At 40.9% G+C, this 68,214-nt stretch overlaps 1 protein-coding gene across 8 annotated transcripts; it reads left to right on the top strand.

The window, feature by feature from the left end:
- Positions 1 to 49,945: 49,945 nt before the first annotated feature.
- On the top strand, positions 49,946 to 66,813 carry LOC143688468 (uncharacterized). 8 transcript variants are annotated; one of them, XM_077166390.1, is made up of 6 exons: positions 49,977 to 50,030; positions 50,243 to 50,390; positions 52,940 to 53,007; positions 55,733 to 55,859; positions 56,680 to 56,796; positions 57,529 to 66,813. In XM_077166390.1, the coding sequence occupies exons 3-6, from the start codon at positions 52,975 to 52,977 to the stop codon at positions 59,364 to 59,366; spliced, it is 2,115 nt and encodes a 704-aa protein (XP_077022505.1). In that variant the 5' UTR covers positions 49,977 to 50,030; positions 50,243 to 50,390; positions 52,940 to 52,974; the 3' UTR covers positions 59,367 to 66,813. The 8 variants fall into 8 exon arrangements, with proteins under 8 accessions (XP_077022504.1, XP_077022505.1, XP_077022507.1 ...); XM_077166392.1 differs by lacking the exon at positions 50,243 to 50,390 and adding an exon at positions 54,068 to 54,251 and having other exon boundaries at positions 49,992 to 50,030; XM_077166391.1 differs by adding an exon at positions 54,068 to 54,251 and having other exon boundaries at positions 49,994 to 50,390.
- The last annotated feature ends 1,401 nt before the right edge of the window (positions 66,814 to 68,214 follow it).

The following is a 68,214-nucleotide window of genomic DNA, read 5'->3' as shown; positions in this document are numbered from 1 at the left end:
AGTATCTGCCATTTCCAGCTGCTCCGTTTTGAACAAAGAAGCTCCTGTAGGTTTATTGTCCATGGTGACCATGGCCTGTGTCAGGCAGGAGACCTGTTAGCTTTAGACCAGGGTTTTGGGTCAGAGTCAAAGGAGCCTTTTTCCCATACGTAGGGGAGGCCTGTGATCTCCTCCCTTGCTGATCCCATCTAGGATCGTGTATTACATTTAAGCGTCATTGTATCTTAAGTTGCTCGTTTTTTTTTTAACTTTAGAAACATAGATACAATGTAAGCTTTCCTCTCTCAGCTTTTTCTTATCTTTCTTTCTATTCTTCATTCTTTCTTCTTCCAACTCCAATCTGTTGTTGAACCATTGAAGAAAAATTTTTAATTTTTTTAATGTGGTCTTCAACTCTGGTTCCTTTCATAATTTCTATATCTATGTTTTTACCCTCTTTATGTTCATCTATTTTTTTAAATTTTTATTGATAAAACAACATAGAAGCACATTCATTCTTAACATACATACATGGTGTACAATCAATTCTTAATGTACATACATGGTGTACATTCCATACATGGTATACAATCAATGGCTCACAGTATCATCACATAGTTGTATATTCATCACCATGATCATTTTTTAGAACATTTGCATCACTCAAGAAAAAGAAATAAGAAGAAAAAAAATCATCCATACTATACAACTTACCCTTCCCTCTCTTTGACCACTAGCATTTCCATCTACCCAATTATTATTTTTTAATTTTAGCATTTGTTCCCCCTATTGTTTATTTATTTTTAATTCATATATTTTGCTCATCTGTCCATACTGTAGATAAAAGGAACATCAGACACAAGGTTTTCACAATCACACAGTCACATTAATGAAAGCTATATTATTATACAATCATCTTCAAGAAACAGGGTACTGGAACACAGCTTTATAGTTTCAGGCACTTCCCTCTAGCCTAATACACTTTAAACTAAAAAGGAGATACCTATGCAATGCATAAGAACAACCTCCAGGATAACCTCTTGACTCTGCTTGGAATCTCTCAGCCACTGTCAATTTATTTTGTCTCATTTCTCTCTTCCCCCTTTCAGTCAAGAAGGTTTCCTCAATCCCTTAGTGCTGAGTCCAAGCTCATTCTAGGATTTTCTGTCCCTTATTGCCAGGGAGATTTACACCCCTTGGAGTCATGTCCCATGTAGGAAGGGGGAGGGTGGTGAGTTTGCTTGCCATTTTTGGCTGAGAGAGAGAGAGAGGTCACATCTGAGCAATGAAAAAGGTTCTCTGGGGGGGTGACTCTTAGGCCTAATTTTAAGTAGGCTTAGTCTATCCTTTGCAGGGATAAATTTCATGTGAATAACCCCCAAGATTGAGGGCTCAGCCTATTGATTTGGTTGTCCTCCCTGTTTCTGAGAATATCAGAAACCCCAAATGGGGAAGTTGAATTTTCCCCCTTTCTTGCTGTTCCCCCAAGGGGACTTTGCAAATTCTTTTTTATTCACTGTTCAAATCACTCTGGGACTTATCGGGGCATCATTCTGGACAAACCTACAAAATCTCATGCCCTGTTTAAGGTTCTATCACTTACGGTGTTCAATTAAACTGTCCATATAAGTTATATTAGGAAATGCACTAGTCGAAATATAAATTTTGTACCAAATAAAGGTTTTTTGCTTTAGTCTCACACATGAGTTAAAGTTTTAAAATATGAATTACCATCTATTTTCATGTGTTTATTTTAGCTGCTTTATTGAAATATAATTCAATTTTAATTTACAATTCAATCATTTAAAGTGTGAATTTAATGTTTTTAGCATATTCATAGGGTAGTGCAGCCATCATAGCTAATCATAGAATATTTCTATCCCCCCGAAAAAGAAACATGGTGGATTGATTTGTGAACCCAAGTTTGGATGTGTAATTGGTCTTGGTCTGCATTTTAGTGGGTAAGGAGTCACTGCAAATGGGATCTCTTCAACATGTTACTTCAGTTAATGTGCAGCCCAATGTGCTGATCTGAAAGGATTATGTACCCTAGAAAGCCATGTTTTAACCTTGATCCGTCTTGTGGAGGCAGCCATTTCTTTTAATCCCTATTGAGTATTGTAGGTTGGAAACCTACAACCTAGGTTTATTAAATGTGGTTATTAACCTTTCATTAGAGGGAGATGTGACCCCACCCATTCCAGGTTGGTCTTAATTAGTTTACTGTAATCCTTTAAAAGAGGAAACATTTTGGTAAAAGCTTGAGAGCCCATGCAGCCAGAAACCTTTGGAGATGAAGAAGGAAAACATCCCTGAGGGAGCTTCATAAAACAAGAAGCCTGGAGAGAAAGCTAGCAGATAGCAGATGTCACTGTGTTTGCCATATGCCTTTCCAGTTGAGAGAGAAGTCCTGAACATCACTGGCATTCTTGAAGCAAGGTATCTTTTCCTGGATGCCTTAGAGTGGACATTTCTATAGCCTTGCTTTAATTTGGACATTTTCACAGCCTTCTAACTGTAAACATACAACTTATTAAATTCCCCTTTTTAAAAACATTGTTTTTGATAAATCGCATTCTGGCAGCTTGCAAACTAGGACACCCAATGAAGTCAGATTGAGTTTTGATTGGATTACTGGAGACCTTTATAAGTTGCATGAAAGTCAGACAGCGAGAAACCAAAAGGAAAAGCCAGAAGTCAATGGAACTCAGAAGAGAAAGGAAGACACCACATGTGATAGAAAAGTCAAGGACCAAGACTCACTGGCAGCTAACCCCAGTATGCCAGTCTTCTGGGAGAAAGTATCACCTTGCTGATGTCTCAACTGTTGAACTTCTCCTGGCCTCAAAACCATGAGCCAATAAATTTCCATCATTTAAGCCAACCCATTATTTGATATTTGTTTTAGCAGCTGGGAAACAAGAACAAAACTCTACACCCATTAGTAGTCACTCCCCATCCCCCAACACACACACACAGCTTTAAACAACCATTAATCTACTTTTTATTTCTATATATTTGCCCATTTTGGACATTTCACATAAATGGAATCATGCAATATATGGCCTTTTGTGACAGTCTTCTTTCACTTAACATAAATTTTTTTGAGGTCATCTGGTTGTAGGCTTTATAGGAACGTCATTCTTTTTTATGGCTGGATAATTCCACTCTGTACATACCACAATTTGTTTATTCATTCATTGACGGCCATTGGAGTTGTTTCCAACTTTTAGCTATTGTAAACAGTGCTGCTGTGAACATCAGTGTACAAGTATTTCTGTAAATGCCTGTTTTCAATTCTTTGGGGCATATACCTTGGAGAGGATTGCTGGGCTAACTGGTTTGAAACTGCTTTGTACTCAGAAAAGCCATGTGCTTTTTCTTAATCAATCTTGTGGAGCCAGACGTATTGTTTGGGGTGAAAACTCTTGATTAGGTTGTTTCCGTGGAGGTGTGAACACATCCAATTGTGTGACCTTTTGATTAGATGGAGATGTGACTCTACCTATTCAAGGTGGGTCTTGATTAGTTTACTGGAATCCTTTAAAGGAGGAGACATTTTGGAGATGCAGAAGTGGCAGAGACTAGGTGCAGATATTTTGAGATACTTGGAATGCTGGGGGGAAAGCTTGGAAAGCCGACAGAGATGCAGATGTTTGGAAATGCAGAAGCCCAAGGAGACACCAGAAGCTGAGAGAGCCAACAAAAGCTAGACAGGAAGCAAAGCCCAGCAGACATTGCTATGTGCCTTCCCATGAGATGCTAATTGTTTTGGTTTACAAAAGCTGCTGGAATGCAATATATGAGAAATGGAATGAGTTTTTTAAAAAGGGGAGCTTATTAAGTTGCAAGTTTACAGTCCTAAGGCCATAAAAATGTCCAAATTAAGGCATCCAGGGAAATATACCTTGGTTCAAGAAGGCCGATGTTGTTCAGGGTTTCTCTCTCAGCTGGAAGGGTACATGGTGACATCTGTTAGCTTTTTCTCCAGGCTTTTTCAGTGGTTTCCCAGGCAAGCATTTTCTTTCTTCATCTCCAGTGGTCTCTGGCTGTTTGGACTCTATTGGCTCTAAAGCCTTTTCCAAAATGGTTCCCTCTTAAAGAACTCCAGTTAGCAACCCCATGTTGAGTGGGTGGAGACACATCTCCATGGAAACAATCAGAAAGATCCTACCCAGCAATATTGAATGAGGATTAAAGGACATGGATTTCTGGGGTACATGATAGCTTCAAACCAGCAAACTAAGCAAGCCAGAACCTGGAGAGAGCCAAGGGAAGAAAGAGAAGTAATCCATAGTCACCCTGAAGAAGCTAAGAAAGGACCAGCAGACACTGGCCATGAGTCCTTCCATGCTACAGCAGGAACCTGGTTACCATTTGGCCTTTCTTTGGAATCACGGTATTTTTATCTGGATGCCTTAGTTTGGACAAATTTTTAAGGCCTTAGAACTGTAAATCTGCAACTTAATAAATCCCTTTTATAAAAGCTGATCCATTTCTGGTATATTGCATTTTGGCAGCGTTAGCCAACTAAAGCACTAGGTCATATGGCATTTCTGTGTTGTGCTAGTTTGAAGTTGTCATGTACCCCAGAAAAGGTCACATCTTTAATCCATTACTGTAGGTGCAGATATGTTGTAGCTGGGAACTTTTGTTAGGTTATTTCAATTGAGATGTGCCCTAGCTCATTCAAAGTGGGTCTTAATCCTCTTACTGGAATTCTTTAAAATGGATGAAATTTTAAAAAGCCCCAAAGAAGCTGCACCACAAGGACACACCTGTTTGCCATGTGACAGAGGTGTCCAAGACCAGCAACCTTTCTTCAGAGAAGGTATCCTTCTGTTGATGCCTTAATTTTGATATTTTCATGGCCTTAGAATTGTAACTTGCAAGCCACTCAGAAGCCATTCTTTCATTGTTAGAAGCCAGTCCATTCCTGGAATATTGCATTTTAGCAGCTTTAACAAATGAAAACATTTTAACTTTTGAAGGACCACCAAACTGTTTTCCACAGTGCTGAATCATGTTACGTTCCCACCAGTAACATATGCAGGGTCTAATTTCTCCACATCCTCATCAGTATTTTATTGTCTGTCATTTTATTATAGCCAAGAAGTTGGCTGGTGTGAAATGGTATCTCATGGTGGTTTTGATCTGGATTTCCCTAATAATTAATGATACTGACAAATTTCCTATGTCTTTGTTTGATATTTTTAAATTGAGTTGTCTTTTTATTATTGACCTTGTTATCCCTTATCAGATACATGGCTTGAAAATATTTTCTCCCTTCGGTGGGTCTTATTTTCCTTTTATTGATGGTATCATTTGCAGCAAAAATGTTCATAATTTTGATGAAGGCCAATTTACCTATTTTCCCTTGTCACTTGTGCTTTTGGTATCATATCTAAGAAACCATTGCTAACCCTAGGTCATGAAAATTTACTTGTTTTCTTCTAAGCATTATATAGTTTTAGCTCTTATAGTTAGGCCTGGCGTCAACTTTTAGCTAATTTTTGTATTTAATATTAAGTAGGTGTCCAACTTTGTTTTTTTGTATGTGGATATCCAGTTGCCCCGGACCCAATTTGTTGAAAAGACTACTCCGTCACCATTAAGTTGTCTTGACAACCTTATTGAAAATCAGTTTGCAATAAACATAAAGGTTTATTTCTGGACTATGAATTCTATTCCATTGATCTATATATCTATCTTTATGACAGTATCACATTGTCTTGATTTCTATAGCTTTGTACTAAGTTTTGAAATTGGGAAGGGTTGAAACCTTCAACTTTATTATTTTTCAGGATTTTTTGTCTTCTGGGTCCCTTGCATTTCCATATGAATTTTAGGATTGAGTCATCAATTACTACCAAAAAAAGCCAGCTGGTATATTGATAAGGTTTGCATTGACTTTAAAGATCAGTTTGGGGAGTATTGTAATCTTACAAAATTGTCTTCTAATTTATGAACAGATCCATTGTTTTATACCTTTGAATTTTTTGTTTTGTAGTTTTAGATTATGTTTTGCACTTTTTGTGCTGTAAATTTGTGCCTAAGTATTTTTTATGCAATTGTAAATGGATTTTTCCTCTTAATTTTATTTTTGGAGTGTTCACTGCTAATATATAGAAAGACAATTAATTTTTATATATCAATCTTGTATCCTGAAGCCCTCCTAAATTTGTTTACTAGTCCTAGCAAGTTTTCAGTGGAGGTTTGGAATTTTCTATATACAAGATAATGCCATCTGCAAATATAAATGATTTACTTCTTTCCAATCTGGGTGCCTTTATTTCCTTTTTCTTGCCTAATTGTTATGTCTTGAATCTCCAGTACAACACTGAATAGAAGTTGTTCTAGTTTGCTAGCTGCTGGAGTGCAATATACCAGAAACAGAATGGCTTTTAAAAGGGGGAATTTAATAAGTTGCTAGTTTACAGTTCTAAGGCTGAGAAAATGTCCCAGTTAAAACAAGTCTATAGAAATGTCCAATCAAGGCATCCAGGGAAAGATATTTTGATTCAAGAAGGCCAATGAAGTTCAGGGTCTCTCAAGTGAGATGGCACATGCTGAACACAGTCAGGGTTTCTCTCTCATTTGGAAGGGCATGTGGCAAACACAGCATCATCTGCTAGCTTTCTCTCCTGGCTTCCTGTTTCATGAAGCTCCCCGGGAGGCGTTTTCCTTCTTCATCTCCAAGGGTCGCTGGTTCATGGACTCTCTGCTTAGTAGGGTTCCAGCATTCTCTGCTCTCTCTGAATCTCCTTCCTTCTCTAAAATGTTTCCTCTTTTATAGGACTCCAGAAACTAATCAAGACCCTCCCAAATGGGTGGAGACATGTCATCACCTAATCCATTTTAACAACCACTCTTGATTAAATCACATCTCCAGGGAGATGATCTGATTACAATTTCAAACATACAGTATTGAATAGAGATTATTCTGCCTTTATGAAATGAGATTTAGATTTAAAACTGGTTTTTCTAGGGGACATACATCCTTTCAAACCAGCACAGAAGTGGTGAGAAAACACGTCTTTGTTTCTTCCTAATCTTAGGGGGAAGCATTTAACCTCTCACCATTGAGTATGAGGTTAGCCATGTGCATTTGGGTCTTTCTTAGGTGCCCTTCATCAGATTGAGGAAGCTCCCTTTTAGTCCTAGCATTAGTGACTTAAAAAAATTTTTTTCTAAACATTCTTTTTGGTTCTGTTTCAAATCTGCCATTTCCAAAATATTTTATTATGATATATTTTAAACAGATAAGAGAACAATATAAACTTCTATTTATTCATTAGCTAACTTTATTAGATCTTAACACTATATAACATTTGCCTCAGATCTTTTTTCCCCGCCTTTTCCTCTCATTTCTTTTTTTATCCTTTTTTTTTAATTGTGAAAAGTAACAATACAAAAAAGCAATAAATTTCCAAGTACATTGTGCTGGTTTGAATCTATGGTGGACCCCAGAAAAGCCATGTCCTTTAATCCTCATTCAATATTGCTGGGTGAGAACATTTTGATAGTTCACATGGAGATGTGACCTACCCAATTGTGGGTGGTAACTTTTGATTACATGATTTCTATGAAGGTTTGTCTCCACACATCGAAAGTGGAGTTGCTTACTGCTTTAAAAGAGGAAACATTTTGGAGAGATTTCTAAGAGAGCAGAGAATGACATAGTCACAAGAGGCAGAATCTACCAGCCAGTGACCTTTGGAGATGAAGAAGGAAAACACCTCTTGGGGAGCTTCATGAAACAGGAAGCCAGGAGAGAAACCTACCAGATGATACCATGTTTGCCACATGCCTTTCCAGATGAATGAGAAACCATGACTATGTTTGCCATGTGCCTTCTCACTTAAGAGAGAAACCCTGAACTTCATTGGCCTTCTTGAACCAAGGTATCTTTCCCTGGATGCCTTAGATTAGACATTTCTATAGACTTGTTTTAGCTGGGACATTTTCTCAGCCTTAGAACTGTAAACTAGCAACTTATTAAACTCCCCTTTTTAAAAGCTATTCTGTTTCTGGTATATTGCACTCCAGCAGCTAGCAAACTAGAACAGATTTTGGTACCAGGAGTGGGGTGCTGCTGTGGCTTGCAAATACCAAACATGTTGGAATGGCTTTCTAAATGGATAAGGGGAAGATTTTGGGGGAGTTGTGAGGAGCTTGATAGAGAAGGCCTAGAATGCTTTGAAGAGACTGTTGATAGAAATGTGGACTCTAAAGACACTTCTGGTAAATCCTTAGAAAGTAATGAGGCACATGTTATTGCAAACTGTAAGGAAGGTTATCCTTGTTTTAAAATAGCAGAGAATCTGGCAAAATTGACTAGTGGTTTTGGTTGGAAGACAGATTTTAAAAGCCATGAACTTGGATATTTAGCAGAAGAGATTTCCAAATTAAATGTGGAAAACACAGCCTGGTTTCTCCTTTCAGCTTATAGTGAAATGCAACAGGAAAGAGATAAGCTGAGAACTGAACTCTTGGGTACAAAAAAAAACAGAAATTGATGTTCTGGAAATTTCCGGGCTCCCAGGAAGGGAGACCCCAGAGAATGGTGCCCTACATGAGGATTTGTGGGCAATATGAAATCAGTCAGCCATTTCAGAGAAAGCCAGGATTGGACCTGGAGTTATCCAGGAAGGATCTGTGGAAATTCCTAATGTCTGATGGACATGCTCCAAGGCTACTGCATAGAAAGCCAATGAGAGTGCTATGGGACCTGTATAAACACAGCTGCTGCCAGTCCAGACTAGGGGGCTCAGAGAAGGGACACATTGGAGGAAAAATAACTTCAGAGGCAATGCCATGGAGGCTGAGGTCTGAAATCAAGAAAACTTGGGCCAGGAGAGCAGATACACCCAAGCATGTGGAGAGGGTGATTTTGCCCCAAAGGCAGAGGGTGGATCTTCCACCTTATTGCAGTGGAGGAGTCGTACCACCTCAGGCCTTGGAGAGGGTGAAGCATATTCCTTGGGAGTTGGGGAGAGCCTGGCTGCCACCACATGGAGGGATTGAGCATGTGCCCCAGAGATGGCAGAGAGCCCAGGTATAGCCCCGATGCTTGGAAAGGGTGGAGCTGAGAAAAAGGTGGCCTCCTCAATGTTCCCCAAGGTTGTATTCGGAGTGAGGCAAGCCACTGAATAGGCCCTTGGAAAGGGTGGGACTGCTGCTTTCTAAAGCCCCGAGGATAAATGACTCAGACCTTGAAATCTAATGGACTTTGCCCTGCGGGTTTTCGAAACTGTATGGGTCTATTGACCCCTGTGTTCCTTCCTCCCTATGGAAATGGGTATATGTATTCTATGAATGTCCCTTTTTACAGGTTGGCAGTAAATAACATGTTCTGAGTTTTACAGGTCAAGAGCCGGAGGATAGTTATACAACAGATTTTAAAGTTTGTATGGGTTAGAATTCCATGACTTCTCATTTTTTCTTATAGCTGCTCCAAGACACTGGAGACCAAAGAAATATCAATATGTTGATTCAGCAGTCATATTCATTTGTTAAATCCTATCTTCTCTATTATACTCTTCCTTCTCTTTTTTTGTGAAAAATAACATATATACAAAAAAGCAATAAATTTCAAAGTACACTGCAACATTTAGTCATAGAACAGACTTCAGAATTTGGAATGGGTTACAATTCCACAATTTTAGGTTTTTACTTTTAGCTGCTCTAAGGTACTGGAGACTAAAAGAAATATCAATATAATGATTCAGCACTTATACTCATTTGTTAAACCCAATCTTCTCTGTATAACTCCATCATCACCTTTGATCTTTCTCTCACTCTCTAGGGGTATCTGGTATAAGCTATACATGATTAAAGGCTCTCATTCTTATTCTGGGTTCCCTGTGTTTGTATAGTTTAAGTGACCTATCCAGACAGGTTGAGTTAGAGTATGTGCTATAGAAAATTTGGGTTCTGGACAAAATAACCCTTTCTACCTTTGGTCTCAAAGAGTTCTAAATACAGCCAATGTCTTCTTTACTACTGTATTCTGAACTACCTTAATCCTGATCTGATCAGCATTGTTCTTATCTCTAAATATCAGGTTATACATATACAAAACAGCCTCTCAAAATCCAAAATTTACACACCAGACTAAATGTGATTGCTCTAAGAGCTTACAGTCTAGGCTCCAGTTTTCTTCTAAGTGTTTTCTGAATGAGATCATACAATATTTGCTCTTTTGTTTCTGGCTTATTTTGTCTCACCATCTCCTTTCCTTTTATTTAGAAATAGAACACACTGTAAAACTCTCTGTATTCTCCTAAAATCTATTCTTTCTTTACCAGAGGAAACTATTGACCATGAAATCACTGTTTATCATTCTCAATCATGTTTTTGACATAATTTTACTACATATATATGTAGCAATACTATATAACATGCTTTTTTTAATTTCTTTTTCTTTTTTAAATGTTTTTTATTGTTAAATATAATGTATATATACAACGAAAAGAAAGAAAAAGCAAAGATTTTCAAAGTAAACTTCAATCAGTAGATACAAAACAGATTTCGGAGTTTGTTATGGGTTACTTTCTACTATTTCAGGTTCTTCCTTCTGGCTGCTCCAAAACACTGGAGACTAAAAGAAATTTGGTTTTCTTTTTTTGTGTGTGTGAAAAATAACATATATATATATATATATGTATATATATATATATATATGTTATATATATATACATACATATATAAAAGCAATAAATTTCAAAGCACATTGCCACAATTAGTTGCAGAACAGATTTCAGAGTTTGGTATGAGTGACAATTCCACCACATTTTAGGTTTTTACTTCTGGCTGCTCTAAGATACTGGAGACTAAAAGAAATATCAATATAATGATTCAACGATCATTTACTCATTTGTTAAACCCGATCTTCTCTGTAATAACTCCACCATTACCTTTGAATTTTCTCCCACTCTTTAAGGGTATTTGGGCTATGGCCATTCTAACTTTTTCATTTTGGTAGGGGCTGTATATAACATTCTTTTAAAATTCAAATTTTTCAAATAAATTCTGTCATATATTATCACTCAGCCACTTGCATATTGTACCCAATGATGTTTTCTAGATGTATAGATGTTCATATACGTAGATAGATACATTTTAGAGACACAGTATAGCACTGTGCCCTTTTCCATTCAAAACTGCTATTGGTTTAAAATTTAAATGTAGACAAATCCATTGGTCTTTTTTGCATATATGGTTAATGTTTTTGTGTCTTAGCTAAAAAATGCTTCCTAACAGTTTCAAACTTCTGTTTTTTCACATTTATATTTTTAATCCACCTGGAATTTATTTGTATGGTGTGATGTGAGGTATTGATAACAATTGTCCCAGCACCATTTGTTGAACAGCCCACCCTTTTTTTTTCATTGGTTTGTAGTGTCATTCTGTCACAGACCATTTCCATATATGCATGGGTTTCTTTCTGGAGCCCACATTAAATCACGTTGATCTATTTTTCTATCCTTTTACCAAACCATACAATCTCACAATAAATTTTGTTTTATTATGTACCCTCAAAATTATCCTTCAAAATTATCCTATTCTTCATCCTTTATTTTATCATATGAATCTTAGTTTGACAAATTCAATAACAACAGAAAACTTTAGGAACTAGATTTTCAATGAAATGTATAAATTACACTGAAGTAATAAGAAAGTATAAATTTCACCTAGTCATAAAATATATTGAAGAAATTAACATCTTTATATAACTTACTCCTATGACCCATGAATATAACGTAGTCTCTTGCTTTTTTCCAGGTCTTAATTTGTGTTATTCAATACTGTTTTAAAAGTTTTTGTGTAGAAAATGGACAGCACAATGCTACCTAACTGTAATTCAATTATGTTAAAACACTGAATGAAGCTGAATGTGAGAATGATAGAGGGAGGAGGGCTGGGGGCACAAATGAAATCAGAAAGAAAGATAGACGACAAAGATTGAGATGGTATAATCTAGGATTGCCTAGAGCGTATAATGACAGTGACTAAATGTACAAATTTTAAAAATGTTTTTGCATGAGGAAGAACAAAGGAATGTCATTACTGCAGGGTGCTGAAAATAGATGGTAATTAATATTCTAAAATTTCAACTTATGTGTGAGACTAAAGCAAAAAAGCGTTTATTTGGTACAAAATTTATATTTTGACTAGCGCATTTCCTAATATAATTTATGTAGATAGCTTGTTTGAACAACATAAGTCCATGGAACCTTGGGTAAGACATGAGATTTTGTTGGTTTGTCCAGAGTGATGGCCTAATGAGTCCCAGAGTGATTTGATCAGTGAACGGAAAAGTATTTGCAAAGTCCCCTTTGGGAAATGGTGAGACGGGGGAAAATTCAACCTCCCCAAGTTGAATTCTTGATATTCTCACAAGCAGTGTGGACAATCAAAGCTATAGGCTGAGCCCCTAGTCTTGGGGTTTGTTCATATGAAACTTAACCCCACAAAGGATAGGCCAAGCCTACTTAAAATTAGGCCTAGAGTTACCCCCAAGAGAACCACTTTTGTTGCTCAGATGTGGCCTCTCTCTTCAGCCAACACAACAAGCAAACTCACCACCCTACCCCTGTCTACGTGGGACATGACTCCCAGGGGTGTGGACCTTCCTGGCAACGTGGGACAGAAATCCAAAAATGAACTCAGACTCAGCATCAAGGGATTGAGAAAAACCCTAGAATGAGCTGAGACCCAGCATCAAGGGATTGAGAAAATCCTCTCGACCAAAAGGGGGAAGAGTGAAATGAGACTAAGTGTCAATGGCTGAGAGATTCCAACCAGAGTGGAGAGGTTATCCTGGAGGTTATTCTTATGCATTAAGTAGATATCACCTTGTTATCTAAGGAGAAATGGAGAGGCTGGATGGAACTGCCTGAAAATGTAGAGCTGTGTTCCAGTAGCCATGTTTCTTGATGATGATTTTATAATGGTGTAGCTTTCACAGTGTGACTGTGTGATTGTGAAGACCTTGTGTCTTATTCTCCTTTTATCTACCTTGTCAACAGATGAGTAGAACATATGGAATAAAAATAAATAATAATAGGGGGAACAAATGTTAAAATAAATTTACTTTGAAATGCTAGTGATCAATGAAAGGGAGGAGTAAGGGGTATGGTGTGTATGTTTTTTTTTTCTGTTTTCATTTTATTTTTCTGTTGTCTTTTGTTTCTTTTTCTGAATTAATGCAAATGTTCTAAGAAATGATCAGGATGATGAATCTGCAGCTATGTGATGATATTGTGAATTACTGACTATATATGTAGAATGGAATGATCACATATTGGGAATGTTTGCATTTCTTTCTGTAATTTTTTTTAATTAATAAAAAAATTTTTTAAAAAAGTTTTTGTGTAGAAGTTTTAATCTTTTGTGATGTTTATTCCTAGGTAGCTTATGGTTTTTCTTCCATTATTAGGGGTATATTTTTCTATTGCATTTTCTAACTGGTTGTAAGTAAGAATGTTATTTTTTATATTATTTTGGATTTTGATTTAGTGTGCAGAAATCTCATTGCTATCTTGTATTAATTCTAGTAATTTAGAGATCTTGAATTTTCTCTATGGATAATTCCATCACCTACAACTAACTACAATTATTTCTTCCATTGAAAAACATATATATCTACATCAGATAGTTCCATCTCCCTACCCCATATTAGTGACAGACCCTTCCAACATGAAAAAGTTAGGATGGCCATAGCCCAAACACCCCTAAAGAGAGGGACAGAAAGATCAAAGGTGATGGCGGAGTTATACAGATACGATTTAACAATTATTTCAGTCTCCAGTATCTTAGAGCAGGTCCCTGAACACTGCACGCTCCCAGCAAGGCAGAATCCTGCTACCCTACCTCTCACCTCTCACTCTGTCTCCCCTCCTCGCCTACCTTCCCAGACCAAACGCCGTCACCCCGGCCCCCTACTCCAGGATCCCTGACGCACCGACCCTCGCGGTCCCTAAGGCACAGAGGGTGAAGGGCAGTCCCAAGCCGGTCCCTCAGCTTCGCAGTCTGCCCCTGCATCTCGGCCGTCCAGTCCATTGCAGTCCGAGCTGAACCTTCAGCGGTGCCCTGCGGAGACCCACCCCTAGTAAGGGCCCGCCCACCTCGTCCCTTAAACGCGTCCCCTCGCCCCGCGGCGCCTTCCCATCCGCCTGGCTCCTGCTAGCTTCCTAGGCCTAGCGTGCTGCGCCCCGCAAGCTGGCTCCCTCGGACCCCGCACTGGGTGGGCGCGAGCAGACCGCACAGGCGGACCACACAGGGAGGCCGCACCGGCTTCGGAGCGGTGGATAGAGAGGTGACAGGTCGCGACTAGCGGCGGAAGGCCCCGGCCCCGCCCCATCCCGCCCAGTGACCGGAAGGAGCCCGGCCTGCGCAGGCGTTTCGCGCAGCAAGCAACCGGAAGTTATGCTTGATGCCCCCCACCCCCACCCCCACCCCCACCCCGCCTCCCCCGAGCGGCCTCCTGGCTGCTCTAGGAAGACCCGAGGTCTTGGCTTTTATGGCCGGCTGCGGCTGGGTTCTCTGCCCGGCCTGCCGCAGTAGTCCCGGCGGATGCGCCGAGTCGCCGCCCCGCGTCCGCCCGCCTGTGAGTTCACTTCACAGGACCGAAGTCCACTCCCTGTCCCTCCCTGGGCCATGTCCTCCCTGCCTGGGCTCGGGCAGCCCCTTCATGGTCCTCTCTGCCCTGAGGCCTGTCCGCCTTGGTCATACCGACCCTGTAGTCCTCAGTATAACAACAAAACCTCACGGAAAGGTGTTTGGATTAACGTATTAAAAACAACACTGGGTAAAACTGAAGCGGAGCGTGGTGGGGGACGACAAATTAAGGAGCGAAAAATTAGATTAAGCTAAGGAATCCTTTGTTGCCCAATATACGCTCGGCCCTGTACACTTTGCGAGAATTACCCCAGAAGTTTAATTCTCAGGAGGAGAAGATCAATTAAGGAGAATATCTAAAAGTTTAAAATGAACACTATGCAGATTTGCTGTCACGGTTAGTGATACTCAGTGCTGGGGCAGACTTGGAGAGTTAGACCCAGTGGTCCTGCTGGTGCCAGTGCGATTGACACAAACTTAAAAATAAGCTCTATAGAAAGTGCCTCAACACTTACATCTTCTAACTAAGTAATTCTACATCTAGGAATCTATGCCAAGGAAATAACAAAAGTTATAAAAACAAAGATGCACATGCCAGTATTTGTTTTTTTAGCTTTTTGTTTTGAAATAATTTGAAGCCAGCACAGTTGCAAAAATAAAAGAGAACTCCAACATACCTCTAACCGCACCAGTTACCCAAATCCATCAATACCATATTTTGCCACATTTGCCAAATCTATGCCTAATTCTATCAATGCATCTATTTATCTAGTATCATCTATTGTCTGAACGTTTGGAAGCAGACTGCACACATTACTTAGGAAATTACCTTCAGTACAGTTACCAAGTTCAAGAAATTCAACATTAATAACAAAGCTCATAGCAGAGTCAAGAGGTTATCCTGGAGGTTATGCTTATGTATTATATAGATATCCCCTTTTTAGTTTATGACACAGCAGAGTGGCTGGAGGAAAGTACTTGAAACTGTTGAGCAGTGTTCCAGTAGCCTTCATTCTTGGACGACTGTTTAACTATGTAGCTTTTACAATGTGACTGTATGATTGTGAAAACTTGTGTCTGATGCTTCTTTTATCCAGGGTATGAACGGATGAGTAAAAAAAGATAAAGGATAGTAAATAAATAAATAATGAGGGGATAAAGAACTTAAAAATTGGGTAGATTGAAATACTGGTGGTCAGTAAGAGGGAGGGAGGAATAAGGGGTATGGTACGCATGAGTTTTTTTATTTATTTTTCTGGAGTGATGCAAATGTTCTAAAAAATGATCATGATGATGAAAACACAACTATGTGATGATATTGTAAGCTGTTGATGATATAACTATAGTTGGACTGTGTGTGTGTGAAGATTTCTCAATAAATATGTTTTATATAAATATATATATATAAAGCTCACAATTTATATTCCTATTTTTTATATGTCCCGATAATGTCCTTTTGAGTCTTTTCTTCCTCATTCTTAGAGCCCATCCAGGATCATGTATTGCGTTTAATTGTCATTATCGCTTTAGTTATTCTTCCTTTTTTCTTTTAATTGTAGAAGCATATATACAATATAAATCTTCCCATCTCAGCCCCACCCAAACATACGTTCAATGGGATTAAACACACTCACAGTGGCTACAGTGTCCTCACCATCATCCATTACCAGAACTTTCCCTCCACCCCAACAGAAACCCTGCACCTATTCTGCACTTGCCCTGCTCCTCCTGACACCCCCACCCCCCACCTGTGGAGCAAGTTGCTACAAGGTGCATCTTGGGAACACAGTCTCAGGCTCCACAGAGTCTCCAAGCAAATTTACACAGCACAAAAGGTCCAAAAGAGCAGGGAAAAGATCCCATCGTGGGTGGTCTCCCAGGGAGGTCAAATTGCTTGGGTCTAGGCCAAAGGATGGTAATTCTGCATGCCCCATTTTGTTCAAGAACAGAGACAAGTTTGTGCTGCCTGGGGGTGGTGGTGGTGTTTATCCACCCCAGGGGAAAGGGCCCTGCCATTGAGAGTTTCCTACCTGATAAGCATCTGGGGATGCTTGTTCCCCGGTTTCTAGGTTCAAGGTCTGGTATGACCTTTTCATTAGACCTACAATCTCCTCCAGGTTTTGGAATGGATATAGAATGAATTATTGTCACACAATAATTGTGTGGTGGTAGCAAGGGCTAGGAAATAGTCAATGAGCTTGTGTCCTTGACTTCCCTAGCACAATCCCTGGTAACCTGTTGTGCCAGTTTGAAAGGATTTATATACCCTAGGAAAGCCATGTTTTAATCCTAATCAGTCCTGTGGGAGTAACCGTTTCTTCTAATCCCTTGCTATAGATTGGAAACTTGATTAGGTTGTCTCCAAAGAGATGTGGTTCAAACAATTGTGGGTATTAAACTTGATTAGATGGAGATGTCTCCACTTATTCTATGTAGCTCTTCATTTGCTTGCTGAAATCCTTCAAAAGAGGAAGCGTTTTGGAGAAAGCTTCAGAACAACATAGCCATGAGAAGCAGAGAGTCCACCAGCCAGCGACTTTTGGAGATCATCTCTCCAGGGAAGGAAAACACTTCCCAGGAGCTTCATGCAACAAGAGACCTGGAGAGAAAGCCAGCATGTATTGCCATATTCATCATGTGCCCTTTCAGCTGATGGAGAAATGCTGAACATCATCAGCCTTCTTGAACCAAGGTATTTTCCCTGGATGCCTTAGATTGGACATTTCTATAGACTTGTTTTAATTGGGACATTTTCTCGGCCTTAGAATGGTAAACTAGCAACTTACTAAATTCCCCTTTTAAAAGCCATTCTGTTTCTGGTATACTGCCTTCCAGCAGCTAGCAAACTAGAACACCTGTACTCTACTTTCTGTCTCTATGAGTTTGTATGTTCTCTGATATTTTCTTTGTGGCTACCATGGGGCTTAAATTTAACATCCAAATCAAAACATCATTAAATCAAAACATCATTTTGATCATCATTTTTGTTTGATATCAACTTAACTTCAATAGCATACTTAAACTATTTTCCTATATCCCTCTGTCCCCCACTTTATGTAATTCTTGTCACACATTAAATATTTATGCATAGTTATTCCAAAGCCATTGAGCATTCACTAAAGTTTATGAAATTACCTTTTAAATCCCATAGGAAGTAAAAAGAGGAGTTACAAATCACATACACAACAGTCCTGCCATTTATATTTACCCATGCAATTCTCATCACAGGAGATCTTATTTCTTCATGCAGCTTCTGTCAATTGTCTCTTGTCTTTCCTTTTAACCTATAGAACTCCCTTTAGTATTTCTTATAGATCCTGTCCAGTGATGGTGAACTGCCACAGCTTTAGTTAACCTAGGAATTCTTAATGCCTCCCTCGTTTTTTTTTTTTTAGGTGCATGGTTTGGGAATTGAACCCAAGGTCTCCTGCATGGAAGGTAGGCATTATAACCACTGAACTACCCATGCACCCAATGCATTTCATTTTTGAAAGACAGTTTTGCTGGTTACAGAATTCTTGGTTGGCAGGATTATGCTTTCAACATTTTAAATGTCATGCAACTGCTTAACACTCATGACTTCCAATGAGAAATTGGTAAGTATCTATGTTGTTAGGATCCCTTATATGTGACACATTCCTTCCCTCTTTCAGCTTTCAGAATTCTCTCTTTATCTTTGGCATTTGACAGTTTGATAATAATTTGTTGCAGTAGGTCTATTGGGCTCATCCTGTTTGGAATTTGTTGAGTGTCTTGAATGTGTATATTCATGTCTTTCTTAAATTGTAGAAATTTTTAGCCGTTATTTCTTGGAATACTCTTTCTGCCCCTTTTTCTTTTTCTCCTCTTTCTGGAACTCACACAGCATGTATATTGACATATTTGATGATTTCCCACAGGTTCTGCTCACTTTTTCTCATTTTTTCTTCTTTCTGTTCCTCAAACTGGATGATTGCAATTGTCTTATCTTCTAGTTCACTGATTCTCTCCTTTGCCAGCTCCAATCAGCTATTGAAACTCTTTAGGGAATTTTTTATTTCTCTAACAGTTGTCTTCAGCTCTGTTTGGTTCCTTTTCATAATTTCTAACTCTTTATTGATAGTCTATTTGTGTTCCTCTATCATTTTCCTAATGGGTTTTAGTTCTTTGTCCATGTTTACCTTTTAAGCATATTTAGGACCATTTGAAAAAAGTCTTTGTCTGGTAGGCCCTAGCTCTGCTCCTCCTCAATGATGGGTTCTAATCCTTTAATCTCCTCCTTTGCATGGGCCATCACTTCCTGTTTCTCTGTGTGTTTTATAATCATTTGTTGAAACTGATAGCTGGATAGTTAGAAAGATGCTCAATACAGTCCTTTAACTAGAAGATGCTTAGTATAGCCTTTAGTAACAAGAAAATGTTTATTATAATCTCTTCCCTCAAGCAGCTTTGACTCAAAGCTCTTGATGTAATAGCTTGCTCTTGATCTAATCTCAACAGTTTATTCTCTGTTCCTAGTTACATTAATCAGACCATCTCAGTTTTACTTACAGGGATGAGATAACATCCTCAAATAGAATGGAATGGCACCAAAAATGCCGTATGGCCCAGTAAATCAGCATCTTTCAGCCTTGAAGAATGAAAGAGACTGGAATAATCAGCAAAAGACAGGAGAGTAGGTCTATGTATTGATGCTATCAGAATCTGTAGTTAAGAACACAGATGATAAATTACCATAACTGGAAAAACAGGATGTGCTGACTAAACAAGAATGAAGCAGGCACTTTCTTATTTTCAGTTTTTCTCTGAACCCTTGCCATTTCTTTGTTTCCTTGGGCTATAAAGCATGAGCCCTGAACCCCCATTGCTCCTTTGAACTGGTCTTGGAAAAATTCCCTATTGTTTCTTACATGTGCACCTGTAACAAAACTCACCTTCTCACCAAAGAGATTCATTTCTTTGTTTAGTGCCAGATATCATGTACCCAACTGTTGAAAGCTGTGATTTTACAGTATTAAAACCTAGAACTTTTAATATTTTAATGTGCTATTGCTGAAATGTAGACTCTGGGGGCATCTGTTCCTTCAGATTATATCCAACTAGTATTATGACAGAGTTTCCCAACCTAGCTCTTGAAGAGCTTGTGTTGGCACAGCCCCAAGACAAAAGAACACACTAGGCAGAGTGTTAGGTATGGATTTCATTGGAACGTGCAAACAGGAGATTTTTCCCAGTGGCAGCCATCCAGGAAATGGAAATCACTGCTCCACAAAAGGGCAAGGAAGGCAAGGGGCAGCTTATGGGGGTTTAGACAAAGACATTCCATAGGGTGTGCATACAGAGTTTCAGCAGGTTCTCATAACACAGGGGTCTGGAGGCTTGTTATCAATAGTGACCAAGAGAAGGAACTTTTAATGCTTTGTTTATGACACCATCTTTACATTTTTCACCTCTCCCCTGAGGAGATCTGATGACCTTTAACTTCTGACCTAGTCATTGTAGATGGTAATGTTTAGTAACTTATTCTCAATATGGAGGGGGGCTTGGTCCCTGGGTCTCCATAATCCACCCTCACATAGCAGACTATGTATTTCCTAGGACAGGCATTGCATCCATATTCCACAACAAAAGTATGACACAACAGTACACTAGGAGTCCCACACTCAGAGATAACAATCCCACAAGGAGATGCCACCATGGCCAAGAAAGAGAACAAAACCATTTAGACAAGTAGTCTACTGATAATTGATCAATATTATGTATGTGCTCTTGAATATGATTTAAGACTTGTGAAAAATTGTGTGAATGATGGAAATATATATGCAGCACTGCACATTAATTAAGGCACAGGTGCTGCCTTAAGTGAGATATCAAAGGCCATTATATTTTGTAAAACTCTTCTAAGCTGTGTGTTTTCTTCATTTATCAAGGATATAGCCATTTTGGAATAACCAAGGGCTTGGACGGTGTGATTGGCTAAAGCTGCCACACATTTTTCAGTAATTATTATAGCTCCATCTGGTGTAAGAATGGCTGAAGGAAGATACCACCAGATAGTGTGTTTTATGCTATATGGCTTTAATGGTTTCCCAACTACTAGGAGTATGGGTAAAGAGTCATATGAGATAGTGGGGACACAACTCTGCAAGTGAAATCATTGCCCTCCCCCCTATGTGGGACATGACATCCAGGGGTGAAAGTCTCCATGGCAGCATGGGACATGACTCCCAAGGATGGCCCTGGCACCATGGGATCAGCAATGCCATCCTGACCAAAAGGGGGAATAGTGAAACAAGTAAGGTATCAGTGACTGAGAGAGGTGAAATAGAGTTGAGAGGCTACTCAGGAGGTGTGCTGGTTTGAAAGGCTGTAATGTCCCCTACAAAAGTCATGTTTTAATCTAAATCCTGTTTCATAAAGGCAGAATAGTTCCTATTCAATACTGTATGTTTGAAACTGTAATCAGATCATCTCCCTGGAAATGTGATTTAATCAAGAAGTTGTTAAACTGGATTAGGTGATGACGTGTCTCCACCCATTCAAGTGGGTCTTGATTAGTTTCTGAAGTCCTATAAAGGAGGAAACACTTTGGAGAATGAGAGATACAGAGAGAGCAAAGCAGAATTACATAGCCATGAGAAGCAGAGTCCACCAGCCAGCGACCTTTGGAGATGAAAAATGAAAATGCCTCCCAAGGAGCTTCATGAAACAGGAAGCCAGGAGAAGAAGCTAGCAGATGATGCTGTGTTCGCCATGTGCCCTTCCAGATGAGAGAGGAACCCTGACAGTGTTCACCATGTGCCCTTTCACTTGAGAGAGAAACCCTGAACTTCATCAGCCTTCTTGAACCAAGGTATCTTTCCCTGGATGCCTTTGATTGAACATTTCTATAGACTTGTTTTAATTGGGACATTTTCTTGGCCTTACAACTGTAAACTAGCAACTTATTAAATTCTTCTTTTGAAAAGCCATTCCATTTCTGGTATATTGCATTCTGGCACCTAGCAAACTAGAACAGGAGGTCACTCTTACGTATGCTTCAGTTAGACATTGCTACCTATCATAACTTGCCAAACTCCAACCAAAACCATTCCCGCCAATCCTAAAGAATACCTAGGGTGATATATAAGATTCTTTAAAGGTTATGTGCACTAGGGTAACTTTCCAGAAACCTACAGCCTCCAGGTGGGATCCTGGATTAGATAAGTCCTGAAAACTGGGGCTGGTGTACCCAGAACATCAGCTAGTTTATCTCCCTACCCCATATTATTGACAGCCCCTTCCAACATGAGAAAGGTAGAATGGGCATAGTCCTAAAGAGTGGGAGAAAGATCAAAGGTGATGGAGTTATACAGAGAAGGTGGGGTTTAACAAATGAGTATGATAGCTGAGTCATTATACTGATATTTCTTTTAGTCTCCAGTATCTCAGAGAAGTAGAAGTAAAAATATAAAATTGTGGAATTTTTTAACCCAAACCACACTCTAAAATCTGTTCTATAACTAATTTGTTGTGCTGTGCTTTGAAATTTACTGCAGTTTTTGGATTTTGTTTTTCACAAAAAGAAAAAAGTAATTGTGATGATAAAAAATATTTATTCCTTCTAGCCTCCTATATTCAGGAGCAGCTAGAAGGAAAAATCTAAGATGATGGTATGGTAGCCCATGACAAACTCTGGGATCTGTCCTGTAACTATTTGTTGAAGAGTGCTTTGAAAACTATTTCTTTTTTCTTTCTTTGCTTTGTATATATATTATACAATAAAAAAAGTTTTTAAGTTAAAAAAAGATAGCGGGGATATAGGGCTGTCCCCATGTATAATGTTCTGTCCAGTTGTAGTGTAAATAAGACCAGCCATATTGCCAACATGTCCATAGCCATCCCTTAGGGGAAGGATATACCCCATATTGGTTGGAGATATCTTACCAGTGGAAAAGTCTATTGTTTTGTAACTTAACAGAAAAATTACATAATTCAGGTATTTCCATCATGAGTTCCATCAAGTCATTCCGTACAGACATGGGCAACATGGTCTAGTATTACATTTTCTGCAGTCAGCCACCCTACACCATCATATACAAGATACCCCAATACAGGTCGGGTGTTGTTCACCAGTTCCCTTGCAAGGGAGGAAATGTAAGCCCTGGTCTCATTATAGGATGGTAGTTGGATTTCAATCTTAAATGAGAAGTCTTACTTTAGTTTATTAAAGCTACTGGAATGTACTATACCAGAAATGAAATGGCTTTTAAAAAGGGAATTTATTAAGTTGCAAGTTTACAGTTCTAAGGCCATAGAAATGTCCAAACTAAGGCATCCAGAGAAAGATACTGTTTTAGTTTGCTAGCTGCCAGAATGTGGTATACTAGAAATGGAATGATGTTTAAAAGGGGAAATTTATTAAGTTGCTGGTTTTCAGTCCTAAGACTGTGAAAATGTCCAAATTAAATCAAGGCTATAGAAATGTCCAATCTAAGGCATCCAGGTAAAAATACCTAGGTTAAAGAAAGCCGGTGACGTTAAGGGTATCTCTCTCAACTGTAAAATCACATGGCAAACATGGTGATATCTGCTAGCTTTCTCTCCTGGCTTCTTGTTTCATGAAATTCCCCCAGGTACATTTTCCTTCTTCATCTCCAGAGGTCTCTGGCTGCATGGGGGGCCCTCAGCTTTTTCCAAAATGATTCCCTCTGAAAGGGCTCCAGTAAGCAACATCACCTTGAAAGGGTGGAGACACATCTCCATGAAAGCCATCTAATCAAAAATTACCACCCACAATTGGGTGGGTCACATCTCCATGTGAATAGTAAAAAAACTCCCACCCAACAATATTGAGTGAGAATTAAAGGACATGGCTTTTCTGGGATCCACAAAAGATTCAAACTGGCACAGATCCCTTAACTCCAAAGAAAGGGCCCATGAAGTTTGGGGTTTTCTCTCTCAACTGGACACACATGGTAACATCTGACAGCTTTCTCTCCTCATTTCATAAGGCTTCCCCAGGGGCATTTTCCTTCTGCATCTCCAGAGGTCTCTGCCTGTGTGGGATCTGTTGATTCTAAAGCTTTATCCAAAATGATTCTCTCTTAAAGGGCTCCAGTAAGCAACTCCACCTTGAATGGGTGGGGACTCATTTCCATGAAAACCATCTCATCAAAAGTTTCCACCCACAGTGTCCCAGAAAGAGAAGAGAAGGGGAAAGGAGGAGAAAAACTAATGGAGGAAATTATCACTGAAAATTTCCCAACTCTTATGAAAGACTTAAAATTACAGATCCAAGAAGTGCAGCATAACCCAAAGAGAATAGATCCAAATAGACATACTCCAAGACATTTAATAATCAGAATGTCAGAGGTCAAAGAGAAAGAGAGGATCTTGAAAGCAGCAAGAGAAAAGCAATCTATCACATACAAGGGAAGCCCAATAAGACTGCACAGATCTCTCAGCAGAAACCATGGAGGCGAGAAGACAGTGGGATAATATATTTAAATTATTAAAAGAGAAAAACTGCCAACCAAGAATTCTATATCCAGCAAAATTGTCCCTCAAAAATGAGGGAGAAATTAAAACATTTTCAGACAAAAAATCACTGAGAGAATCTGTGACCAAGAGACCAGCTCTGCAAGAAATACTAAAGGGAACACTAGAGACAGATACAAAGACAGAAGAGAGAGGTGTGGAGAAGAGTGTAGAAAGGAAGACTATGAGTAAAGGTAAAAAGAAGGAAAATGAGATATGACATATAAAATCCAGAAGGTAAAATAGTAGAAGAAAGTACTACCCATACAGTAACAACACTGAATGTTAATGGATTAAACTCTCCAATCAAAAGACATAGTCTGGCAGAATGGATTAAAAAACAGGACCCATCTATATACTGTCTCTACTCAAAGGACACGAGGCCAAGGACACAAATGGACATTTACGCACCAATGTTTATAGCAGCATTATTAACAATTACCAAGAGATGGAAACAACCAAAATGTCCATCAACAGACAGTTGGCTAAACAAACTGTGACATTTACATAAGATGGAATATTATACAGCTGTAAGACAGAATAAAGTTATGAAGTATGTAGCAACATGAATGGACCTTAAGGACATTATGCTGAGTGTGATTAGCCAGAAACAAAAGGACAAATACTGTATGGTCTCACTGATATGAACTGACATTAGTGAATAAACTTGGAATATTTCCTTGGTAACAGAGACCATCAGGAGATAGAAATAGGGTAAGCTATTGGGTAATTGGAGCTGAAGGGATACAGATTGTGCAACAGGACTGAATATAAAAACTCAGAAATGGACAGCACAATATTACCTAACTGTAATACAATTATGTTAAAACACTGAATGAAGCTGCATATAAGAATGATAGAAGGAGGAGGGCTGGGGCATAAATGAAATCACAAAGAAAGATAGACAATAAAGACTAGGATATGGTGTAATCTAGGAGTGCCTAGAGTGTATAATGATAGTGACTAAATGTACAAATTTTAAAAATGTTTTTGCATGAGGAAGAACAAAAGAATGTCATTATTGCAGGGTGCTGAAAATAGATGGTACTTAATATTTAAGAATTTAAACTAATGTGTGAGACTAAAGCAAAAAATGTTTATTTGATACAAATCTATACTTTGACTAGTGCATCTCCTAATATAACTTATGTAGATAGTTGATTGAACCCCTTAAGTACACTGAACTTTGTATAGGACATGAGATTTTGTTGGTATGTCCAGGTGTTGCCATGATGAATCCCAGAGTGATTTGATCAGTGAGTGGAAAAGTATTTGCAAAGTCCCCTTCAGGGAATGGTGATAATGGGGGAAAACTCAACTTCCCCAAGTTGAATTCTTGATATTCTCACAAGCAGTGTGGACAACCAAAGCTATAGGCTGAGCCGCCAGTCTTTGGGTTTGTTCATATGAAACTTAACCCCACAAAAGTCAAGCCTACTTAAAATTAAGCCTAAGAGTCACCCCCAAGAGAACCTCTTTTGTTGCTCAGATGTGGCCTCTCTCTCCAGCCAACACAGCAAGCAGACTCACCACCCTCCCCTGTCTACGTGGGACATGACTACCAGGGGTGTGGATCTTCCTGGCAGTGTGGGACAGAAATCCCAGAATGAGCTGAGATTCAGCATCAAGGGATTGAGAAAAACTCTAGAATGAGCTGAGACCCAGCATCAAGGGATTGAGAAAACCTTCTCAACCAAAAGGGGGAAGAGTGAAATGAGACAAAGTGTCAATGGCTGAGAGATTCCAAACAGAGTCGAGAGATTATCCTGGAGGTTATTATTGTACATTAAGTAGATATCACCTTGTTATCCAAGATGTAATGGAGAGGCTGGAGGGAACTGCCTGAAAATGTAGAGCTATGTTCCAGTAGCCATGTTTCTTGATGATGATTGAACAATGATATAGCTTTCACAATGTGACTGTGTGATTGTGAAAACCTTGTGTCTGATGCTCTTTTTATCTACCTTGTCAACAGATGAGAGGAACATATGGAATAAAAATAAATAATAGGGGGAACAAATGTTAAAATAGATTTAGTTTGAAATGCTAGTGATCAATGAAAGAGATCAGTAAGGGGTATGGCATGTAAAATTTTTTTTTCTGCTTGTTATATTTTTCTGTTGTCTTTTTATTTCTTTATCTGAATTGATGCTAATGTTCTGGGAAATGATCATGATGATGAGTATGCAACTATGTGATGATATTGTGAATTGCTGAGTGTATGTGTTGGGAATGTTTGTGTTTCTTGTAATTTTTTTTAATTAATAAAAAAATTTTTTTAAAAGTTACCACCCACAGTTAGGTGGGTCATTTCTTCATGGAAACAATAAGAAAGATCCCACCTAACAATATTGAATTAAGATTAAAGATTTTGGCTTTTCTGGAGTACAAGACAGTTTCAAACCAGCACAATTCTTATTCAGATTTTCCAATGTGTTGAATTCTGCCAGGCCAGCAGGTATTCCACACAGTCCAAATCACAGGGGTCACGGGGCAAGGAAGGCTTGTAGGACCTGAACATGACAAATCTGTGCAAACCCAACATTGGATTCAATTGTGGGCCTGAGTTACAGCTGAAGCTCACTGTAGGAACATGTTTGCTAGTACACTATGGGTGGAAAGAAAGATGTTTATAAGGAACAATAATGGGTAATTCCTGCTGATCTAACAATATACATGCTAAAGCCCCATTAGTTGACAAAAAGGTACCAGGCAGAGGAACATTATGTGGGTTTTTTTTTCACTTTTTAAAATTGTATAGTATAACATATATACAAGCAAAGAAATAAAAAAGCAATAGTTTTCAAAGCACTCTTCAACGAGTGGTTGCAGGACAGATCCCAGAGTTTGTCATGGGCTATCATACAATCCTGTCCTGTTTTTCCTTCTAGCTGCTCCAGAATATAGGAGGCTAGAAGGCTTAAATATTTATTTATTGTCACAATCAATTTTTTCCCTTCTTTCTTCTTGTAAAAAATAACACACACACAAAAAAGTCATAAATTTCAAAGCGCAGCACCACAATTAGTTGTAGAACATATTTCAGACTTTGACATGGGTTACAATTTCACAATTTTAGTTTTTTACTTCTAGCTTCTCTAAAATACTGGAGACTAAAAGAGATATCAATGTACTGATTCAGCATTCATATTCATTTGTTAAGTCCTATTGTCTATGTATAATTCCACCATCACCTTTGATCCTTCCATACCTCTCTTTAGAGTTGTTTGGGCTATAACAATTCTAAAGTTTTGATATTGGAAGGGTCTGTCACTAGTATGGGGTAGGGAGATGGAACTATCTGATGTTCTGGGGAAGCTGGGCTAGGTTTCAGGACTTATCTGGACCAGGGACCATCTGGAGGTTGTAGGTTTCTGGAAAGTTACTCTAGTGCCTGAAACACTTGTGGAATCTTACATATTGCCCTAGGTATTCTTTAAGATTGGCTGGAATGGTCCTGATTGGAGGTTGGCAGGTTATGATGGGTAGCAAGGTCTAACTGAAGCTTGCATAAGAGCAACCCTCAGAGTATCCTCTCGACTCTACTTGAACTCTCTGCCACAGATACTTTATTAATTACACTTCTTTTCCCCCTTTTGATCAGGATCTAATTGTTGATCCCATGGTGCCAGGTCTGGATTCATCCCTGGGAGTCATCTCCTACATTGCCAGGGAGACTTTCACCCTTGGAGGTCATGTCCCATGTAGGGGAAGGGCAATTATTTCACTTGCAGAGTTGGACTTAGATAGACTGAGGCCACATCTGAGCAACAACAGAGGTCCTCCTGAAGTATCTCTTAGGCATGCCTATATAGGTAGTCTAAGATTCTCTGCTACCTACATAAACTTCACAAGAGTAAGCCAAATGATTGAAGGCATGGCCTATTGATTTGGGTCTCTCTAAAGTTTGATGCATATCAGGGGATTCCATAGTGGTAATATTTAATAGTTCCACAGTCTTTCTCCCCTTCCTCAGGGCACTTTGCCAATGCTTTTTATTATCTGGTTAATATACTCTAGAATGTTTCCAGGCATTACAATAATCTATATAGGATTAAAGGACCGCTTTCTCATTCTGTGCTCTCTGTGTTTCAGCTGTTCAAATGAGCTATATAGATAGGTTGAATTAGATTATGCACTACAGAAAATTTCAGGTCCAGATCAAATAAACCTTTCTTCCATTGGTCTTAAAGAGTATGTGTGTTTCTAAAATATAGATACAGTCTTCCTTACCTTTATGTTCTGAGTTACTTTAACCCCAACCTGTTTGGCTTGATTTTTATTTCTAAATATCAGGTTATATATATAAAACAACCTCTCAAAATCCAGAAATAATCATCTCCACTCCATTGATTATCAATATGTCTGCTCTAAAATCTTACTGTCTAGGCCCCTGTTTTCATATAAGCATTTTCTAAAGCTGACCATACCATTGTTGTTTTTTTGTTTCTGGCTTATTTTGTCTCACCAAATATCCCATATGTTCATTCACATCATTGCATGCCTCACAACAATGTTCCTTTTTGTAAAAGCACACCCTTCATTCATAAGTATACACCATCGTTCGCCATTCTACTTCTCTGTAAGTGCATCCTTCAGCCTACTGCATTCATCAGGCATCATGTAGAGGGCCCAATGTCCACAGTCCATCAACATTCTCAATTTTATATAATTTCGTTGTTCCCAAGTGACAGAAAACCAATAAACACACCCTCACCAAATAGGAGATCTAAATCTCCTCTTAAATCTTGTCCCTCACCCCATTATTTACCTCTGCTGTTGCTGTGGTAGTGCTGATGGTTTACTTTTGAACATAGCTCATAGCATGCACTAGCAGTTTTCCCCCATACCCTGAAGTTAGACACTCTTTATACAAGAATCATATCTTTGAAGTAATTCTTGCAAGAACTAATTCATATGTCTAGTGTGCATTAGTGGGACACATAGGCCTATACAATGCCTTTCAATCTTGTTTATCTTCAATATGGTAATATTATGTCTAGACCCACTAGAGAATCACCTTCGCTCTTATCTATCCCCTTACATTGGAGTTCAACTTCATTAGCTAATGGTTCACCCATCTCTCTAAGTCCCCTGTATTCTATATTATAAGTCTCTGATTATACCTTTATGCTGGTCATAAAAGTGGAATCATACAGTATCTGTCCTTTTGTGTCTAGCTAATATCACTCAGCATTATGTCCTCAAGGCTCGTCTACCTTGTCATGTTCTTCAGTACATCATTTTGTCTTACTGCTGCATAATATTCCATTGTATGTATATACCACATTTTGTTGATCCACTTGTTTGTTGATGGGCATTTGGTTTGTTTCCATCTTTTGGTGATTGTGAATAATGCTGCTATGAACATCTGTATGCTAATGTCTGTTTGTGTCATTGCTTTCAGCTCTTCTAGTATGTACCAAGTAGCACTATTGCTGGGTCATAGGGCAACTCAATATTTAGTTTCCTAAGGAACCGCCAAACAGTCTTCCATAGTGGTTGCACCATTGTACATTTCCACCTGCAGTGCATAAGTGTCCCAGTTTCTCCACATCCTCTTCAACATTTAATAGCAACTATTCTGATAGGTGTGAGGTGATATCTCATTGTAGTCTTGATCTGCACTTCCTGTATAGCCAGTGAAAAGGAGCATCTATTCATGTGCTTTTGAACCATCTGTATTTACTCTTCAGGAAAATACTATTCATATCTTTAGCCCATTTTATAATTGGTTTGTTCTTTTGTTGTTGAGTTGTATGATTTCTTTGTATGTACAGAAAATCAAACCTTTGTGTGATATGTCATTTCCAAATGTTTTCTCCCATTGAGTTGGCTGCCTCTTCACCTTTTTTGGCAAGGTCTTTTGAGGTGCAGAAGCACTTGATTTTGAGAAGTTCCCATTTATCTATTTTTTCTTTTCTTGCTTGTACTTTGGGTGTAAAGTTTAGGAAGCTACCTCCTATTACTAAGTCTTGAAGATGTTTCCCTACAGTTTTTCTAGAAGCTTTATGGTGCTAGTTCTTTTATTTAGGTGTTTGATCCACTTTGAGTTAATTTTTGTGTAGCATATAAGGTAGGAGTCCTCTTTAATTCTCTTGGTTGTTGATATCCAGTTCTTCCATGCCCAATTATTGAAAAGACTATTTTGTCCCAGTTCAGAGGATTTGGGGGCCTTGTCAGAAATTAGTTAACCATAGATTTGGTGGTCTATGTCTTCACTCTCACTTCGATTCCATTGGTCAGTGCTTCTGTCTTTGTGCCAGTACCATGCTGTTTTGACCACTGTGGCTTTATAATAGGTTTTAAAGTCAGGGAATGTTAATCCTCCCACTTTGTTCTTCTTTTTTCAGGATGTTTTTAGCTATTTGGGGTCTCTTTCCCTTCCAGATGAATTTGGTTGTTAGCTTTTCCAAATCTTCAAAGTAGATTGTTGAAATTTTTATTGGTACTGTGTTGAATCTGTAGAGCAATTGGGGGAGAATTGACATCTTAACTATATTTAGCCTTCCTATCTATTAGCAGGGAATGTCTTTCACTCTATTTAGATCTCCTTTGATTTCTTTTAGCAATGTTATGCAGTTTTCTGTGTACAAGTCCTTTAGGTCCCCAGTTAAGTTCATTCCTAAGTATTTTATTCTTTTAGTTGCTATTTTGAATGAAATGTTTTCCTTAACTGACTCCTCAGCTAGGTCATTGCTTGTGATTAGAAATGATACTGATTTTTGCACATTAACTTTATATCCTGCCACCTTGCTGAATTTATTAGCTCAAGTAGCTTTGCTCTAGATTTCTTTGTATCTTCCAAATATAGTATCATATCATCTGCAAATAATGGGAGTTTTACTTCTTCCTTCTCAATTTGGATGCCTTTTATTTTTTGTCTGGCCTGATTGCTCTAGCTAGAACTTCTAGCACAATGTTGAATAATGGTGGTGACAGTGGGCATTCTTGTCTTGTACCTGATCTTAGGGGGAAGGCTTTCAGTCTCTCTCCATTGAGTACAATGCTGGCTATTGGTTTTTCATATATTCCCTTTATCATATTAAGGTAGTTACCTTTGATTCCTATCTTTTGGAGTGTTTTTATCAGAAAAGGATGCTGAATTTTGTCAAATGCTTTTTCAGCATCAATCGAGATAATCATGTGATTTTTCCCTTTTGATTTGTTAATGTGCTGTATTATATTAATTGTTTTTTCTTGCTTTGAACCGTCCTTGCATTCCTGCTATAAACGCTACTTGGTCATGTTGTGTAATTCTTTTAATGTGATGTTGGAATTGATTTGCTAAAATTTTATTGAGTATTTTTGCATCTATGTTCATTTGAGATTGGCCTGCAGTTTTCATTTCTTATAGCATCTTTACCCGGTTTTGGTATTAAAATGATAGTAGCTTCATAAAATGAGTTAAGTAAAGTTCCTTTTTCCTCAATTTTTTGGAAAAGTTTGAGCAGGACTGGTGTTAGGTCTTCCTGGGATGTTTAATAAAATTCCTCTGTGAAGCCATCTGTCCCTGGGCTTTTCTTTGTAGGAAGGCTTTTGATGGCTGATTGAATGTCTTTACTTGTGATTGGTTTGTTGAAATCTTCTGTTTCTTCCTGAGTCAGTGTAGCTTGTTTGTGTGTCTCCAGGAATTTGTCCATTTCATCTAAGTTGCCTAGTTTGTTGGTGTATATTTTTTGTTTGTAGTATCCTCTTATGATTTCTTTTATTTCTTCAAGTCTGTGGTAATGCACTCCTTCTCATTTCTGATCTTGTTTATTTGCATCCTCCCTCATTTTTTCTTTGACAGTCTTGCTAGTGGCCTATCAATTTTCTTGATTTTCTCAAAGAACCAACTTTTGGTTTTATTGATTCTTTCTGTTTTGTTGTTGTTGTTCTCCCATTCATTTATCCCTGCTTCAATCTTAGTTATTTTTCTTCTCTTATCTGTTTGGGGTTAGTTTGCTGTTCTTTCTCAAGTTTTTCCAGGTTTGCTGTTAAGTCCTTGAGTTTTGCTCTTTCTTGTTTTTTAATATAGACATTTAAGGCAATAAATTTCTCTCTCAGCACAGCCTTTGATGCATCCCATAAGTTCTGATAAGTTGTATTCTCATTTTCATTCATCTCCAGCTAGCTACTGACTTCTCTAGCAATTTCTTCTTTGGTCCACTGGTTGTTTAAGACTGCATTAGTTAGTCTTCATACATTTGTGAATGTTCTTGTTCTTTGGTGGTTATTAAGATCCAGCTTCATCCCATTGTGATCAGAAAAGTTGATTTGAATAATTTCGATATTTTTAAGTTTATAAAGGCCTGTTTTCTGCCCCAGCATATGATCTATCCTGGAAAATGTTCCATAAGCACTAGAGAAGAATGTATAACCTTGTGCTTTGGAGTACAATGACCTATATAAGTTGGTCTAATTCACTTATCAAGTTATTTACCTTCTATATTTCCTTGTTGATCTTCTGTCTCATTGTTCTATCTATAGAGGAGAGTGGTGTATTGAAGTCTCCTACTATTATTGTTGAAACATCTATTGCTCCCTTCAGTTTTGCCAATGTCCATCTCATTTACTTTGGATCTCCTTGATTGGGAGCATAAACATTTATGATTGTTATAACTTTTTGGTGAATTGATCCTTTAGTTAGTATATAGTGTCCTTCTTTGGCTCTTATGATGTCTTTACATTTAAAGTTTATTTTGTCCAATATTAGTATAGCTACTCCTGCTTTCTTTTGGTTACAACTTGTGTGGAACATCTTTATCCATCCTTTCACTTTCAATCTATTTGTATCTTTTTGTCTAAGATGAGTCTCTTATAAGCAGCATATAGCTGGATTATGTCTCTTAATTCATTCTGCCAATCTTTATCTTTTATTTTTTTTTACTTTTTTTCTTTCTCTTCTCTTTATCTTTTAATTTAAGTTTAGTCTGTTAACATTCAATGTTATTACTGAAAAGGCATTTCTTTTTTCCACCATTTTATTTATTTTATTTGTTAGATCTATTTATTCTTTTCCCTCTTTCTCTTTGTATTATTTGAATTACCCTTAATGCTTCTCTTCAATTCTGTTCCCTCCTCCAGGCCTCCCTCTCCTGTCTTTTTATTTTCAGCTGGCAGAACTCCTTTTAGTATTTCTTGTAGGGCCAGTCTCTTGTTGACAAATTCTTTCAGGACTTCTTTGTCTGTGAAAACTTAAATCTCTCCTTCAACTTTGAAGGACAATATGGCTGGGTACAGAATTCTTGACTGGATGTCTTTCTCTTTCAGGATCTTGAATATATAATACCACTTCCTTCTTGCCTCCGGGGTGCTTGTTGAGTCATCTGAACTCAGTCTTATTTGGTTTCCCTTGTATGTAGTAGAATGTTTTTCTCTTGCCGCTTTCAGAATTTTCTGCTTCTCCTCAACATTTGATTAGACTTGTGTTCTAGTTTGCTAGCTGCCAGGATGCAATACACCAGAGATGGATTGGCTTTTAATAAAAGGGGATTTATTTCATTAGTTCTTCAGAGGAAAGGTGACTAACTTTCATCTGAGGTTCTTTCTTACGTGGGAAGGCTCAGGATAATCTCTGCTGGCCTTCTCTCCAGGCCTCTGGGTTCCAAAAACTTTCCCCAGGGTAATCCCTTTCTGCATTTCCAAAGTCCTGGGCTGAGCTGTGAGTGTTGAGATGAGGTATGCCAAGCTGCTTGGGCTGTGCTACATTGTGCGCTCTCATTTAAGCACCAGCCAATTAAGTCAAATGTCATTCATTGCAGCAGGCATGCCTCCTAGCTGACTGCAGATGTAATTAGCAACAGGTGAGGTTCACGTACAATTTACTCATGTCCACAGCAACAAAACTAGGTGCCTTCACTTGGCCAAGTTGACAACTGAATCTAACTACCATAGACCATAAAACAATCTTTGTTTTAAAATAGCAGATAATTTGGCAAAATTGATTAGTGACTTTGGCTGGATTGAAGATTTTAAAGCCATGAACTTGGATATTTACCAGAAGGGATTTCCAAATTAAATTTGGAAAGTGCAGCCTGGTTTCCCCTCACAGCTTATAGTGAAATGTGACAAGAGCTGAAAACTGGACTATTGGATACAAATAAACCAGAAGTTGATGTTCTGGGAAATTCTTGGCTTCCAGGAAGGGAGACCCCAGATAATAGTGCCCCATGTGAGGACTTGGCTAAATGTGGAACCAGTCAGCCATCTCAGAGAAAGCCAGGATTGGACCTGGAGTTATTCAGGAAGGATCTGTGGAAACTCCTTATGTCTGATGGACACGATCCAAGGCTACTGCATAGAAAGCTAATGAGAGTGTTGTGGGATCTCTATAAAGAAAACCACTGCCAGTCAGAACTGAGAGGGACAGAGAAGGGACACATTGGGGGGAAAATAACTTCAGAGGAAAAACCATGGAGACTGGGGTCTGAAGTCAAGAAGCCATGAGCCAGGTGAGTAGACTCCCCCAAGCATGTGGAGAGGATGACTTTGCTCTGAAAGCAGAGGATGAGCTTTCCACCTCATTGCAGTGGAAGAGTCATGATGCCTGAGGCCTTGGAGAGGGTGAAACACATTCCTTGGGGTTTGGGGAGAGACTGGCTGCCACCCTGGAGGGGTTGAGCATATGCCCTGGAGATGGCAGAGAGCCTGGGTGCAACCCCAACCCATGGAGAGAGTGGAGCTGAGAAAAAGATGGTCTCTCAAATATCCCCCAAGGTTGCATTCAAAGAGAGGTGGGCCTCTGAGTAGGTCCTTGGAATGGGTGGGACTGCTTCTTTCTAAAGCCCCAAAGATAAATCTCTCAGACTTTGAAATCTAATGGAGTTTGCCCTGCAGGTTATCGAGACTACCTGGGTCCAGTGACCCCTGTGTTACTTACAATTCCTCCTTATGGAAATGGGATTTATGTATCCTATGGCTGTTACTCCTTTGTATGTTGGCAGCAAATAACCTGTTCTGGGTTTTACAGATCCAGATCCAGAGGAGAAATTTTGCCTGTAGCTGACTTTGAGACTCTGTACTGGTTTTAATTTTGCATTGTATTTGTATTCTAACTGAAATGGTTTAAGGGTCTCTGATATTGTTATGGAATGAATGTATTTTGTATGTGGGGAAAACTTCTTTTTTAGGGTCCAGAGGGTAGAATGCGCCAGTTTGAAAAAGGTTTATGTACCCTAGAAAAGCCATGCTTTTGTCCCAAGCAGCCTTGTGGGGCCACGGTTTCTTCTAATTCCTATTCAATATTGTATGTTGGAAACTTTAATTAGCTTATCTCCCCGGAGTTGTGACTCAATCAGTGTGGGTCTTAATTGGTTTCACTAGAATCCTTTAAAAGAAGCAGCACTTTAGAAAAAGCTAGAGAACAATGAGAGAGAAAGCCATGAGAGTCTGAGAGAGCAGAGAATGACATGGCCACGAGAAGCAGAGTCCACTACCCAGCGACTTTTGGAGATCGCCTTCTTGGGAGCCGGAGAGAAAGCTAGCAGATGCCATTGTGTTCACCATGTGCATTTCCAGATGAAAGAGAACCCCTGACCAGTTTTCACCATGTGCCTTACCACCTGAGAGAGAAACCCTGAACATCATTGGCCTTCTTGAATCAAGGTATCTTTCCCTGGATGCCTTAAATTGGACATTTCTATAGATTTGCTTTAATTGGGACTTTCCATGGCCTAAACACTGTTAACTCGCAACTTACTAAATCCCCCCTTTTTATTGACACAACAAAACAACATACAAACACAAACATTCTTAATATAGGAACACTCCATACTTGGCCAATCAATGGCTCACAATATCTTCACATAGTTGAATATTCATCACCATGATCATTTCTTAGAATATTTGCATCAATCCAGAAAATGAAATGAAATGAAAAAGAAAAAACTTGTGCATAACATACCCCTTATCCCTCCATCTCATTGACCCCTAATATTTCCATCTACCCAATATACTTTAACCTTTGCTCCCCTTATTTTATTTTTTTAATTTATTTATTAATTAAAAATAAACAAAATAAAACAACATACATAATCAGTAATTCACAATATCATCACTTAGTTGCATATTCATCATTTCTTAGAATATTTGCTTTAATTCAGAAAAAAATAAAAAGACAATTGTATTAGTTAGGGTTCTCTAGAGAAACAGAATCAACAGGGAACACCTGCAAATATAAAATTTATAAAAGTGTCTCATGTGACCGCAGGAACGCAGAGTCCAAAATCCACAGGGCAGGCTGCGAAGCCGACGGCTCCGATGAATGGCCTGGATGAACTCCACAGGAGAGGCTCAGTAGCCAAAGCAGGAATGGAACCTGTCTCCTCTGAGTCCTCCTTAAAAAGCTTCCCATGATTAGATTTAGCATCACTAATTGCAGAAGACACTCCCCTTTGGCTGATTACAAATGGAATCAGCTGTGGATGCAGCTGACGTGATCATGACCTAATCCTATGAAATGTCCTCATTGCAACACACAGGCCAGTGCTTGCCCAATCAGATAAACAGGTACCACAACTTGGCCAAGGTGACATGTGTCCCTAACCATGACACCAATAGAAAAAGAAATAAAACGAACACAGGAAAGAAAAAAAAAAGATTACCTACCATACCCCTTACCCCTTGCTTTCATTGATCACTAGCCTTTAAACTAAATTTATTTTAGCATTTGCTCCCCCTATTATTTATTTTTATTCCATATGTTCTCCTCCTTTGTTGACAAGGTAGATAAGAGGAGCATCAGACACAAGGTTTTCTCAATCACACAGTCACATTGTGACAGCTGTATCATTATTCAATCATCCTCAAGAAACATGGATACTGGAACACAGCTCTACATTTTCAGGCAGTTCCCTCCATCCTCTCCATTACATCTTGAATAACAAGATGATATCTATTTGATGCATAAGAATAACCTCCAGGATAACCTCTCAACTCTGTTTGGAATCTCTCAGCCATTGACAGTTGTGCTGGTTTGAAAGGAAACATGCCCCCTAAGAAAAGCCATGTTTTAATATAAATCCCATTTCATAAAGGTAGAATAATCTCTATTCAATACTGTATGTTTGAAACTAATGAGATCATCTCCCTGGTTGATGTGATTTAGTCAAGAATGGTTGTTAAACTGGATTAGGGGATGACATGTCTCCATCCATTTGAGTGGATCTTGATTGGTTTACTGGAGTCCTATAAAAGGAAACATTTTGGAGAAAGAGATTCAGAGAGAGCAGCACCACGGAGCAGAGTCCACCAGTCAGTGACCTTTGGAGATGAAGAAGGAAAACGCCTCCTGGGGAGCTTCATGAAACAGGAAGCCAGGAGAGAAAGCTAGCAGATGATGCCATATTTGCCATGTGCCCTTCCAGCTGAGAGAGAAGCCCTGACTGTGTTCGCCATGTACCTTCTCACTTGAGAGAGAAAACCTGAACTTCATCGGCCTTCTTGAACCAAAGTATCTTTCCCTGGATGCCTTTGATTGGACATTTCCATAGACTTGTTTTAGTTGGGACATTTTCTTGGCCTTAGAACTGTAAACAAGCAACTCATTAAATTCCCCATTTTAAAAGCCATTCCGTTTCTGGTATATTGCATTCCGGCAGCTAGCAAACTAGAACAACACTTTGTCTTATTTCCCTCTTCCCCCTTTCGGTCGAGAAGGTTTTCTCAATCCCTTGATGCTAAGTCTCAGCTCATTCTAGGCCCCTTATTTTTTTCTATACTACTTACCACTCCCATTCCTTGATCACTAGTATTTCAATCTACTCGATTGATTTTAACATTTGTTCCCCCATGATTTATTTATTTTTAATCCATATATTTTACTCATCTGTCCATACCATAGATAAAAGGAGCATCAGACACAAGGTTTTCACAATCACACAGTCACATTGCAAAAGCTATATCATTATCCAATCATCTTCAAGAAACATGGCTCTTGGAACACAGCTCTACAGTTTCAGGCACCTCCTTCTAGCCACCCTAATACACCTTAAGCTAAAAAGGTTATATCTATATAATGCATAAGAATCACATCCAGGATAACCTCTTGACTCTGTTTGAAATCTCTCAACCTTTATTTTGCCTCATTTCTCTCTTCTCCCTTTCAGTCAAGAGTTTTCTCAATCCCTTGATGCTGAGTCCCAGCTCATTCTAGGATTTCTGTCCCACATTGCCAGGGAGGTTTACATCACTGGGAGTCATGTCCCATGTAGAGAGGGGGAGGGCAGTGAGTTTTCTTGCTGTGTTGACTGAGGGGGGGCACATAGAGCAATAAAAGAGGTTCTCTGGGGGTGACTCTTAGACCTAATTTTAAGTACACTTAGCCTATGCTTTGTAGGGATACATTTCATATGAACAAACCCCAAGATTGAGAGCTCAGCCTATTGATTTGATTGTCCCCACTGCTTGCGAGAATATCAGAATAAATTCCCCTTTTTAAAAGCCATTCTGTTTCTGGTATATTGCATTCCAGCAGCTAGCAAACTAGAACATGGCGACTGTGGCAACACCCTGGTTATCACCATCAGTGCCTTTACTGCAACCCGCAGGTGTCAGACAGAGGAGACAGGTGCTCCTTGCAGAGCTTGGGGTGGAGATAGAGTCTGGAAAGTGTGCATGTGGAGCTGGAATTTGGAGCCAAGGGCAATGTGAGGTCATGCAGCTATATAACCAGGGTTGTACAGGGACAGAGCTCAGGACCCAGCCTGGGGGATCCACAAGTCCACACCACATCCGTTGTTTGTGAGACTAAAATGGTATCATTTCTTTGAAGATGTGAGACTAAAATGGTACCATTTGTTTGACATTTTCTTACAAATTTAAACATACAGCTGCCTCATGGCTAGCAATTCCAATCCTAGCTACCTTGCCAAGAGAAATTAAAATACATATCCATAAAAAGACTTTTACAAGATTGCTCAGAGCAGCCATATTTACAATAGTAAAAATGTGGTACAACCCAAATATCTATCAATAGAAGAATGGATCAGCAAATTGTGGCATAGTCATACATGGAATGGAACAAACTACTGGAATGACCAATAAGATGGATTGATCTCTAAAATGTAAGTTAAACAGATGAAGTCAAACACAAACATGAATCAAATTTGAAGATGTACAAGTGCAATCAAAATGAATCTTTGGTGATTAAGTCAGAAAGTGGCTGCTTTGGGTGAGTAGTTGACTAAAACATTTGATGAAAATGATCAATATCTTTTTGGGGGTGGTTGTTACATGGGTGTATTCAATTTTCAAAACTTATTGACCTCAGCAATTAATATCACTGCATTTTATTATATATAAATAATACTTTTAAAAAGGTAGAGTGGACTGGAGCTATCACTGTCACAGAATCTGGAGCCCTAAGGATTCTTCTGGGGTTACTGAGGCCAGAGAAGGAAAAAAGTCATTTTAAAGCTTTTATTAGAGTAGCTTAAGGTGGAGGCCTGTTGCATGAAAGGCAACATGATATTTGTGGCCATTTAATTTATAGGCTCAGATTCAACACAACACAGACTTCACTGATATAAAGACAGAATTTATTAGGAAAGTAATTAAAAGTGCTTTTAAAAATAAGGTATAGTTACATCATCAGATAAGATGGCACCAACACCTGAAAAGAAGTGCTGGTAAGTCTTGGAAACAGCGTCCGGAGTCTTATTAGTAAAAATGCACAGTAGACCATTTTTTTCGAGATAAGATTCTGCTGAGACTCTCACTCTCTTTCTCATAAGATTCTCCTCTCTCTTTCTAACTGCCTGCATGCAACTTATATGGTTTCTTTTCACAATAGTGGCCAAATTCCAATTAGCTTATGTGACTGGGCCCAGTGTGGTCCTCTGGGAACTGGCTAGGGACCGAGAGGAGCTTCCTGGGACCTAGAATTTTTTATCAAAGTTCACTTCCTTCTGGGAGGATAGCCAGTTTTCCCAGCTGGAATGCACATTTCAACAATTTATTACTAAGGTCATGCAATGGCAACATCAGTTGAACAGAACAGACTACAAATTTATCTTTCCCTTAAAAGGCCAAAAGTCACCTTGCGGATAGAAGGCTCTTTGGTTTTGGGACAAGTGCTGGGATGGGCCCTCAGATAAGGTAATAAGTTCTGGACTTGGCAATTAAGAGATAAAACTTCTGTGTACACTAATGTAAAGAGGAGAGAAACAATCAGATAGAAAGATTACATTGGCACCAAAGGGTTTTGATTTCTTCTGACAGAGAAGATGGAACAGGGGTCTAAGCAGCCTGATGGGAGGCCTCCAGGGTCAAAAGGAGGCAGAGGGTCAGAGAGGGACTGCTCCAGACCTGGTTGGTAGCCCTGAACTTTGGGAACAGCAGTGGCTGTTTGGGGCCAACTTTGGAAGCAACAGTCTCCGCTAAAAGGTACCTATCCCCAATGTCGTGAGCATGATCCTTAGCCAGAAGCTTCTAGAGTTACTTGGCATGAGTCCTGACTGAGCAGCAGGACATCATCAACATTTAGGGAAGTGAGAAGAGACAGGGACAAGCTACACAAATAGGTGAGAGAGATGAGGCAAGTGTGCAGAGATGACAAGCAACTCTCAAGCCAGGTTCAAATCTAGGCAACATTCAGAAACAGAGGAATTCCTGCAGGTCTTTGAAAGGGAGACTCCATATGCCCTCCGTTAAAAAAATATTTACTTGTAATTGTAAAATATACATAGCATGTATTCTAGTTTGCTAGCTGCCAGAATGCAATATACCAGAAACTGAATGGCTTTTAAAAAGGGAAATTTAGTAAGTTGCTAGTTTACAGTTCTAAGGCCAAGAAAATGTCCCAATTAAAACAAGTCTACAGAAATGTCCAATCTAAGGCATCCAAGGAAAGATACCTGGTTCAAGAAGGCCGATGAAGTTCAGGGTTTCTCTCTCAAGTGAGAAGGCACATGGTGAACACAGTCAGGGCTTCTCTCTCAACTGGAAGGGCACATGGCAAACATGGTGTCATCTGCTAGCTTTCTCTCCTGGCTTCCAGTTTCATGAAGCTCCCCAGGGGGTGTTTTCCTTCTTCATCTCCAAAGGTTGCTGGCTCATGGACTCTCTGCTTTGCGGTGCTGCAGCATTCTCTGCTCTCTCTGAATCTCCTTCCTTCTCCAAAATGTTTCCTCTTGTATAGGACTCCAGTAAGCCAATCAAGACCCACCCAAATGGGTGGAGACACATCTCCCATAATCCAGTTTAACAACCACTCTTGATTAGGTTACATCTCCAGGGAGATGATCTAATTACATACAGTATTGAATAGGGATTATTCTGCCTCTACAAAATGGGATTTTGATTAAAACATGGCTTTTCTAGGGTACATACATCCTTTCAAACCAAAACAGCATACAAATTGTTTAATCAGTTTATGTGGATAGTTCTTTGGCATCAAGTGTATTGATAGTACTGTGTAACTTTCACTACTGTGCATTTACAGACTATTTTCATCATCACAAACCAAAACTCATACTCATTTAGTGATAACTCCCCATCCCTCTCTCCCATCACCTCTGGTAAACACTATTCTGCTTTCTGTCCCTAAGTATTTCATAAGAGTAATTATACAATATTTGTCCTTTTATGTCTGGCTGATTTTACACAACATACTGTGTTCAACATCATTCACGTTGTAGCATGTACCAGAGCTTCACTTATTTTTACAACTAAATAATATTCCATTGTATGGGTAGACCTTGTTTATCCATTCTGCTAATCTTAATGGGCATCCATTTGGGTTGCTTCTACCTTTTGGCTGTTATGAATACTATTGCAATGATTATTGGTGTACAAATATGTCTCTGAGTCTCTGCTTTCAATACTTTTGGATATATACCTAGGAGTGAAATTACTGGGTCACATGGTGTGGTGGTTTGAAGATGTTGTGTACCCCAGAAAAGGCCTTGTTCTTTTAATCCGTTGCTGTGGGTGCAGACCTGTTGGGAGTGGGACATTTTGATAATGTTATTTCAATTGAGGTGTGATCTGTTTCGTTCAGGGTGGTCTTGATCCACTTGCTGGAGTCCTTTATAAGATGATTGTGTTGGTTTGAAAATATTATGTACCCCAGAAAAGCCATGTTTTAATCCTGATCCAATTTTGTGGGGGCAGCTATTTCTTTTCATTCTGATTCAATATTGCAGGGTGGAAACTTTTGATTAGATGATCTCCAGGGAGGTGTGACACACCTGATTGTGCATGTGGCCTTTTGAGTAGATGGAGGTGTGATCCCACCAATTCAAGGTGGGTCTTGATTAGTTCACTGTAGTCCTTTAAAAAGGGAAGCATTTTGAAGAAACCTCAGAGCAAATGCAGATGCTGGGAGGACACGTGCTTCAGAGCTGACAGAGCCAGCCTAAGGCTGAGACATTTAGAGATGCAGGGCCCAGCAGGCATCACCATGTGCTTTCCCATGAGATGCTAAGCAAGCCAGAATCCAGACTTGTGTCCTGGAAGAGCTAAGTGAATGCCCACAGATGCCAAGTGAGGAGCCCTCACAGGAGACAGAGGCTGAATGCAACACAGCCCAGGAGTAGGGGACCAGCAGATGCCAGCCATGTGCCTTCTCAGGTGACAGAGGTATTCCAGATGGCATAAACCTTTCCTGAGTGATGATAACCTCTTGTTGGAAGCCTTCGTTTGGATATTTTCTTGGCACTAGAACTGTACATTTGTAACTTACTAAATTCCTTTTTAAAAATCCATTCCAGGAATGATTTCTAAATGTTGTGTTAGTTAATTTTTTTAATTAATAAAAAAAAATCCATTCCATTTCTGATATACTGTTTTCTGACAGTCTTAGCAAATTAATGCAGGGACTGATGTAATCCACTTGCCACTGGGTCACCAAGATTTGTGATCAGCCAGTGTGTCCCATCTGGTGTGGTACCTTACATGGTTAAGGCAGGGAACACAAAAGGCACTCTCCAGTGATGTCCACTAGCTGCTAATGCATGATTTGCAGTGGGAACTGCTGGGCCAGATGCCACAGGCTTTGATATCCTTGGTATCCGCTTTCCAGTGAAGCCACTCCACCACTTCCCTGGTTTCAGCCAAACTGCTCCAAATCCATGTGAGTGCATCTGCTTTCATGTTCCAGGGAACATATTGTGAGTAAAAGCAGGGACATGATAGACAGTTACTTTTAGTCATTGGCAGGCATCCATTATTCCACTATTCTTGTCCCTAGAGGGGATGACCTATTACTGTCCATTGTTCCTGATTCTAGATTGCCACCAAGGTCGTAAACAGCCCAGCTGTCAGTACAAATGGCTAGCACATCTTCTAGTTTATGGACTATTACTAAGCATACTGCTTTTAACTTAGCCCATTGACTGCTCTGCATAGTGCTAGTCTTCCACTATACAGTGGTATTGAGAATGCTGTGCTATAGCAGGTAGGCTTTCCATTTGGTCAGGGTGCTCAGTTGGGCACTTTCAGAGCATGGCTTAGAAGCTGTGTCAGCTATCCACTCCTGAATAGGGATGTCCGTTTTCAAGGTGACTGGGCATCTTTGCATAAGTCTCTCACTTGCAACAAGGCATTGTATGCAGCACACAGTTGCTTTTCCAGGGGCTGTGCCTCAGTTCTGCCATTTCATTTAGAATGTTCAGAATGCTGCCTCTGCCACTGACACCACCCAAAGGCAATATCAGTGCTGACTGCATCCAATTCACATGGCAGGTTTAGATCTATGCACCCCTCCACTCAGTGCTTGTGCCTGTGCTATTGCCCATTTTGCATTTTCAAAAGCAGCCTGTTGGGAGGTATCCCATTCCCAGGGATGGGCTTTCTTAATCAAAACATGCAAAGGTTTTGCATTTGGGCAGAGTGAGGAACAAAAGATCTCCAATAACCCAAGAACCCCAAGAAAGCCATTATTTGTTTTGGTATTTGCAGCATGAGGAAACATTGCACCTTATCAATTACAGCAAAAGATATATTTGCTGTTTTATCCAACCAAGAACTTGACAGAGCAGCCAGGACCTTGCAGTTTGTCACATTGACCACACTTCCCTGACTCTCAAGGCGAGATAGCAATGAATCTGAGGCTTCCTTAAATTATGAAAGAGAGTTACTAGTGAACGTGACATTATCAATATAGTGAAATAGAGTTACACTTGCAGGACTTTTCCACTTAGCCAAACACTTTGCTACGAGACCATGGCAGATGGTCAAGCTATGTTCAGAGACTTAGGGAAGTGCTGTAAAGGTCTATTATTGGGGCAGGTTACAGTGGCTCAGCAGGCAGAGTTCTCACCTGCCATGCCGGAGACCTGGGTTCGATTTCCAGTGCCTGCCCATGCAAAAAAGTTATTGTTGTCCTCCCCAAGTGAAGGCAAATGCAGGCTGGCTTGATTTTTCTAGGGAGATCCTTAAGAAAGCATTAGCAAGAGCCAATGCAAGATGATATTGACATAATTGGATACTAATCTCTTGTAAAAACAAGCAGTGTTCAGGACTGTGGCATATAATGGTGGTGTTACCTTGCTTAACTCCCAGTAATCTACAGTCAAGCACCATCTTCCATCAGGCTTTTATACTGGCCATACAGGACTATTATTCTAGGTATTATTATCCCCACCCACTCCAACTCTTTGATAGTGGCTGAGATTTCTTGGTGTCCCAGTTTATATTGTTTAGTGGCCATGACCCACCAAGGCAGGGTACTTCTATGGGGGACCATTTAACTTGTCCTCTCAGTAGTACTTTAATCACTCAGCACAAGAGGTAGAATTCCCCTATAGTGGCATTCTGTGTCAGTTCCTAAAATGATTTCCTAAAATGTATTTTGGTATAGGGGAAATCTATACCATGTATACTTTGTGTGTGGGGGGGGGGCAATCTCCCAATTTGTAAAGTTAGACTGTGCTGCTTTACTTGGATCATTCCCCCCTGATGCCATCTATAGCCAGTTCTGGACTGTGGAATTGTGTTACATTCCCATAGATTAAGGTACATTCAGCTCCCCTATCTACTAGTGACAACACTTTCTGCTGGTTAATTCTACATGTAACCTCCAATTCTGGGGATCCCTGGCTATTGTTTGCACCTGGGGATCTTGACATCCACCCCCCCCCCCCTACGGAAGAGGGAAAGGGGTTGCCAAGCCTCTTCCAGGGGAGCAAAGGGCTCTCAGGCTCAGGTTTTGAACAGCGGTTTCTTTCCAGATTTCCTTTCTCCCTCAGAGGTTTGGGGGTCTCTCCTTAGTAGATCTTTGGTCCTTAGGTGATTTGCTCTAAAGTTTTACCAAGACTACATTAAGTTGCTTATCTATAAACTTAATCTCTTTGCTTGCAGCAACAAGCAGCAACATCTGCTTGTGGGGTACCTAATTAGGGCTCTCATGATCACAGTGAACCTTTCCCATTGCCCTTACTCCCATCCCCTTTTTCTGAAGTCTGTCTAACCCTCTGAGGTTGGCTATAGTCTGAGCAGCAAGAGAACCCGGCCATCCCATTAGCCTGCTTAGGATGGACATGAAACACCCATAGCAATGATTGGGGCAGATGCAATACTGTGTCTTTCATTCCTGCAGTAAAAGCTTCAGTGTGGGGACCTACAAAAGCTGTGATATAATGGTGTGTTTCATTCCTATCCCCCTTAAAATGTCTTGTAGCTCCTCCACATTTTGTGAATGGAAGGTATTATGTGATATATCCTTCATTAGGCCATGCAGACTTACACATGTTAATCAGCCATACCAATAAGAAGACAGTTTTCACATCAATTGGGTAGTGTACAAGTGTTGATGTAGAGAAAGGTAGGTAGTAACATGCCAATTCACTCAAAAGCACTACCCCTCTACTCCCGGTTCCCATAACCTCAAAAGCCAATTGGATATTAGGGACTCCCTAGTGTGTTTTTTTTTTTAATCTATATTGCTGCCCTAAATCACCCAATTCAGCAGTGGTATAATCTCTCATAGCAACACGTAATTTCTGTTCAGGAGGTTGGAGTTGCTGAACCCCAGGGCATTAATCTTTCTTTCTTTTTTTTTAACATTTTTATTATAAACAACAAACAAATATACAAACATTCTTGACATGGTTACAACCCATGGCTCACAATATCATCACATAGTTGTGTATTCATGACCATAATCATTTTTTGAACATTTGCATCTCTCCAAAAAAAGAAAGAAAAAAGAAAAAAATGCCATAACCCTTACCCCTCCCTCTCATTGACCACTAGTATTTCAATCTATTCAATTTATTTTAACCTTTGTTCCTCCTATTATTTGTTTATTTCTTATCCATATTTTTTATTCATCTGTCCATACCATAGATAAAAGGAGCATCAGACACAAGGTTTTCACAATCACACAGTCACATTGCAAAAGCTATATCATTATACAATCATCTTCAAGAAACATGGCTACTGGAACACAGCTCAACAGCTTCAGGTACTTGCCTCTAGTCTCTGTAACACACCTTAAACTAAAAAGGGATATCTATATAATGCATAAGAATAACCTCCAGGATAACCTCTCAACTCTATTTGAAATCTCACAGCCACTGACACTTTACTTTGTCTCATTTCTCTCTTTCCCTTTTTTGTCAAGAAGATTTTCTCAACGCCTTGATGCTGAGTCCCAGCTCATTCTAGGATTTCTGTCCCATGTTGCCAGGGAGGTTTACACCCCTGGGAGTCATGTCTCATGTAGATATGGGGAAGGCAGTGAGTTCACTTGCTGTGTTAGCTGAGAGAAAGAACACATCTGAGCAACAAAAGAGGTTCTCTGGGAGTGACTCTTAGGCATAATTTTAAATAGGCTTAACCTATCCTTTGCAGGAATAAATTTCATATGAACAAATTCCAAGATTGAGGGCTCAGCCTATTGATTTGGTTGTCCCCACTGCTTGCAAGGATATCAGGAATTTTCCAAATGGGGAAGTTGAATTTTTCCCCCAGGGGGTTGATCTTGTGATACCTTCCATTTCTGTTGTATTATGGTACACACCTGTCAGGGGTTGTCATCCTCCTCCACCAAACATTCCTCCTCCCCTTCCTCTTCTGAGGGGGAGTCTATGGCGTTCCATGCTTCAGAGTCCCATCCTGGGGCCTCTAAAATGCTCTAGACTTGAGCCTGACGCAAGTCATGGCCTCGGACTTGGACATATCTGCATGCAAGTGTCTCTAACTGACCATCCACTCGGTGCAGGCGATCAGCCAGAGTCCTTCATTTCCACCTGGGCAAAGCACATATATCTTTCCATTTTTAATTTTTCCTCTAGATGGAGGGCTGTTGCTTTTGCCACCTGTTTTGCCTCTGTGGCCATATGTAAGTCTCTTAAGAGGGACAAGGCTATGGCTGTCGCTACTGGGTTTTTTGTTGTTGTTGTTGTTTTCTTTTCTTTTTGCTAAAATTCAGTTTATCTCGCTATAGGGGGTGTTCTAGTTTGCTAGCTGCAAGAATGCAATACACCAGAAAAGGAATGGCTTTTGAAAGGGGGACTTAATAAGTTGCTTATAGTTCCAAGGCCAAGAAAATGTTCTAATTAAAACAAGTCTATAGAAATGTCCAATCACAGGCATCCAGGGAAAGATGCCTTGATTCAAGAAAGCCAATGATGTTCAGGGTCTCTCTCTCTCAAGTGAGAAGGCACACGGGGAACACAGTCAGGGCTTCTCTCTCAGCTGAAGGACACATGGTGAACACAGCGTCATCTGCTAGCTTTCTTTCCTGGCTTCTGGTTTCACGAAGTTCCCCGTGAGGTATTTTCCTTCTTCATCTCCAAAGGTCACTGGCTCATGGACTCTCTCCTCATGGTGCTGCAGCATTCTCTGCTGTCTCTGAATCTCTTATTCTCCAAAATGTTTCCTCTCTTATAGGACTCCAGGAACTTATCAAGACCCACCCACATGGATGGAGACATGTTATCACCTAATCCAGCTTGACAACCACTCTTCATTGGGTTACATCTCCAGGGAGATGATCTAATTACAAATCCAAACATACAGTATTGAATAGGGATTATTCTGCCTTTATGAAGTGGGATTTAGATTAAAACATGGCTTTTCTAGGGGACATACATCCTTTCAAACCAGCACAGGGGTAAAACAGTAACCCCGTCGGAGTTTTCAGGGCATCCCTGTGCTTGTGGTGGATCCCATTCATCAGAGGAGGGCAGCCACCCCTCCCCACATGGATGATAGAGGCCAATTTAGGATTTCCCCCATGGAGTCTCCTGTCCCAGCCCTCATGTCTGCTATGGTCTGTGGCTCTTTGGTCTCCTGCCTGGCTTGCCAATTTTTCCAACCCAGCTCTTAAATTGCTCAGGCCCATCACAAAGAACATGCTAGGCAGAGAGTTACGCATGGATTTTATGGAGCTTATGAACAGATCTTTCCCAGTGATGGCTCCAGAAAATGGAAGTCAGTGCTCTGAAAAAAGGTGGGGAGTGCAAGGGACATCTTATAAAGGCTTAGGACAAAGACATTCCATAGGATGTGAGAACAGAGTTTCAGCAGGGTCTCATGACACAGGGGTCTGGAGGTCTGTTATCAATAGTGATCAAAGGAGAAGAGTTTTGATGCTTTGTTTACAATACTACCTGTACATTGTTTCCCCCCTGAGGTGGTCTGGTGACCTTTAACTTCTGTCCCAGACATTGTAGAGGCTATTTATAATAAGTTATTCTCAATATGGAGTGGGGGCCCAGTCCCTGGATCTCCATACAGAGCTTTCCTTGAATTCCAGGATCTATCAACAAGAAAATACCAATAACTTTCCCAGTCTTGGGAGGTTGGCCTGTGTGAGGATTCTTCTTCAGAGCTTAGCCATTCAATGAATTTGAAGGGTAGGGTCTTCCCTGATCCTTCCTATACATGTATCTTCCCTTGGGCACATGCGTGGTCCTAGGAATTCCTGTTCACAGGATACTAAGGTCTTCTCTTCCCTAAGTAACAGTGTTTCGTCAAGGGCCAGCTAACTGTTCTTAGAAGACTGACCCACCAAGACACAGGCTGACCACGCTGCATGGCAGAGTGCTAACCTCAGGGTGTCTTGACTGCAGGAAGGTGGACTGGAAGGGGAAAGAAACCCATAGGAGCCCAAGCAATATATTCCCAGTTCTTTCCCTAAACTGGGATAATCTCTTCCTGCCCTGCAAAAAAATGAGTTGAGGGAGAAGTCAAGGTACACCTATAAATAGCTTCCCCTGCCTGGAAACCGAGGACTAGAGGAAGAGCCATGTTCTAAGGGGGTCCAAAAGGATGATTCTGGCAGCATCACTGGGGACAAAGTTGCAGCTGACCTTCTGTCTCTTGGTTGGATGTAGGGCAGGGAGGGAAAGGGTGGCCGCAGTAGTGCCAAGGTGGTCTCATGGCTGGAAAGCCGTCTGTCACTTCAGGTGTGTGTGATGCCAAAGTACGTGTCTGGGATTGCGACCAGGCACAGCACACTCCTGAGTGCATCCTGGATGGAGGAAGAGAAGCTCGGCATGGAGCCTCCCTTCCTTCCTCTGCTGCTGGGACTGATGGGAGCCTGCAGTTGGCCAGGGTGGAGTGGGGTGGGGAGGGGCCAGAGGGGATGCAAGCAAAGTGCTCAAGGGGGTCCAATTACAGTGGGACTAGATGGCCTGGAGGCAGGTCAGTGAGTGAGGAACTGCAGGGGGTGGACGAGTGTGTAGGTGAGTATGGGAATGTCGGTGTGAGAGTACTACCGAGGGTGAGTGTACACGAATGTGGGAGGTTGGGTGGGTGGTGGTGAGCGTCCGAAGCTGAGCGTGACCCCAACACTAGGGATAGCCTCCCGCCCCGGCCGGAAAAGGGCTAGCCTGGTCCGAGGCCTCGCGAGACCGGGCCATCGACACGCGAGTCTTCCGAGCTGCCCCGCGCAGCCCGGCGGCCCCGTCACGCGCAGGCACTTCCGGCGGCGGCGGAGCGACGCGTTTCCGGCCGTGTGCTTTACTCGCGCCCCACAGCGCTTACCACCCCTGGTAGGTCCCGAGCTCGGGAGGGCGGCGGAACCGGGAGGCGGGCCGCGCCGGCCGAGACGGGGACAGACCGAGGGTGGAGGGAATGGGCGGGCGGAAGGTTAGCAAGGTACTTGGGGAATGCGCAGGGGCCTGGCCCCGAGCTGTGCCACGTTCAGCTTTGGGGAGTTGGAGGCCGGGTAATTCGTCCAGTTCGGGGTTTCCGTGGCCTGCAGAGTGCCCTTTGCTGTCCTGCCCGCGGTCCTGAGGCGGAAGACGAGGGTAGCGGCACGGACCGGGCTCCGGACCCCTCGGACGGAGGGTGCCCGAGCGCTGCGTTCTTCTGGCCAGTCCTCAGGCGCTCGGAATACTGTGTCTGCTGTGGTGAGTGCCTTTCCCGGGCTCCTCCCGGGGCAGGGAACGGAGGTCTGGTGCCTGTCCTCAAACGTAATCCGTTCGAAATAGTTTTCTGTGCCTAAATTCGCTCATTTAGGAAGCCTTGACTGAGACCCGATAGAGCATGCTGGTAAAGAGCAAGACTCCCTAAGTTTGTGTTCTGTCTCTCTCCTGTCTATGAGGGTTTGAGCAAGCTATCTTGGCTCTGTGTCAGTCGTGGGTTACCATCTACTTCAAAGATTACTATGAGAATTAAATGAGATAAAGAGCATAAAGCAGAGGGCAGTGCATGCCCCACAGTAAATGTTAACTGCTATTAACAGCTGCTGTTACAACTACTGCAACTACTCTATTACTGGTACTTGTGATATTTTTCCAGTCTTCCCTGTTGTAGAAGATTGCAATTCCATCCTTCCTATTGCTTAGGTAGAAACCTTGGAGGCAGTCTTTCTCAACTGGGATTAGAAGACATTTGATGCGTAGTGACATAACTTCTCTCTCCTGCATCCAAAGTGGTAGTAGTTATGCAGTTTGGGAGAATTGAGGAAATATTCACATTATTTTATCTGTCAAGCTCAGATGAGGAACATGGATTGAGAAAGTCTGCTTGAAACACTCTTAGATACCATCCTTTCACCATCTCATCTAGTGTTCTTCTGCTGGCCTTGTCAGTTCTCCATTCACACTGAATCCTAAAAGGGACATTTCTCAACTGCTTAGATGAACCACCATCTTCCCTGACCTGGCCTTACAGAGCCTCATCCTGAACACCCTATGTCCACTGTTGCACACCCATGGTCTGTCTTCTGCAGAATAGTTAAATCTGTTCTTTTAAAGCTATTTTCTGTCTTAGAGTAAAACTCTTAAGTTTTCTTTTCTGCACCCACACTGCCCCTCTAGCTTTGCTCTTGAACTGTTCCCTTAGCCTGGACTGCTCTCCCTGAGATGTTTGCATGACTTCTCACTTCCTCCTGGTCTCCTCAATATGCCCCTTATTAAATACACCTTCCCTACCCACATTGAAGAAATTCTGATACCCCTTCCCATCTTGCTTTGTTTTTCTCCACATTACTTATCATCAGATGATTTCTCATGTATTTTTTGCTTTGTGTCTGTCTTGCTAGACTATAAGTTTCCTGAGGGCAGAGACTGGGCATGCTTTGCTTACTGCTGTATATCCATAGTGCTTGGCATTGGTGAACCCTAGTTGAAAACATGAATTTCAGGCTCTCTTTTGAGTACAGGAGAGCAGTGATGATTTGGACAGCTCCCTCCAGGAACACTTGCTGTCATGGACTTCACAGACAAACCCTGGAAGGTGTTCCAGGTGTTGGTATAAGAAACAGAGCAGAGCCCCTCTGCACATCCCTGGGTGGGAGTGGGACTCATTTGCCATGTTGTCAGTGCTGGACACTCAGCCAAAGCCAAAGGGGATGGGGTAGACCATTTCTACTGGGAGGAGATTGGAAAGACTTCAGGGAGGACGTGATGCTCAAGCTGAGCCTTGAAGGAGTTGAACTCTCCCCAGAGGTGGGGAAGGCAGTTCTGGAAGGAGTGGGTAGGGGAGATTCTGGGGCTTTGGGGGACCTGCAAGAATCTCACTGTCCTGGAGTACAGGCTGTGAGGGAGCTTCAGGGGATGTGGGATTGACAGGTCAGCAGGGGTTGATGTGTCTTGGAATTTGGATGTAAATGCATCCATGGGAAATTCACATTCAAATAGGGTGTTGGGGTTGGCCCACATCATTGCCCTTCTTGGACCCTCTGTCCTCTTCGCACCATCATGCCTTTTCCCATGGTTGGCAGGAAGAAGGATGATGTGAGCAAAACTGTGCCTGGGCTGCCAGAAGCTGTTGCAGTGGAGACCTTCAGACTGTGGTGGTCCTGGACTCTAGGAGACTATCTGTCAGATTTTCAGGGTCTGCCCTGTGGGGCTCCATCTTCCTTCTCACTTCTCCTTAATGGCTGCCCCCTGACCCCTAAGAAGCTTGAGTAACCTGGGCTTGTCCACAATCTTGCCCATCAGAGTTCTGCCCTTTCAGAGCCTGGCCTACATTCTTCCTCTCCCATGTTGACGTCTATACTCAGCTCAGCTAACCAGGCACTCTCTGCAGAAACCCACTCCCCACAGGGAATGGATACTAGTTCAAACTGATTATTGGCTCAGGTCTGCATACCCAACTTCTTGCTGCCCAAGCCAAATGCAGTTGATGTTTTCTTTCTCTCTGTGTTCTTCTCAGCCTGGGTCAGAAAATGCAGTGTGATGAATGAGGGCCACCCTGTGTGGGCCTTTGCCAGTCTTGCCTCTGGGCGTCTGTGAATTCTTTGATTGGTACCACAACTTCTCCTGCATCTCCTGCACCTGGGAACACTTGGGCTCAGGGCATTGGTCATCCCAATGGAATGTGCTCCTGAGAAGTGAAGCCCAGCTGGTACCAGGTTCCTGGCCCCATTTCTAAGGGTGGGGTGGGGAGATTGTCATTGGATGAGCCACAGGCCAGAACTGGACTGTCTCAGCATCTTTCTGTCCCCTCCCAGATGCCTGCCTATCACCACAGCCCAGGATCCCAGGAATGGCAGGTATGCTGCCCGAGGCTGGATCTCAGGTGAGCTTTCTGTCTACAGCTGGTCCCTTCCATTCAACCTGGAGGTTCTCTGGACAGCAGATGCCTTCCAGGCCCAGGAGGGCCTCCAGATTTGCTGTGCATAGAGCACTTGTTGTATGCCATTTCCTATTCAGGAACTGGGTCTCCTGTCCCATGGAATGCACAGTCTGATTGGGCAGAAACCAATGCCGTGGGGGGCATATAACCAGAAGCCTGCAGTCTGTGGGATTAGGGAGGTTTTCCAAGGCCACAGCCAGGCAGAAAAGTGGTTTGGGCCATGGATAAGCACTGCTCTGAGGCAGGGGTGTGTGGCATGTAGCAGGCAAAAGGGAGAGACTAACATCTACATTAGGGTATTTATGGCAGGGTGGGGAAATGAAGGAATGAGAACCTTGAGCCTCAGGATAGATGGGGTGTGGGGAAAGCTAAGAAATGAAGGTAAGATCTGAGCAGCAGTGGATCCAGGCATCTTGGCTGGTGCCAGCCATGTTGACCACGCCAGAAAACAAGGGACAGGCAGAGGGTATTTGCATAATACATAGAGAAGATCCAACGTGCTCAGAGTTCAACAAGAAGAGGACATATTGACAGTGTCCCAACAGAAAAATGGGCAAAACCAGGGAGTCCTTGAGGAAACCATATGGCCAGCAGACATCAGGCAGTAACACCTCAGGTAGGGGTGGGGGCTTACACATGCTGCTGACAGAAATGAAAGTGGACACAACTGTTGGGGAGAACAGTGTGTACCTCCTTATGAAACAGGGTCCTCCCACACATCCCTCCATGAGAATATGCCTCAGCAAGGAGATGCCTCTGAAGTTTGGGCAGCGAATGGGTGTGAGAGCAGGGTGAGGAGCAACAGGGAGGTGGTGGGAGAGAAGATGCGGGGGAGCAGATGAGAAGAGGGTGGGGGAGTATCGGGGTCAGGTAGAATGGGTTGGGAGTGAATGGGAGAACAGATTGGGGATAAGTCGGGAAGGAAGGGGAGAGACATAGCCGCAAAGGACACCTAGCCCCATGCTCAAGACTACCTTGTTCTCTCTTCAACATCCCAATCTAGGAAGAAGGAATTCCAACACTATTTACCAGAGCTCTTGGCTTAGGGCTTTGGATTCACCATGGGCCTTTGGAAGAGAGGGATGGTCTTAAGCAGGAATAAAATATTTGGGCTGTGGTCACCCTGCTATACAATAACACCCTAACAGGAGCACTTCCAGCCTAAGAAGCATTCATTGCAGTCACAAGTGAGTCCACCATCTTCTTGTTCAGAAGCCAGGGAAGGCACACAAGCAAAGAGGTCACGATTTCACTTGTGTAAATGGCAGACCCTCCCCGAAGCTGACTGGCAAGGCATAGAGTTCTTTTATAGAAACAACTTATATTTCATTGTTTTCCCAGTTTAAAAAGAGAATGGCTGGGGTTTGTATTAGAACGGGGGACTGTACTTGTTTGCCTATGGAAAAATAAACACAGGAAACATAGACAATGAAAATGGCAATCAACAGAGGAGCTTGGGGCAAGAAAGGTAATAGTGACATTGAGATTTGATGGCTAACACTTCATTAAGGTAAACCAGATCAGTCACCACTGTGAAGACTGGGAGAAGCCTGAGAGTTGTTTCTATAAAAAGGTGTTCCCATTCCACTACCCCCCATCTGTGAGCTGGGGTAGAGGCTTCTGGATGAAGCATGCCTGCTCCAATGCCTCGTCCCAAGTTGCAGGTTTACACAGATGACCTCATCCATTTCTGGGGCCTGAAAGTGGATTTCCCTTCATGTACCCAGAGCCTCATGGGACTGGGTGATATAGTCCCTTCCTTGATGTTGGGGAACTGAAATCAGAACACCAGATTTGTTTCTTCTGGATGGATTCAGAGGATGTTAGTGACAAAACCATAACCATGTATATTTGCCCTCACTTCAGTAATTTTTTTTACCCTCCTTGACCATCTTTATTTTCAGCTTCTACCACAAACTGAGGGTAATGAATTCCATTGGCTTGTTCCTTGATAAGTAACATAGGAGTGGTTTTCTTTTGTCTTAAATTGACTGCCAGGTGTCCCTTTTAATTTTATAATCTAGCATCTGCACTTTTAGGGTATCTTAAGAGTTGGCTTTCCCTCTACCCTATGGAGGCGTAATTATGTGTGTAAGAAGGTGTTTGAGGAAGCCAGCCTTCCTTCCCTTCATTGTTTTCGGCTCTGGTCTCCTCCTTCATTGGCACTGAGGCTTCTCCAGCTGATGAACTCCTTCTGCACTTCCCTTCCAAAATAACACACAAGCAGCACTTGGGTACCATCAGCAAGTTTCTTAGTTTGCAAGGGTTGCTGTGACAAATACCATACACTGTTTGAGCTTAAATAATAGGAATGTTTAGTAGGATTACATTGGCTCACAGTTTTAGATGCTAGTAGCCCAAAATCAGTCCTTTGACAAGAACCTGTCTTCTCCAAACTCTATTGTATTCTGGTAGTAGCTTTCCAGCAATCGTCCATCATGTGGTGATTTATTTTTTCTGGCTTCTACATCTACTTATTCCACATAATTAAGGCCTGCCCTTAATCTGTTTGGCCATACCTTAATAATGTCTTTAAAGGCCCTGTTTATAAACAGGCTCACATTCATAGGACTGGGAGTTAGAATATGAACATGTCTTTTGTGAGGGGCATGATTGAATCTGCAACAACTAGCAAGGTCCTTAGGATAGCAGAAAAATCTTGTTTCAGGGATCAGTAACATTTGAGGATGTGGCTGTATATTTCACAAGAAAGGAATGGATGTGTCTGACTGTTCACCAAAAGGATCTCTACAAGGATGTGATGCTGGAGAATTATGGGAACTTGATCTGGCTAGGTAAGCACTGTCCCCCATCCTGAGCTACCTCTAGGCTCCCTGAGCACCTGGATGTTAAGAGTTTTGAGACTTCTGAAATGCTAACCTGAGTTTTTGCTCAAAGAGTGGAGCTCCCGCAACTTTTCTGACCCAGAAACAGGGCTCTTTTGCCCTTTCTCCAGGAGAAAGATTAGTAGAGAGAAAGAGGTTGAGGCCTAGTAAGTAAAAGGAACAGGCAAAGCGAGTTAGAAACAAGGCATTACAGGGTTGAGAGAGAAAGGGGTTATGGAGGTGGTAAGGTAGGAGTCCTAAGGATAGTTAAGGCAGAATAACTGCTAAGTGTGTAGAATAGTGACCCCAACCCAAGAAGGTTTTCACTGGACTCATCACTCACTAACCTGCTTATACAAACCAACTTTCCACATGACTCAGGAAACATAATGGCCTGCCTCTGCTAGCCCTTGGGCAGAATCCTTCCCCTCCTTACCCAGCATACACAAGTTCCCTGTAGATTTTGTTCTACTCTGAGTATTCCAGTTTTTGGCAGAAGTTTCCTTCTCTTTCCTGCATGATACTGTCCTGTGTCAGAGCCCCTTAGCATCCTCACATTCTTTTTCTTCCTTTTTTTTTGCCTGTTCCCTCCCCCTCAGCATATAATATACCCCACCTTCTCCCCCATCCTGGACACAGTCTTATTGTTAAAAAGTCTACCTGTTCCCCACCTTGGGCCTTCCTACGTTGATTAGCTGAATCTCTCTCCCTCTTTCTCTACCTGCTCTCTGCAGACCATAGGCTTTGGTTCTCAGCAGAAATGCACGTGTTGTATTTCCTTCTCCACCAGCAGAACTTCGAGGTATCAAACCTGACCTGATCTCCCAGCTACAGAGAGGAGAAGAGCCGTGGTTGCTGGATGTGCCAGAGACTGAAATGACAAAGATGCAGAGACTTTCCTGCCCAGGTGAGAAGAGCGGAGGCCAGCTCTGAGAAAAAGACAGTAGTGAGTTAAATTAGGAGACCTAACTTGAAAGAATAGAGCCAACCGAGACAGATTATGGGAGAGAAGAAAGGGAAGATACTCATGTCCCTCAGAAAGTGAAAAGCCAGCACTGGGCCTTTGAGAAGGGAGAGCATTGGCCGTAGCCAGAAGACAGGAAGGGTGAGTACCTTGGGAGCAATTCTGCTTGTGGTGTTGGCAGGGAAGGTGGCTGTTGTGTTTCCTGAGTCACATGGGAAGTTGATCTTTACATGCAAGTTGGGTGATGAGTCCAGTGGAAAACTTCTTGGGTTGGGGAGTCACTCTTACACACTTTCAGTAATTATTCTGCCTCACCCATTCTCAGGGCACTGCCAGACTTCTCCCTTAACACCTACATCATCCCTTTCTCTTACGACCTTGAATCTCCTCACTTGTCCTGTTTAGCCTATTCCTTTTACTTCTAGTTGTGAGAACTTTCAGCTATTCTCTGTCACTTGTTTGTAATTAGAGCCCTTAACTAAACCCCCTGCCCAGCCCCAGCCCTTTTTGTGGTATGTTACTCTTCATCTTAACTACCACTCCCACCCTGCTTCCTCTCTGTAGATTAGAAATCATTTTTGACGCTTTAACAGTGCAGTTAAGTGATGGTTCTTGATCACTGCCTGCATGGAGTGGCCATATTTACATTATTTTTGTTTCTTTTTTTACTTCCAGATTCTTTCATAGGCACTGAGAGCGAACAGTCTTTTAAAAGGCAAATATCAGACATAGTCACGTGTGAAGTAACATTAGATACACTCCTTCAGGATTTCCTACCAGGATCTGAGGAAGACAGGGATGTTTCAGATTTTCAGAGAAATGGCACAGGAGTTGTTTTGAGGAGATCCCTTACTCCAGAGAAAAATTTTAGTGAAAAGACCATATCCCATGAGGAGCCATCCACATGGAAGAGTGACCAGGAGTTGTTTGAATTAGGAGAAAACGTCAGAAAGAATTCAAATCTCATTACAAGTCCCAAGCATTCTGTAGAGGATAAAGCCCATCAATGTGATAATTGTGATACATGCTTCAAATACAAATCTGAACTTATTTTACATCAGCAAGTCCATACTGAAAAACCCCACAGATGTCATGAATGTGGAAAAGATTTTAGTCGAAGTTCATATCTTAGGGGACATCAAAAAATTCATACTGGAGAAAAATCATATAAATGTAATGAATGTTTGAAAGTCTTCAGTAGTAGCTCACATCTTATTCAACACCAGGTCATTCATAGTGGAGAAAAACCTTATGGGTGTAGTGAATGTGGGAAATCCTTTAGACTGAATTCACAACTTAAACAACACCAGAGGATTCATGAGAAACCATTTAAGTGTGAAGAATGTGGGAAATCCTGTAGTCAAAAGGCAACCCTGATTCAGCATCAGAGAATTCATTCAGGAGAAAAACCTTATGGTTGCAATGAATGTGGAAAAACCTTCAGTAAGAAATCTATACTTATTCTACATCAAAAAATTCATACTGGAACAAAGCCCCACAAATGCCATGAATGTGGGAAAGATTTTAGTTGTAGTTCGTATCTTAGGGAACATCAAAAAATTCACACTGGAGAAAAACCATATAAATGTAATAAGTGTTCAAAAGCCTTCAGTTGTAGTTCACGTCTTATTCAACATCAGTTAATTCATAGTGGAGAAAAACCTTATAGGTGTAATGAATGCGGGAAAACCTTCAGACTGACCTCACAACTTAGTCAACACCGGAGAACTCACACTGGAGAGAAACCATTTAAATGTGAAGAATGTGCCAAATCCTTTTGTAAAAAGGCACACCTTATTCAGCATCAGAGAATTCATTCGGGAGAAAAACCTTATGGCTGTACTGAATGTGAAAAAACCTTCAGTCAGCCATCACTTCTTATTGTACATCAAAAAATTCATACTGGAGAGAAACCCCATGAATGCAACGAATGTGGAAAAGCTTTCAATCAAAGATCTCTCCTTAGTAGACATCAGAGAATTCATACAGGAGAAAAACCCTATGTTTGTGATGAATGTGGCAAAGCTTTCAGTCAGAGCTCACAACTCATTCAGCATCAGAGAATTCATACAGGGGAGAGACCCTATGTATGTGATGTGTGTGGGAAAACCTTCAACCAGAACTCCCAACTTACAGTACATCAGAGGATACATACTGGAGAGAAACCACACAAATGTAGTGAATGTGGAAAAGCTTTCTCTCAAAGCTCCCAACTTAGACTGCATGAGAGAAGTCACACTGGAGAGAAACCTCATAAATGTAACGAATGTGGAAAAGCCTTCAGTCAGAGCTCTCTACTTCTTCGACATCAGAGAGTTCACACTGGGGAAAGACCCTACAAATGCAATGAATGTGGAAAAGCTTTTACTCATAGTTCGACCCGTCTTCAACATCAGAGAGTTCACACTGGATTGAAACTGTATAAATGTAATGAATGTGGAAAAGGCTTTAGTCGGAGTTCATACCTTTCTCGACATCAAAGAATTCACCCTGGTACAAAAAAGACCTGTTAATGAACTGCGTGTGAATACCTCTGATGTTTCAAGTTTTAGTAAATATCAAATTTATTCTGGAAAGGAGTTATATATACTTAATGTGCAAAGAAAGTTTCTGATGGGGTTTGCACTGTTTTTTTTTTTTCACAGCCACAATTCATACTGGAGATAAATTATATAAATTGTTAAATTATGTAAATTTCACCATCATTTGTCACATGCTTAAGAAATTGTCACTAATTACAGGAATTTAATTTCAGCTGTCAGCCTTTTCACATCAAAGTCTTATATTGCTGCAAATTCCTCAGAATGTTGGAAAAATTTTAGCAAAAGCTCGCGTGGAGCAAGCTGCTACATGGTGTGCCATGGGAACATAGGCTCAGGGCACAACAGAAGTGATCAGCTCAGGACTGCCTTATTGCTTACATAGTACAAAGGGTCCAAAGGAACAGGAAGAAATCCCGTCATGGCTGGTCTGCCAGGATGGCTAAAACTGCTCTCATCGGGTTCCATAGTAGCTCTGCATGCCCCACTTTGAGTTGGAGAAGAGAGACAAATCTGTGCTGTTTGAGGGTTCTATTTATTCATCCTTCAGGGAGGGGACACTGCCACTGATCATGTCTGCCTTGATTAGCATCTGGTGCTGTTTGTTCCCTGTTGATGGTCTGGTCAAGCCTTGTTCATTATACCTAACATCTTTCCTGGGTTGTGGAATGGAAACAGACTGAAACGTTGTCACTCAATAGAAGAGGGAAAGGGGGCTAAACAAAAGCTATAAGGTGGCTGCTGAGCGAGGTGGCCATGGGAGATATGCCCAGTGGCTCATTTTTATACTTAGAAAACTCAAGGTAAAATGCAAATATGTTTATATGTCTTGTCCTCTTTAAACTTTATAGATGTACAAATTAAGCAGCTCTGTAATCAGATTAGAATACTAGTTGCACGGACACAACTTGGAAACCAACAACATGGACATTTGTCCTTAACATTGGCCAGACTCAAAGGTAAACTAAGAGGCACAGGAATAGAAGTGGCAGCCCAAAACTCCATAGAAGGGATCAGAGAGCCTTCAGGTGAAGGGCCTAGGAAGTATGACAAAACTCCAGTGCAGAAACAGGTGAGGGTCAGAATTTTAGTGTGGCCAGAGGTAACCAGGGCCCTGGATTTTGTCAGAGGACTGATGTCCACATCAAGTTCAAGTCAGCATTACCTGGGAAAGGCAATTCAGAGCAAAGTGAAGAGCATGATATGCCATGGTAAAGCTTTGATGAAGGGTTTGCAGAGTTCACAGGAATGAAAGTGGCCCCAACTAAGTGGATAGGGATAAAGGGTGATAGAAGTTTGGTTACTGTTTGTCCAAGTATTCTGAGAGGCAGACACCTAGACAAAATTAGGCATGAAGGATGTTACTAGGAAAATATCCTTTGTGAGAGAAAATAAGGAGGGAATCAGGAGAGACTGTCAGGCTGCAAAGCAAGTTTGGCTCTAAGTGAAGAAAAGAGGGAAAAAAGTTCGGATAGACATGATCTAGGCTGCCAAGGTTAGGCAAAGCCATCTGGAAGTCCTTGAGCAAAAGTCAGCTCTCAGAGGAGTTTCGTGTCTCCTAAGAATAGGTCTGTCTTATACCCAATGTGCTTGGTCTTTGATAAGGAGCAGATTCCATGGCCTCACACATACTCAGCAATGGATTTCATTACCTCAGTCAATTATGTTTCCTGCAGTTGGAAGTCTACAAGATGTGTTTTTTGTGGCCATCACACTCACCCCTTGTGCTGTTCAGTTCTCCCCTACGTTGTTTCAGAGATCCATGGTTCCCATGGGTCTTTCTTCTTGAGGGATGTTGGAATAACTACATGCCTGGTCACTGAAGTTGGTCTCAGAGCTGAAACATTCACATCCTCTTGTTCGCCATTATACATTATAAATCTCACACTCAGTTATCTACATGGCGATTTTTTTGTGATGTATACTAGTGGTGTGATGGTATCCTTTGTTTCTGAAGTTCCTCTATGCTCCTACCCTTCTCAGGTTGCTAAACCTGTTTCTTTACGGTTCCGTTGTGCCAAAGGGATGTGTCACCTGGGTCTACACACGTTCCTCCCTGCAGCCATGGAATGATTGCAGTTCAAACTCCTGGTGATTAGGATCAATTACCCCTGCTAATGTGGTGACTCCTTTTCATTGGCTGGTCTCTGAGTGCAAGGAGGCCAAAAGTACCCTGGCAGCAATTGTAGCTTTTTCAGTGGGAGCTTTGCCATGTCCTCTCTTGGAATCAGGACCTTCAACCCCACAAAACCTAGAATTGTGGGGAGTGGGTTATTGGGAGTTATGGCAAGTGGGGCCACTTCTATATCTATCCTTAGGTTCCTAGACCCATGGAGACATAACACCGTCAAGAGGTCTATGAATTTACACACTGTTTCCCAAAGCGTCTGTCTTAGCCATATAAAGTGTTTTGTCTAAACTAGTGGTACAGTTAAAGGCCAGTTCATCACTATGAGGCTAGCTGCATCTGGGTGGTATAATACATGACACAACCAGGGGTCTCCTACCTCCCTCACTGTAAAGTGGATTCCCTGTTTGGGTAGCATGTTGTATGTGGTTCCACATCTGTGAATGAAGCAATCCCTAAGGACCCAGATGGTGATACTGGTTGAGACTCTGCAAGAAGAGCAAACTCTTGCCTGGAATAGGTACATACCATTATGAGGACAAATCACTGCCATTTCAAGGATAGAAAGGGCTGATGTAGTCAACTCTTGACACTGACAGAGTGATTAGAGTGGTATGGGTGTGCATCTGTGTGCTATGCAGTATGCACATTTTTAGCCCTAATTTCTGTCACTTCTGCCACCTCTTTCATGCACACTTCATCTCAATTCCAGTCTGGCTGATAATGAAGCCTGAATATTGTTAACTGACTGAGTTATTTTGTCCGCTTGATTGTTCAGTGTCTGGAATTTGCCTTCTGGTGGCTATTAACATATTAAAAAAAAAAAACAGATTTCACAATTTGTACACACTCCCCTGTGTCCACCCACATGCCTCCAACCCAGACTTCCTTGGCCCCAATCTTCCTTTTCCTTCTTATCCCCTAATCACATGACTAGGACATTGGCCACTGCCCAAGAATCTATATTCTCACCTCAGTCCACTCATTTCTACTCAAAGTGGATGATCTGGGGCACTACTTGCAGCTTTACCCAAAGGGAAAAATTTTCCCCAACAATGTTCCTCAAGGCTCCCTTGAAAGTAATTGTAATGCAGCCACTGACATCCATTTCAGCATGGACTCGTGTACTGAACCTTCAGCTATAACTCAAGCCTAGTCTCTTTCCTATTCTTTCACCTGTTCATAAAGAAATATCATGTGGCTTTAGGTGTGAGCAGGAGGAGGAACACTGGTGCAAATCTGGGGGCTGACACAGGGGAGTAGGCATCTGCACAATCACCTTATCTGTGTCCTCTGGCACTGCTTGGGCACCATCTTGGATGTACCATTTCCACCTTATGATGGATAGTGACTGAGCCTGTCCCACTTCATTATTTGGCAGGCTGGACAGGACCCAACAAATGATGGGGACTGCATATGGATGAATGGTCATTTGGCGTCCAAACTCACTTGATGGTCAAGTGTTCCATCGATGCCATGGCCTAGTAATAAGCCAAGACTTGTTTCTTAAGTGGCATATAATTCTCTGCTGAAGACAGTACAGCATTACCCCAGATCACAGTAACATGAGTTGTCATTCTAGCCGTAGTTCTCAGATACCTGCATTATTACACCTGTCATAGCATTCCCTTCCACTGGAACATTTTCCCAGTTCATCATAGTAACTGATCCAATTTCTCGTACCAGGGACTATCCATATCCTTACTACCAACAAGGGCAAAGTCTTCCTCACCTGTCATACAGAGGATGGGCCAGTCCTCAAGCCATCTGACCACCTGTTTTCTTGTGCCACTCCTGGTACCATTTGGGTCCTCCAAGAAGCAGACACCAAGACAAAATTAAATGTGTAAAGGTTTTGCTAGGGGAAATACCTGTGTGAGTGAATTGGAGGGAATGAGCTATCAGAACACAACAGTCATCTGACACTGAGAGGAAAGAGTTTGGGCAGAGGCATCTTAGGCTGCTGTGCAGTCTGAAGAAGATCAAAAAAGAATGACATGGGATCCATGAGGCCATCACCTCATAGGAGTCCCAAATATCCAGGAAAGAGACTGTTTTAGTATCGCTGTCTTGCTCTGTGATTGGCAGGGACCAACCCCTGAGAGGTGTGGCCTCAGCACAAACATGATAATGGATTTCAAAGCTCAGCAATTGAGTCCTTAACTGATGGTGGTCTGTGTAGTTGCACTCTGCAAAGAAGTATTCTCATGACTGCCATAGTTATCAAGCAGACCATCCCTGGAATCTATTTTGGGAAATAAGGGAAAAGCTCATGGGTTCAGAAAGCTGCTAATGAAAATGTTTTCTAATGGAATGCTTGCTTGTCACTTTCCTGCTTGCTTCCTTACTTCCCTGAGTCCAAAGATATTAGATAGGAGCAATCACAGAGAGCTGTATGAGGACATGTCTGAGTAACCACAAAAGGAATGAAGATGGTGAATCAAATGTACAATAGCTTGTAGCTTGGAGGTAGGTGATAATGACAGCCATACAAGGCCTGTACAAAGACAGTGTAAAAGTGGGGCAGTAGGGGCAACCCAGCCGTGGACAGACATAGTAGCCTCCCTGGTGATAAGATGTTGGCACAGAGAGATAAGGGCAGCCCAGAAGGCTTGAGAAATTGGCCACATACAATGGATTGCACAAATTAGTAAATATGTTGGGGACAATAGAGTCAGGTTTCTCACTGTATTAGAGAGGATGAAGAAAATGGAAAGGAGGAAGCTGGAATGAACTCTGTAGTGTTGGGTTGGAATGGTAGGTATTGGTGTAAACTCATGATTTTATATATTTAGAGAGAGAGAATGAAATGTAGGTGTAAAAATGTATTTGTAAATATCTATGTGGTATGTTTATGGATGTGTGTGTGTACATATATATGCCTTGGAGCAGCACTGCCCCAGCAGAAAATACTCTTAGAACTCAGATCTGGTATGTAAACATTCCACTAAAATGCATAATATATGGTTGGAGAAATGATTGGTTCCAGGGCTGGGCCAGGGAAAATACAAGATTAACCCGGAACATCTTGTTGGAGTAAAATGTAGGGAAGTATTCTTGGTTCATGTCTAAAGAATACCGAAACCAACATGAAGGGGCTCCCACTGGCCAAATCTGGTTCAATTTGAGGATCAAAATTAATCATAGAGTCCCCTCCTATTCAAGATGGTGAAATGAGGACTTCAGGGATCTGTCCCCTGTCAGAAGATTTTCACAGCCAGAAAACAGAAAAAGACGGTAGTAACAGAATGAGTGCTGAATTTTTAAAAAATGTCTTAAAATCAGTAGGCTTTGGCCACTTCTCTGGTTGTCCTCCCTCCCCTACTCTCCTTCCTTCCTCTCTTTCCCTCCCTGGGTAAGTCCTGTCACTCAAGTTCCTGGACTCCCTGACCCTTCCCTAACCCCCTCCCGACTTTGGTGCCACAGAATTGGTCTCCTTTTCCTTTTCCTGTTTCCTGGCCCAGCCCCAGTGTCAGGGAGGGGAGCCTAGAAGAGTCAGACATGCCGCAGTTGAGGCGAGAAAAGGTGACAACAACCCTGGGCTCACCAGCCAGGACACTGGTTCACCACAGCTATGGCAATGAGGCAGACACCAGTCACCTGCTCAGGCCATATGAGACCCATGTTTGTTTTGACCGTCAGTGGCATCACACCTTATGGCTATTTTTTAAATTTTTATTTTATTATTACTATTATTTTTAATGATTCACAATATATTATATAGCTGTGCATTTATGTTTGCAGTTTACTTTCTTTTTTGTGAAAAATACGTTAGAAATTTATTTCTAAGCACATTCCAACAATTAGTTGTAGAACAGATTTCAGAGTTTTGTATGGGTTACAGTTCCACAATTTTAGGCTTTTACTTCTAGTTGCTCTAAGATACTGGAGACTAAGAAATATCAATATAATGATTCAATAATCATAGTCATTTGTTAAACCCTACCTTTTCTGAATAACTCTGCCATCACTTTTGAAGTTTCTCCTACTCTTTGGTATCTGGACTATGTCCATTCTAACTTTTTCATGTTGAAAGGGGATGCTGATAATATGGGATAGGGGGATGGAACTAGTTGATGTTCTGGAGAGTCTGGCCTCTCTGCATCTCATCCTGACCAAGATGTCCATCCTACCTAAACTGATTTACAGATTCAATGCAATACCAATCAAAATCCCAACAACTTATTTTTCAGAAACAGAAAAACCAATAAGCAAATTTATCTGGAAGGGCAGGGTGCCCCGAATTTCTAAAAGTATCTTGAGGAAAAAAAACGAAGCTGGAGGTCTCACGCTGTCGGACTTTAAAGCATATTATGAAGCCACAGTGGTCAAAACAGCATGGTATTGGCATAAAGATAGATATATCGACCAATGGAATCGAATAGAGTGCTCAGATATAGACCCTCTCATCTATGGACATTTGATCTTTGATAAGGCAGTCAAGCCAACTCACCTGGGACAGAACAGTCTCTTCAATAAATGGTGCCTAGAGAACTGGATATCTATATGCAAAAGAATGAAAGAAGACCCATATCTCACACCTTATACAAAAGTTAACTCAAAATGGATCAAAGATCTAGACATTAGGTCTAAAACCATAAAACAGAGGAAAATGTTGGGAGATATCTTATGAAACTTACAATTGGAGGCAGTTTTATGGACCTTAAACTTAAAGCAAGAGCACTGAAGAAGGAAATAAATAAATGGGAGCTCCTCAAAATTAAACACTTTTGTGCATCAAAGAACTTCATCAAGAAAGTAGAAAGACAGCCTCCACAATGGGAGACAATATTTGGAAACGACATATCAGATAAAGGTCTAGTATCCAGAATTTATAAAGAGATTGTTCAACTCAACAACAAAAAGACAGCCAACCCAATTACGAAATGGGAAAAAGACTTGAACAGACACCTCTCAGAAGAGGAAATACAAATGGCCAAAAGGCACATGAAGAGATGCTCAATGTCCCTGGCCATTAGAGAAGTGCAAATCAAAACCACAATGAGATATCATCTCACACCCACCAGAATGGCCATTATCAACAAAACAGAAAATGACAAGTGCTGGAGAGGATGTGGAGAAAGAGACACACTTATCCACTGTTGGTGGGAATGTCAAATGGTGCAACCACTGTGGAAGGCAGTTTGGCAGTGCCTCAAAAAACTGAATATAGAATTGCCATACGACCCAGCAATACCATTGCTAGGTATCTACTCAAAGGACTTAAGGGCAAAGACACAAACGGACATTTGCACACCAATGTTTATAGCAGTATTATTTACAATTGCAAAGTGATGGAAACATCCAAAATGTCCATCAACAGACGAGTGGCTAAACAAACTGTGGTATATACATACGATGGAATATTATGCAGCTTTAAGACAGAATAAACTTATGAAGCATGTAATAACATGGATGGACCCAGAGAATATTATGCTGAGTGAGTCTAGCCAAAAACTAAAGGACAAATACTGTATGGTCCCACTGATGTGAACTGACATTCGAGAATAAACTTGGAATATGTCATTGGTAACAGAGACCAGCAGGAGTTAGAAACAGGGTAAGATAATGGGTAATTGGAGCTGAAGGGATACAGACTGTGCAACAGGACTAGATACAAAAACTCAAAAATGGACAGCACAATACTACCTAATTGTAATGTAATTTTGTTAAAACACTGAATGAAGCTGCATCTGAGCTATAGTTTTTGTTTGTTTGTTTGTGTTTTTATATATATATATTTTTATTATTTTTATTTTTTTCTCTATATTATCATTCTATATCTTTTTCTGTTGTTTTGCTAGTTCTTTTCCTAAATCGATGCAAATGTACTAAGAAATGATGATCATACATCTATGTGATGATATTAAGAATTACTGATTGCATATGTATGAATATGCAGAATGAAATGATTTCTAAATGTTGTGTTATTTTTTTAATTAATTTTAAATAAATAAATAAATAATAGGGGGAACAAATGTTAAAAATAAATTTAGTTTAAAGTGCTAGTGGTAAATGAAAGCGAGGGGTAAGGGGTATGGCATGTATAATCTTTTTTTTCTGTTATCGTTTTATTTCTTTTTCTGTTGTCTTTTTTATTTTTTTCTAAATCGATGCAAATGTTCTAGAAATGATGAATATGCAACTATGTGATGATATTAAGAGTTATTGATTGTATATGTAGAATGGAATGATATCTTAATGTTTTGTCTGTTAATTTTTTTTTAATTAATAGGAAAAAAAAGAAAGTAAAAAGACAGCCTCCACAATGGGAGACAATATTTGGAAACGACATATCAGATAAAGGTCTAGTATCCAGAAGTTATAAAGAGATTGTTCAACTCAACAACAAAAAGACAGCCAATCCAATTACAAAATGGGGAAAAGACTTGAACAGACAACTCTCAGAAGAGGAAATACAAATGGCCAAAAGGCACATGAAGAGATGTTCAACATCCCTGGCCATTAGAGAAATGAGATATCATCTCACACCCACCAGAATGACCATTATCAACAAAACAGAAAATGACAAGTGCTGGAGAGGATGTGGAGAAAGAGGCACACTTATTCACTGTTGGTGGGAATGTCAAATGATGCAACCACTGTGGAAGGCAGTTTGGCGGTTCCTCAAACAGCTGAATATAGAATTGCCATATGACCCAGCAATACCATTGCTAGGTATCTACTCAGAGG

Source organism: Tamandua tetradactyla, chromosome 6, assembly GCF_023851605.1.
Source record: "Tamandua tetradactyla isolate mTamTet1 chromosome 6, mTamTet1.pri, whole genome shotgun sequence".
Lineage (NCBI taxonomy): Eukaryota > Metazoa > Chordata > Mammalia > Pilosa > Myrmecophagidae > Tamandua > Tamandua tetradactyla.
Note: the sequence above shows the minus strand (reverse complement) of the source record. Positions and strands in the feature narration are given on the sequence as shown.

What these genes read in the sequence shown, in the direction of transcription:
- LOC143688468 (XM_077166386.1), top strand. Translation starts at nt 52,669, where the DNA reads ATGAGGGCCACCCTGTGTGGGCCTTTGCCAGTCTTGCCTCTGGGCGTC. An exon ending in TGAAGCCCAGCTGGTACCAG is followed by an intron (nt 52,841 to 52,939) that starts GTTCCTGGCCCC and finishes GTCCCCTCCCAG; the next exon opens with ATGCCTGCCTATCACCACAG. An exon ending in TGGGAACTTGATCTGGCTAG is followed by an intron (nt 55,860 to 56,679) that starts GTAAGCACTGTC and finishes CTTCTCCACCAG; the next exon opens with CAGAACTTCGAGGTATCAAA.